This window comes from Melanerpes formicivorus, unplaced genomic scaffold (genome assembly GCF_026170545.1).
Source record: "Melanerpes formicivorus ecotype bairdi unplaced genomic scaffold, bMelFor1.0.p_v2 SCAF_23, whole genome shotgun sequence".
Classification (NCBI taxonomy): Eukaryota; Metazoa; Chordata; class Aves; order Piciformes; family Picidae; genus Melanerpes; species Melanerpes formicivorus.
Window position 1 is genome coordinate 8,389,377 of NW_027142375.1, and position 72,089 is coordinate 8,461,465.

General features: G+C 42.0%; 1 protein-coding gene across 3 annotated transcripts; it reads right to left on the reverse strand.

The window, feature by feature from the left end:
* Positions 1–16,874: 16,874 nt before the first annotated feature.
* On the reverse strand, positions 16,875–58,643 carry ABCB5 (ATP binding cassette subfamily B member 5). 3 transcript variants are annotated; one of them, XM_068152461.1, is made up of 29 exons: positions 58,444–58,636; positions 57,637–57,734; positions 56,631–56,718; positions 56,460–56,508; positions 55,240–55,393; positions 54,490–54,556; positions 54,068–54,259; positions 52,702–52,873; positions 51,540–51,664; positions 49,916–50,090; positions 48,851–48,964; positions 46,790–46,900; positions 44,224–44,349; positions 42,542–42,745; positions 41,013–41,183; positions 37,156–37,317; positions 36,430–36,669; positions 34,290–34,436; positions 33,774–33,878; positions 32,263–32,340; positions 30,609–30,692; positions 28,120–28,323; positions 27,197–27,297; positions 23,810–23,950; positions 23,005–23,161; positions 20,663–20,860; positions 19,556–19,762; positions 18,134–18,280; positions 16,875–17,630 (listed from the first exon to the last, which is right to left on the reverse strand). In XM_068152461.1, the coding sequence occupies exons 2-29, from the start codon at positions 57,683–57,685 to the stop codon at positions 17,433–17,435; spliced, it is 3,966 nt and encodes a 1,321-aa protein (XP_068008562.1). In that variant the 5' UTR covers positions 57,686–57,734; positions 58,444–58,636; the 3' UTR covers positions 16,875–17,432. The 3 variants fall into 3 exon arrangements, with proteins under 3 accessions (XP_068008562.1, XP_068008563.1, XP_068008564.1); XM_068152462.1 differs by lacking the exon at positions 20,663–20,860 and having other exon boundaries at positions 58,444–58,639; XM_068152463.1 differs by lacking the exons at positions 16,875–17,630; positions 18,134–18,280; positions 19,556–19,762 and having other exon boundaries at positions 20,768–20,860; positions 23,016–23,161; positions 58,444–58,643.
* Between the last annotated feature and the right edge of the window lie 13,446 nt (positions 58,644–72,089).

Consider the following 72,089-nt stretch of genomic DNA (forward strand, 5'->3'; position numbering starts at 1 on the left):
GACTGCTGAGAGTTAATATTAGTTATTGAACCACATACTGAGCTAGAATATTTTTGGCAGTACAGTAAGTAGGCAATTTTAGTTAGATGCAAACCTCAAAGCACTATAAATATGCCACCACAAATCAGAAATGTAGGGGTGAATAAGAAAGTGAGTAAACCCACCTGTTAGTTGTTTGCTGCCAGGCAAGGTGAAGGTGATAAGTCTGTAATGCCCACATGTTAACTGTTTCCTTGACCTCAATGCATGGGCTTGTTGACAAATGGATACGTAAAAGGAACTGACTGTGAAGCTGTCTTGAGGAGAAATAGCTATCTTCCTCAGGAAAGTGACCCCTGCGGTGTGTATTTTGTCACACTGAAAGAGGTAGGGGTATCAAAAGTCATGTAGTCTATAACCACAAACTCCCAAAACTCGTCATTCTGCAATTACTTCATGGAACTGGGAAATCTTGAGCTTGAAGATCAGTTCTCTGGGGCTGAACTTAAGGACTCAAGGACTTTACAATCAAAGAATTGCTTTTACTAGCTATCTTGCTTCTGTTTGTGCCTTAAAGAATACTGTGCTCCTGGTAGATTTAATCCCAGAAAATCAAGTTCTTGCAATGAAATCTCTTTCCCCACTCCCCTCAACCCCAACGGTCTTGCTACAAAGGATGATTTATGCAAGCAGAAATGTCTTTCAAAGAAACACACCAAAAAGATAGTATAGAGTTAGGATGGACATCAGGAGGAAGTTCTTTACAATGAGGGTAGTGCAATACTGGTACAGGTTGCACAGATTGCTGGTGGAGGCCCCATCCTTGAAGACATTCAAGGTCAAACTCGATGGGGTTCTGAGCAGCCTGATCTAGCTGGAGATGTCCCTGCTTACTGCAGAGGGGGTGGACAAGGTGACCTTTGAGGATACCTTCCAACCCAAAGCATTCTATGATTCTGTGGAGTCCGCCATGAGTGGGGATTGCAAGGAGGAATTCATAGCATGCAAAGAGCTCACAGCTGAGACTAATTTTCTCTGTATCTTAATGTTGTTATCCAAGAAGCTCTTCACCCAGCAGCCCTGTCAGCTTGTAGTGTCTGTGCCTAAGAGCAGCAGCATGGGACATGCACTCAGGGCACTGTTAATGCAACTGGACACAGCAGCTGAGTAAAGCCTCAGGAATCTATACAAAGTTCTTGTGTGTCAATAGATGTCAGTGTTGCTTATCTTATGCAGCTCGCTAACTCTGGCAAGCACCCTCTGACCTGGCTGTGCTGGGAAAGGTCCGGCACATGTGTCGTGCTTCTTTCCACAGATTCCTCTATGCTTTTTCATACCAGGGCCTGTCCATATGAGAGAGCAACTAAACTAGGGCATCTTCTGGCTAGTGCTTCATCAGTTAGTTAAAAATAGGTTTTATCTATCATACAATGGTAAAAGCAGACCTTTTACCATTGATCTGTTTGATTTTGCAGGCCTGGCAATTAACAATGCCATCTGCAGGGCAGTTGATAATCAGACTTCACAGAGATAACAGAGGTGAAACTGAAGAGCCACAGAGCTGCACATAGCAGCCTACAGCTGCTCCGATGTCTTGGTTGGCGCTGAGATAGTATCTGCTCACGTGCAGTGTTGTTGTGGGCACATGTAACTGAGAGCAGGACTTGGCATGTTTTCTTTGGCAGCCCCTGCATCTGGCTCATGCTCCAAGAGAAATACCAGAGCACTCCTTTGCTGAAGCACCAGAAAAGGCACCTCTTCCATGCCAAATGCATCAGCTGAAGACTCTGCTCTGTGGGGAGGAGAATTTACAGGAGGTTTTATTCTCTCATCAGGGGTTTACTTTCCTTTATTGGCCAGGTCATACATCCTGGCCACCTCTTTTTTACGCTCATGGTCCTGCATCTCTGGTTTTGTAGCAGGCGAGTCAGAAGATGTTACTATAATTAACGTGCCACTGCAGGATCCTGTCCTGCCTGTGCTCCCATTCTCAGCTAATGACTCAGGCCCTCTTTTATTGCCCCTTATGGCAATCAATGAGCATCAGTGCCTTTAACCTCAAATGGTAATGTTTTTATTAAGGACATTGAGCACGTTCCTCGCTTGGTGATGCCAGGTAGAACCAAACAGTTTTGATCCTGCCAGTGTAACCAGAAAATCCAAAGAGGAGTTTTGGCCTCCTGGGTTTCCTGCATCTCATTAGACTGTCCGGCGCACATCTGTAAGAGCTCACAACCAAGCCTGTCAGCACATGGCTTATTAAAAAGCCATGGCTGCCAGCTTCTTTTGGCCTCGATCCTTCTCTTCACAGCATAATACAAATACTGCTCTGTGCACAGAGTACCTTCGTGGGAGCTTGAGGGAAACAAAAGCAATCTCTTATCAGACAGTTCAGCTCTCCGTGGGTGTCAGTGCGAGCTGATGTGCAATAGCCTCTGAGTCTCTCAAGAGTGAGGAATTGGAAAATCCCCATGGATGAATCTCTGGCCTGAGGGTTTTGCCTCATAGATTACACAGAAAGGTCCAATGGGTGAGAAGGTTTTGGTTTGTCCTCATGCATTTACTTTCCTTTATCTCCCTATCATATGCAAACTGCAAATTATACACTTAAAACAGGAAAAAAAAAGTGGAGGAAATAAAATAAATGAATATTTAACTCAGGGCTATTGTTTCCAAATGCCCTTTACTCTGTCCTAATTAAAAAATGCTTCTCATAAATTAATAGAATTTAATTATTGGAGCACATGAGTTACTAAACTTATGTCAAAAGGCAGAATACCTCAAATTTAAGCTGTCTTGAACCCTTTGTCAGCCTAGTAACAAAATTTGGAGGTAGAGACTGAGTATCATCACCTTGCCCTACTAATGTCTCAGGAATCTCAGACATTTCCCTCATAGGGGAACCAAGGAATTTTTTCATTAAAAGATTGCTCAAGACCTATTTTGCCTAAAACCATCCTGATTTATGGCAACTTAAAAATATTTGACTGCCTGTTGAAGCATTAAAAAGCACTGAGAGTTTTGTGGGCATGTATTAAAGAAGGAGGAAGTGTGGCTTTTTATTTAATGCTAGCAAGCTTGGTGTTTAGTTTTTAATTGTTGAAATCATGTAATCAACCCAAGCATTGATGAAAAGAGGTGACATCTCTCCTTTCTCATCTGGGCCCCGTTTTTCCCATGGGTAAGAATGTCAGAGGGGCAGATCTTACTCAGATGGCCCAGACAGGGCACTACCAGCAGCCCTGGTCCTTGGCTGTTTCCTATGGGGGAAAGGAGGTGGAAGAGGTGTCCAACCTGGAACAGTCATCAGGGCCCCTCTGGGACAGTGCATGGCAGGTGCAGAGTGATACAGCCATCCTCATCACACTGAAACAAATGTTTGTGTGGTGAGTGCTGCCAGAGGCATGGCAAGGATGGGCAGCGACCATGACCAGAGGTCAAGGTAGCACTGGACAAAGCATGGAGGACAAGAAGTTGTGGCTTCCTGCCATTGTTCTCCCTTTCCTCTTCCACACATCTGTCTCCATCTATTTTCCATAAATCTTTGTCTCATCCTGCCTGAGCAATTTGGTGAGCATAGATGGGGTGGCCATCAGGGTGTAGGTCCTCTTCTGCTCAGACTGATGAGAAAGACTCTGTAAGAGCCACAAGCTCTTCCAGCTTCAGATGCTGTGGCCTCAGCCCAGCCTCACCAATGCAGAGGAGGCTTTTAAAGCACTTTCCTCCCTGGCCTAGGTTACTAGGCTAATCTCTTTTACCTGGTTGAGGCAAGCACAGCTAGAGACAGAGCAGTCTCACAGAGCATAACCAGAAGATGAACAATTTATTTTATTTGCTTTTTTTTAAATTGAGCTGGTTTTCCTCTCTCCAGCCTCTCTTCCCTAATAGGTTCTTTTTGTCACAGCAGTCACCTGCCAGTGTTGCATCCCATTTACTAGAAACAGGGCTGGGTGACTGGAATTGGATGAATACCTTATTCAGGGAAAAAGGCAGCAGTGGTGATCTAAAACTATTTACAGCTGAGTATGCAAAATGCTTTTACCCATGAAATATTGCTGAGAAGGTTGAAGATCTTTATCTCAACATGTCTACAACAACAACAACAACAGCAAAGATTCTTACTTAGGGAAATTGTTTCTAATCAGGAATTTTTTAAACAGAAGCAAAATGTTCCATTCCTGTTTGAACAAATGGTCAAACTATTTGGCTTAGCTGAAATAATTTGTAGTGATTGCATTTTCATTCTGGATTCCTCCAAAGCACATATAGGGCAGATAATCTTTGCAATGGGTCTGCAGTTTCAATTTGCTAGGGAAGAACTTGCCATGGCAAACTTAATGGTCTCAGGTAAGACCCTGAGCTAGTTTTGGAAACCTTGGCATTGATCCTGGTATATATAACAAAGCAACTGGTCCTGCAGACACATCTTGCTTCCCTTTGTCTCCTCAAGGCTCTCAAAATGGTTTTGGAGGGCTATGACAGCCCCCTCATACTTCAAAACCTGAACTGGGTGGACAGATTAGTTATCTTGGGTGTTGCTGGACAGAGAAAATCCCCTGTCTTGTGATCTGAGCATAACAAGGCTTCTTAGAAAAATATGACCTTTTGAAATCTCTGCTACTAATCATCCAGAGAGCAGCCCTATACCCAAAAGAAATCCTGTCTTCTGTTAGTTTCCTATATCATCATTACTCACTGCTTCTGGAGTTTGCTTACCCTTTTCATGTGTAGGACTTCTGTGTTTGAGACCCTTTATTATTGTGTTTCATGTGCTTGGAAGTACTCAGTCAGGGCTGAAGCTGAACAGTGCTTGTCATTTGATAAACAACTTGGGGAAATACCTCCCCCCTCTCTTGACAGGTTTGCCATTTAATCTGAAGCAAAATAGGACAAGTGAATGTGATGACCTGAAACAGAGAAGGCCACATGAAAGATGGATGGCTGATGTCCTTGTGGAATGTCATTTAGCTCTTAAACTTCATGAAATATTTCCAGAGGACACACATTCAACTATCATTCAATTCAACCTTTAATTGTTGCCAAGTTCTTTTGGGAGGTTAAAATAGTGCAGAGCCCTGAGGAAAGATTTGGAGGTGTCTGTGTGTATATCTAACCACATAGTTCAAGTGTCTAAGGGTCCCCTTGTTTGCTTTGTTTGCTTGTGGTGTGTTTTGTTTTGTTTTTACCAGATTGGTCTCATTTGAGGACAAGATTCTTCCTGCCTTATCAGAAAGAAGATGGCTGATTTTTGAGGTGATTGTATAAACAATTAGTATGATAACAATTACAGTAAAGCCCTTCTAACTTTGACTTGACATCAGCCTGAGGTTACATGCAGTGACTGCATTACAGTACTGGAAGTTCCCAGGCATTTCCAGTTCTGATGGTTAATCTGTCCCTCTTTACATCCTCCCCAGTAAATGAAACACAGAAATCCACTTTTTTTGTGTACCTGTTTGCAGAGAAGCGTGATCTCGAGTAACGTGATCTCATGAAGTGGGCCCTTGCTGGGCTTAGTGGAGGCTGGAGTTACCAGGGTAGCTTAGTTAAATCTCATAGAATAGAATAAATCAGGTTGGAAGAGACCTTCAAGATCATCACGTCCAACCCATCAACGAATCCAAACCACCTAAACAACTAACCCATGGCACCAAGCACCCCATCAAGTTTCCTCCTGAACACCTCCAACGATGGTGACTCCACCACCTCCCCGGGCAGCCCATTCCAATGGGCAATCACTCTCTCTGTATAGAACTTCTTCCTAACTTCCAACCTGAACCTCCCCTGGCACAGCCTGAGACTGTGTCCTCTTGTTCTGGTACTGGCTGCCTGGGAGAAGTGACCAACATCCACCTGTCTACAACCTCCCTTTAGGTAGTTGTAGAGAGCAATAAGGTCACCCCTGAGTCTCTTCTCCAGGCTAAGCAACCCCAGCTCCCTCAGTCTCTCCTCATAGGGCTTGTGTTCCAAACCCCTCACCAACTTTGTTGCCCTTCTCTGGACTCGTTCCAGCAAGTCAACCTCCTTCCTAAACTGAGGGGCCCAGAACTGGACACACTACTCGAGTACTCAAGTTGCTTTCCCTGTGGCAGTTTCCAGCTGGGACATTGACTAAAATGTGGGGTAATCTGACCCGGGATGGAGAGGGAAGGAAATTCCATCAGATTCTGAGAAAAACAAATAGATCTACTGATGTAAAAAAAATATTATACACTTTGCAGTGCATTGTTGTAAACAATAGTTTGTTATTTGCCAATCACACATAATCAGGTAGCACAACCTGTTATACACAAGATGAAAAAACACTTACCAATCCCTGCTCTCTTTTGCTTGTGCTTATGTTTTTTTATACAAATCCTGAGATTCAGTTTAAATATGACTTAGCACAATTTTATTGTAAAAACATGTGGAAGTTTAAGGGAATGTGCCAGTCCTGGTGGTGTTATGATGAAGTGTACTTAACAGGAAAAGAGTTAAAATGTATTTTTAGGTGCACTATACTCCCCATACAGATGAAAACATGCTAAAGAAGTTGAGAGGCTGAGGGGGCTGGGATTGTTTAGCCTGGAGAAGAGGAGGCTCAGGGGAGACTTTATTGCTGTCTGCAACTACCTGAAGGGTGGTTGTAGCCAGGAGGGGGTTGGTCTCTTCTCCCAGGCAACCAGCATCAGAACAAGAGGACACAGTCTCAAGCTGCACCAGGGGAAGTTTAGGCTCGAAGTGAGGAGAAAGTTCTTCACTGAGAGAGTTGTTAGCCATTGGAATGGGTTGCCCAGGAAGATGGTGGAGTCACCATCCCTGGAGGTGTTCAAGAGGGGATTGGACGTGGAACTTGGTGCCATGGTTTAGTCATGAGGTCTGTGGTGACAAGTTGGACTCAATGATCTTTGAGGTCTCTTCCAACCTTGGTGACTCTGTGATTCTGTGGCAAAAGTTGAACTTTAACCAAATGTGTTTTAAATGTCACCCACAAAAATACAGTTCTTTCCTGATGCTTGGCAATAACTATGTGATGATGACTGGGCTGGGGATAAGCTGTGCTCCTGTTGGCTTGAGATAGTTTTTGAGGACACAGTGTTAGAGTGTTGGCCCATGACAGGTGGCACTGCTAGGCTCCTTCTGTGCTGAACATTTTCTCATCACTGACTGAGGTCCAGAGCAGCAGCAGGGCAGTACTGCTGCAATGTCTTCCTGAGAACAATGTCTAACTGTGGGATGGCTGGGGAAGAGTGAAAATACAAAGCCATCACAGGAAAGCTATACTTTCTGAAAGAAAGCAAGCCTCTGGCAAAGCAGAGAGGTGAGGAGAGGTTTCATTTTGCTGCAAGAAATGTTTTCAGAGAAGCTGGTTTGGGTTGTGCAGCTCTTTGTAACACCATCTCCAACAGAAGCCAGGGGGCAGCTTCTGGGGTCTAGAGAGACCTGCTGCTGCTTTTGTAGCATGAGCTGTCTGGGCTTTTCAAGTGCAAGGAATTTAATTAGTTTCTCATGAGGTATGGCTAAAATAGCTAGACTTAAAAGCTAAAAAAGGTTTATCTACTGAAAAGTGGAATATTAGTGAGTAACTAACATCATGTGAGCAAGTGCAGTATGTGAGTCAAGAGTGATGGGTTAAGTGTCTGACTAAGCCAAAAAGAGAAATTGCATCATCACAGCTTGATGCCTGTCAGAAGAAAAAGCTGCTTTTCACTCTGCAAGATTGAACAGAAATGCTGAAAGTGAACGGAATTTCCCCATTATTAACTTGAAATTCTTGCTTGGATTCTTTCCAGGCTTCTGATCGTGGGGCAGCCTCTATTGAAATGCAGACAAATATGTGTTTTTTAAGTGTTAGACTTAAGTATGCTTACATGTATTGCAAAGTGTGTGCTTTCCTGTCTTGCATAAGTAGGGCAGATTAGACATTTTCTCTCAGAAGAAGCACATCCATAACTATTTATTTGTGAGAAATAGTGAAGAAGTGATAGTTTCATAGTTTCATAGTTTCATTCAGGGTTGGAAGGGACCACAAGGATCATCTAGTTCCAACCCCCCTGCCATGGGCAGGGACACCCCACACTACATCAGGCTGGACAGAGCCTCATCCAGCCTGCTCTTAAACACCCCCAGGGACGGGGCCTCGACCACCTCCCTGGACAACCCATTCCAGGGTTTCACCACTCTCATGGTGAAGAACCTCCTCCTCACATCCAGCCTCAATCTCCCCACCTCCAGCTTCATTCCATTCCCCCTAGTCCTATCACTACCTGAGATCCTGAGAAGTCCTTCCCAAAGATTATTTAAGGATTCTATGATTGTGGATACAGATAAATTTATCTGAATCAATAGAAGTTACAGTATCACAGAATCACAGTATCACCAAGGTTGGAAGAGACTGCAAAGATCATCGAGTCCAACCTTTCACCACAGACCTCATGGCTAGACCATGGCACCAAGTGCCACGTCCAATCCCCTCTTGAACACCTCCAGGGATGGTGACTCCACCACCTCCCTGGGCAGCACATTCCAATGGTGAACGACTCTCTCAGTGAAGAACTTTCTCCTCACCTCGAGCCTAAACTTCCCCTGGTGCAGCTTGAGACTGTGAAGTTATTACATTAATGCAATTAAGTGCAACTAAGTGCAACTAAATATGTAAAGGTGAAACAATTATAGCAAGGTACTAAAATATATGTTAAAAAAATAAGAGACAGAGAGAAAGAAAACACTTGAAAAGTCTCAAAAGAATTGGCATAAAACCGTGGAAAAAGTTGCTCCAAGTCTCCAAGTATGTGTGAAAGAAGAAATTGAAGAAAAAGAGTCATGTGAGTCTTTAGTGGGAAACCCATTTATGCCAACTAAAGCTACATTACTGAACATTTAAAAGTGAATCATATTACAGATGTCTGTTCACACTGCCCAACCATCATAAAAATGGCCCATGCAAATGTTGTTTCATATTCAGAGCTGCTGATACACAATTTACAGGAAATAAAATAACATGTACTGGGTTTATAACCAAGGTCATTAGCGGTGTGTAAAGTGACGGTTGTGTGGTTGAGTTCTCTCTGAAGCACCACGCTCCCCATGCTGCCAGGTGTCTGTTCATGTGAATAGCAGATGTGAAAATGCAAACTCCACTCACCTTCTGGAGTGTGGTTTCGTAAAGCCCAGGCATTGTGTGGAATTGTCAGAGAGACACCATCTATTATAACACCTGAAAATGTTAACTCCATGTTTATAATTCCCCATATGCCATCCAATTGGGAAATAAATAAATAAATCCTGATTCACTTACCATTTTGGATACTTCTCCAGTCTGTGAATTCCTTTTCTATCTTACACATTAAGGATAAATAAGTCCAGTTTCCTGAATGTTTGTCCTTCACTCCAACCTTCTTGCATTGCTAATATCGAGATGAAGGAACTTCACCCTCCTGCACTACAGAGGCCTTTTGTCTTGTCTGTAAAAGTACATTCATAGTATCATAGTATCAGTCAGGGTTGGAAGGGACCACAAGGATCATCTAGTTCCAACCCCCCTGCCATGGGCAGGGACACCCACCCAGGGATTCCCCGCTGCCTTTCTGGTCCAGATCTCCAACAATTATCAGCAGTACTGATAAGCTAACCTGGCAATCTCTTCAAGAAAATCAAACATTCAGAGCAGGATTCTCATCACCTAATGTTAAATATACAATCCGAACAAAACATGAGACCTCTCATTTAGATTTATGGTAAAAACCAGGCACTTCCCTGGTGTGGTTCACTGAGTGCTCAGACAGACATTTGGAAAGAGATGAGTCATGCCCTAGAGTGTTAAAGGCAATCTGATTGATTGCTTCAGTCCTTCAGTCCTAAATGTCTGCAGTTGAGTGCTAAGTGTCCCACCAGTGCCTCTTTACCCGTTGTTTCTCTCTTGCTGGAATACCGTGTGCATTCTCTGGGAATGCTGCCTGCCTGCGGTGGATCAAATGCTGAGGTTATACTTTTGCAACCAGAGATGAACTTGAACAATTATGTCCACAAAAGTAGCCCTTATTTCAAACCTCAAGGACCATAACAAAAGTAACTATTCTCGTGATGATTAACTGTGAAGTTGCTTAGGATGACTAGGAGAGGGCAGTATTTGCCATGCTCATAATGATTAGAGGAAAATGGGAATGTTTACTCCTGTGGAAACAGCAGCACAAAGAAATATGTAGTGGTCAATTCAGCAGCTCCACAAAATCTATTTCCAGATAGCTAAGCATGCTTCAGAAAATAGCTTCTGGACGTAAGTGCTGATGATCCAGGTAGGCAATAAGTGATAAGAAGACGACTGCTAGAGTCTCAGGTAGATAAGAGCTGCCTACAGTCAAGATGACAAAGCACAGCACAGCAGCAGATGGAAACAGTGCAGTGTAAATGATTTACTCACTCAATGACCAGTCTTCTGCTGAGAAATTTTTGATAATTTTAGAGAGTAATCCTTTTGCATTACTACTGCTTTTGGCACTTCCTCTCTAGTCTCTGTCTACCCTTTTGCATCGGATCACATAGTGCAGGGTCTGCTGTGCGTGCTAGGGAAGGTGCTTGAGGAGTATAACCAGCCCAGGCAACAGGAAGAGAACCATCAGGCAGAGCTATAGCCCTGGGAAATGTCAGGGTCGTGGGCAATCTGTGGTGTCTGCTTATATATAGGCCAGCTGGAGGTTGATAAAGAATAGTGTTTCTTCTTTGCATGGAAAATTATCTGTCCTGTCCAAGTCCCTAAGCACCAGAACTTCGCAAAATAAGCCCCTCAAGTATATTTTACAAGAAGAAACTACTTATATGCTATTAGGGGCTTAATTGCCAGGCTTTTCCCTCTTCCTGCCAAACTATGCTGAAGATCCTAGAAACACCTTCATGTCTCAGACATGGAGATGTTTTACAGAAGTCATGTTTGTCCTGCATACAGCAGCATGGATACAGGGAAGCAGATCATGGAATGTACTGACTTTGGTCCGCTGTCTTGACCACTTCACATACAGTTTGGATACAGCACATTTCTCCAGTACAGTTCAAGTCTATTTGCAAGCAGAAGGGTTTAGAGATAGCTTGGAAAAGCTGTCATCTTATTTCCTTCTTCAGCAAGACACAACCACATCTCCAGAGAGGCTCTATGAACGCTTCTGCTTTTGGTTGTTTCTCCTTAGAAAACAAAGCATTCCCTGGGTAGAGCATCTGTGGCAGTTGGCAGCAGGTGAGTTCCAAAGGCAGGAAGAGCTGCAGAATTGCTATGACAAAATGCTTTTCATGGAAGGAGAGACACAAGCCTGATCTAGAACAAGTATTTAACCCCTGTAATCCTAATTCCATTGGCACTAGGTTACCAGCTGCCCTTCTGATACCTATATGGTAGGATCTAGCAAATCCAAGATGTGGGGTTTTTTTGTTGTTTGTTGTTGTATTTCTTTTTTAACTGGTGTTACAAGGAAGCTTTTCACCTAGAGCAGTCAGTCCAGGAGAGCAGTTTCACTTCGAACCCTCCAGCAATGTCAGGTGAGCAGACCTTAACGATCCTGCATAATCTCTGACCATTTCCCTTAATAATTTAGGTGAGAACAACTGCTATTACATTTTAATAAGCTTTCTCCCATGTGTGACAGGTATTTTCCTACAGCTCATTATGAGAAGAGCCATTTGAGCTCTCCTTCAGCTCCATTCCCATTTGCAAACATATAAGCAAAAAGTCAGCTTTGCAATGGCTGTTGGTGGTGGCCAAGAAAGGACATGTTGGGTATCACCAGAATTTCCCAAACTCTTCCAATTTTAATTAAACTCACAAATCTAATCCAGGCACAGACTGATGTTCTAGCATTTCAGCTGAGCCTATACCCCACTTCTCAAACCCAAGAATGGTTTCTCAAAGAATAAGGGCTGTGACCTGCAGTTTCAGTGAAAGCATCCTCAGGGCCATGAGGATGATCTGAGGGCTGGAGCACCTCTCCTGTGAGGACAGACTGAGGGAGCCATGGCTGTTCAGTCTGGAGAAGAGAAGGCTCTGAGGAGACCTTATTGTGGCCTTCCAGTATCTGAAGGGGGCCTACAAGAAAGCTGAGGAGGGACTTTTTAGGGTGTTAGGTGATTATAGGACTAGGGGGAATGGAACAAAACTAGAAATGGGTAGATTCAGATTGGATGTTAGGAAGAAATTCTTCCCCATGAGGGTGGCGAGACACTGGAACAGGTTGCCCAGGGAGGTGGTGGAAGCCCCATCCCTGGAGGTTTTTATGGCCAGTCTGGATGTGGCTGTGAGCAACCTGAGGTAGTGTGAGGTGTCCCTGCCCATGGCAGGGGATTTGGAACTAGATGATCCTTGAGGTCCTTTCCAACCCTAACAATTCTATGATTCTATGATTCCTTCTTGCCATACAACCAGCATTGTCTCATAAGTTCTTTAAGTGGATGTATCCTTTACAGGTTTTAGATTAATATAAATTGACATTTTACATGCTGCAGAGAAAAGCAAACATTTGGGAGGAAAAAACATTATTCCTGAATTGCTGGCAGCCACTGGGACTGGTGTACCCCAATGCTCATGTAAATGAGAGGACAGTTAACTCTTCAAGGCTGCAAAAACCTTGTAAAAACCTAGGGCTGTAAAAACCTTGTAAAAACATAGGGTCCTCTACCCTTTAGGTCACTTGCTTCTATCACCTACTCATACCACCAGGGCTTGAGCCTGCATCAGTAGGCTGGAGTCAAGTGTTTAAGAAACACTGGATTCTTTCTCCAGAATCACTTATGAATGTCTTTTCTAAGTCTTCAGTCTTTTAATTTCCGTAGGAGTAATTATTCTGTAGGAGGCTTAGATCAGTGCTGGCATAAAGCAAGTGTCTGGGCTAAGTGCTGCTTGTCTAGTCATGAAGGAGGCCTTTGGTGTTCCTTGACAAGCATGGGCTGATGTGTTTCCTTCATCATTATCCTCGCGGCAGTCATTTTAGGGTGAGGCCCCCAGTGACAGAAGCAGTGACTCACCACATTGTGGGCATGTTTGGAGAACATTAGCCCCTACTTGGGTAGGAACAGGGAATTTTTGGTTTTTTGAACTCTGGTATCTGGGGTAGATAGCAGCACAGGACAGAGTAGTGGGGCCATCAAATCCTCTGCTCTTAAGAGGCTTCAATCTCAAGGCTACTTCTTTCAATCTCTGTATCAGTCTAGGGTTTGGTGCTGAAAAGGTGCTTTTAACATATATATTGTCTCCAAATTTAGGTCTGCTTTTAGTTGGAGCACAGCTAGTCTGCAAACTCTATGGATGTATCCAGCTGGGAGGGTGACTTGGACAGTCTGAAATAAACCATAAGAGCACAGAGTTTGTTGTTAGTGCCTACAAGCTGAGCATATTAATCTATTTATATCTCATGGAGTTGGTCCAGTCATCCAGCTTTGCCTGTCTTTTAGCAGGCATGCAGGAGCATGTACTTTTGTCATTCTTGTTTGGGATTTTGCTGTTTCCTTGCTTATCACCTTTGTTGAGTAGGACTTGTGTTTATCTGGTGTTTTTCTTGGGTCTGCAGCTGCTCTTTTAAACAGGGCTGTGATGTGAGTGGATTTTAGTGTGCTTGTCTTAAGGTAAGTCAGTAAAATATGTTTGTACGTTACATAACACCTCACCTGTGAACTTAAGCAGATCAACACTGCTTACTTCAGTTGTGTTTTCTATCTCCCCTTTTCAAGCAGAGGATGTTCTGAGGCAGAGCACTCCAGCACTGCTCTTTCCACGGTTGGTTGCCACAGCACAGAGCGATGCACACACACTCCCTCCATTGTAACATCATCACCTGCTTCTGTCTCCAGTAGAAACCCACATCTACCTTTCTGTAAGGAATGATCCTGAACATCCCTAGCTGCTATTGAGTGTGCTCAGCTACTGCAGCATTTGCTTCATGTAAACAAGAGTGAGGACCATGACAAGTGCAATAATTTTTCTGACCAAGGCCAATTTGCATCCTGGGCTGCATCAAACTCCTGGCCAAACTGTCAGCCTGTGGCTTGGGCAGCAGCACACTGTGCTGGGTTAGGAACTGGCTGGAGGGCTGTGCTTTAAAAGAAAAGATCCAGCAATCCCTGGAGATGTTCAAAAGAGGATTGGACGTGGCACTTGAAGCCATGGTTTAGTTAGTCATGTAGAGTTGGGTGATAGATTGGACTTGATGATTTCTAAGGTCTTTTCCAACCTTGTTGATTCCGTGATTCTATGATTCTATGAAAAGAAGCATGGAAGGCAGGTCAAAGCAGGTGATTTTATCACCCTGCTCTGGTGAGAGCTCCCCTGGAACACTAGGTCCTGTTTTGCAGCCCTCATCACAAAGACATTAACCTGTTGGAGAGGATCCAGGAAAGGGCCCCAAACACGATCGGAGGGCTGGAGCACCTCTTCTATGAGGACAGGCTGAGAGAACTGGGGGTTTGTTCAGCTTGGAGAAGAGAAGGCTGTTGGAGGACCTCATTGAGGCCTTTCAATATTTAAAGAGGGCCTATAAGAAAGACAGGGACAATCTTTTTACCAAGGCTTGTTGTGACAGGGCAAGAAGTGATGGTTTTAAACTGAAAGAGCTGGGTAGATTCAGACTGGATACAAAAAAAGGGTATTTTCTACAATGAGTCTGGTCAAACACTGGCCCAGGTTTGCCCAGAATGTTCCCATCCCTGGAAACATTCAAGGTGAGGTTGGACAGCGCTCTGAGCAACCTGATCTAGTAAAGATGTTCATGTTTAATGCAAGGGAATTGGACTAGATGTCTTTTAAAGAACTCTCCCAACCTATAGCATACCATGATTCCTTCCATAGTAAGTAATGTTGACCTCTGAAAGGGCAAATAAGTGGAAACATAAGTCATAGAAGTTGTTTTCTTTCTGGCTTAACCATGTTGCAGCTCTTTCAGCACCTTCCAGGTCAAATAAGACATATTTCCTCACTCCTCTTGCCCCTGAGTTAGTAAATAATTCCAGGCTGGTGGGAAAGAAGCACGTTTTAGATTCTTCTCTGTTATCTGCCATGGATATGAACACAGTATTTTCCACAGAGATGGATCATTAACTAGCCCCAGATGTTAAATGATTCATTATGCTACAGAGCCATAGCTTAGTGACTCTCTTCTCCTTTGTTTACATTTACAAATTAATTTCCCATTCTTACTTCATCTTCCTTAACTGTTACTGCAGTAGATAATTAGTTGCAGTGTTAGAAAGGAATTATTATTCATCACAATTTTGATAAAACAATAGCTACCCATCTTAGCCAAAAGTACAAAATAGCTTTCTTTCCCCAAAAGATTCCTGGGTTAATAAATTAGCAGAGTTTATTTTTAAAATAAAATCCCTTCTTTTGGTCTTGGACTGGAGTTAAAATTGAAACAGGGAAAAGGGAATTGATTGGAGCCCACATTGGACAATCGGTAATGCAATAAAGGCAGCAGCTCCTGTAGACTCTGCCTATCAGGAGAAAGTGAAGAGGTCACACAAGAGGGGTGCCTGAATGAATGATAACTCCCTCTTGTAACAGTCCCTGAGAAAAATTGTGTGAGGGAGAGCAACTGTGTTTATTTTGGCAGTGCTGAGAATAGAATTTGTTTTCTTTGCTGTGTTTTATTCCCCTTGTGGATCCTGATGCCGGAAAACAATTGAAAAGAGCAAAAGAGAGAGTCATTACTGTAAGCTTTGTCTGCTACAATTGGGCAGAGTTATCTGGAAATTATAAAGCGCTGCAGGTTGCTCCAGGCCATAAATCCTAACTCAAAGCCACGTGTAAAGCCTTGGAAAATTAAAATGCTGCAATTTGGTTTAACGAGCCCAAAAAGCTCCAGCTGCTGAGTCACTCTGACTACACAGGACATATTCTTCAAATATTCAAGGATGGATTGCAGCACTCTGAGGAGCAGGTCAGAGAAAGAACCAATTATGAAAGTACATGTGTAAACAAGTTCTGCCAACACTTCAAACAACCTTTAAGGTTATTCATAGAACAACAGAAACATTTAGGTTGGAAAAAGACCCTTAAGATCATCAGGTCCAACCACTAATCTAATACTTCCAATTCATAGAATAGTCCAGGCTGGAAGGGGCCTCCAAAGGTCACCTAGTCCAACCCCCTCTGCAGTCAGCAAGGGCATCCTCAACTAGATCAGGCTGCCCAGAACCCTGTCAAGCCTCACTTTGGGTATCTCCAGGGATGGGGCCCCAACCACCTCCCTGGGCAACCTGTCCCAGTGTTCCATTACCCTCATAGTAAAGAACTTATTTCTAACATCCAATCTAAATCTGCTCTTTTCTAGTTTGAAACCATTGCCCCTTGTCCTATTACCACAGGCCTTTGTAAACAGTCTCTCTCCATCCTTCTTGTACACCCCCTTCAGGTACTGGAAGGCTGCTATTAGGTCTCCCTGCAGCCTTCTCTTCTTCAGGCTGAACACCCCCAGCTCTCTCAGCCTGTCCCCATAGCAGAGGTTCTCTACCCTCCCTGATCATTTTTGTGGCCCTCCTCTGGACCAGCTTCATCTGGTTCATGAGCTTCCTATATTGAGGTCCACCACTAAACCACGTTCCTAAGCATCATTCAATATTCTATTCAATATCAAAGGTCTTGTATTGAAAACTGCTTTTAATTTTTTAATAAAGAAAGAATTAAAATAAAACAAAAGCTATTTTGGCTAAAAGTCTGCCCCAAAAGAAGACACCTTGTCTCCCCTACAAGAATTTTGGTGCATGTAAATAGTGTTTAAACTGTTAGGACAGCAACTGAAACACACTTCTCGCTATTACAATCACTGTTGGAAACGGAGTATTGAATCTCCAGGAAGTGTGAACCACAGCAATATTAGGGATGTGGCAGAAAGTGGAGGAAAAAAACCCCAACAACAAACTCACAAATCCAATCTGAATTTATTGCAAGTGTCTTTATTTGAAGTCTCAGTGGTCAGTAACGATTGACAGTGATCTTTAATTAAGAAGACTTCACAACTGTATCTGGCTAGTGAAGAAACCCAAGGGGGAGGCACAAGCACCAGCTCACTGCTTAAGCATGATTCCTAACCTCTGTCATACCGAGGTTGTCTATGGCATCTGTTATGGCCCAGGGTTTGAGGAGTACAAGGAGAACAGGGTGTCCCATTTAGGTCATGATGCAGATGATATGACTCTGCTATGACTCCAGATCTGGTTCCCTCCAGCTCACACAAACCCCAAAATTGCCCAACAGTTTCAGCCCCTGGGACATCCCTGTGTACCTTCCATGACTCACCCAAGGACATAAACTGCTCATCTCCAGAGTGTGCAGGGCAAAAGAAACACTAGACAGAGCAACCAGGCTGCAACACATGGTCCCTCCTCCATGCATACAGCCAACATTAATTCTGTGTAAGCTTTTCATGTATTCCCAGGGAAAAAAAAACCCACAAAAAATGATGTAATAACTAAAAAAAAAACCCACCCCCCCGAAAATGGTACTACTTAGAGACTTGTGCATTTACAAGGGCATAATATTGTCCTTCCTTTGCCATTAACTGGCTGTGGGTGCCCTGCTCAACCACCCTGCCATTCTGGATCACTGCAATGATATCTGCAGTCTGTACGGTCGTCAGGCGGTGAGCAATGACAATGCAGGTTCGACCTTGCCGGGCATTATCCAGAGCTTTCTGGACAATCTGCACACAGATGTCAGAAAAATGCTGTTAACATTTTGAAAACCTTCACTTGTCATAAGAACTACACCTGATTTACCTTTTATCATCACCTGAAGGTATTTCCTGTAGACATGCATGTCAGTGCACACATGAGATCCTTATTCAATAGGTTTCTCACTGAGGTCAGTGGGACTGAGCAGATGAGCAGGAGACATTGACCCAACTAGTTTCCTGAGCATCTAGTTTGGGTCAGATTGCAAATTCAGTATTTACCATAAAACACAGCTAGTAGAAGGATAGGTGAAGAGTGTTAGCTCCCCACAGTTTTTTTCTACTTAAAGTTTTGCTTTTTATTTCCTGCTTGTTTTGTTTAGCAGAGGTGCACAACTCCCTAGCATGGTTGAGCTTGCAGCCAGAAAAACCACTGCGATGCACCTGCACCATGTTTTAATTGGTTTTATTCTGCAGAAAGCAAGTAGCCACATACATAGGCATACATATTTCCCATACTAATCATTACTCACCTTTTCACTTTCTGTGTCAAGAGCAGAGGTAGCTTCATCCAGAAGCAGAATGGCAGGATTACGAACCAGAGCACGGGCAATTGCTATTCTTTGTTTCTGACCTCCAGAAAGCTGGGTTCCTTTCTCACCCACTCGGGTATTGTATTTCTGGATGTTAAAAATTAAACAAGGCCTGTGAACACTCTTAGAGAAGGAAGATTAGAAAAGTAAATTTTATGAGGGGCTATAAAAGTCATTAGGTATTTCCATCTCGAAAGGAAAGAACAGTGCAAGTGGTTTTAATAAAGCTAAGGTTTCATAAACACCTCCAATATAAACAGTTACATATACAGCCACACATTTATACCTGGCCTTTCCCAAAGGCTGGAATAGGTCTTGAATGGTAGCCTCAGTCATACAGCAATATGATGTCCACAGGCCATGAGCATATGATCATAAGAGATTTAATGCTTACTGACATATAAATGAAGAACTTGATCCCCTGCTACTTGAGAATAAAGAATCTCAAACATCATTAGTAGTAATGAAGGGGAAATATTTTTCAGCATCATCACATCATTTTCAAGTCATACAGCACTACAGTGAAACCAAACTATCAAAGCATTTTTCCTTGTTAGAATCAAATTCTTGGCAATCACGAAGGTCAAATGCTGGGTCATTAATTTTTGATTCATTGTCCCTTCATATTTGTTAAGAAACACTCCCAGTTAGAAATAGAACTTTGAGTTTTAGATGAGGTTTTTTTTTTTTTCCCTAAAATAATTCAGTTTCTCAGAGTAACTTGAGAACTTTCTGCTGTCAAAAAAGAAAACAAAAATCAAAAATTGTGAGGACTTATTTCTACACAGAATGTCTCATTATTCCCCTCCCCTATATTGCTGCTTTGTCTACCACTATATTAGTGGAAGCATGGGGGGGGGAGCAAAATAAGGATTTTAAGCTTGAAACACACTGATAGTTCTTTAACATAAGTTCTATATTCTTCCCCATTAAGGAAAACAGTATTTATTGCTGTCTACAACTACCTGAAGGGTGGTTGTAGACAGGAGGGGGTTGGTCTCTTCTCTCAGGCAACCAGCACCAGAACAAGAGGACACAGTCTCAAGCTGTGCCAGGGAAAGTTTAGGCTCGAGGTGAGGAGAAAGTTCTTCACTGAGAGAGTCGTTCATCATTGGAATGGGCTGCCCAGGAAGGTGGTGGAGTCACCATCCCTGGAGGTGTTCAAGAGGAGATTGGACGTGGCACTTGGTGCCATGGTCTGGTCATGAGGTCTGGGGTGACAGGTTGGACTTGACGATCTTTGAGGTCTCTTCCAACCTTGGTGATTCTGTGTGTGAATTTGATCTATGCAAGGAAAATTATCTAGATTTTTCCATATCATTCCAAATACCTAATTTCACTGTGAAGATCACTGTATCTTACCTCTGGCAGTTTCTCAATGAAGGCATGAATATTTGCTGCTTTAGCTGCTTCTTCAATTTCCATCTGACTGACCACTCTGCTGTTGTCTCCATATTGAATATTTTCAGCAATGCTGCAGTCAAACAAGACGGGCTCCTGTGACACCAGGCCCAGTCTGGACCTCAGCCATTGTAAATGCAAAGATCTGGTATCAAACCCATCTGCTAACTAGAAAAAGCAACAGAAAATGATGCCAAGTTGACTACAGAGCTCATCCACAGATACAGACTGTAAACAGGAAACACGAATTGTAATAGGAAGCCTGTTAAGTGTCAGATTCCCAGCTGAAATCAAGTAAACTTTGCATGCAAAATGGAAAAGAAGCAGCAGTGTAGATGAAACATTTCCTTCCATTAGTTTTCAGTTGTGTGTGTGTGTGTGTTTACTTCCATTCCCCAACAGAGCAAAGAGCTCAGGCTATTCCTGCAGTTCTTCCAGTCCTACTGGCCACTAGAAGCACCAGGAACCTCACCAGAAAGCCTGTCCCTAAGAATATGAACACAATAAATATTCTTAGCTGTAGGCTGTTAACTCAACTGTAAAACCTCTAAGGAGGTTTTAAGACCTTTCTACACCCATTGAAGGGGAGTGCATCAGAATCCCATTGCAACATTCTGACAATGATGCAGTAGTATCCCTGCGGGATTATATTTGCACTACCTGATTTGCAATGTCTGTGTGTTCATTCATGTCAGTGAGATGACAAGCAAGTCACATGAACTTCATGCACCTGTGTGACTAGGCTGTGAGCAGCTTTGAGGAGGCAAACAGTGTCTGACCTGGCCATTCTCTTCTTTGGTCAGACCTGCACCCCAAGGTGGTGCACTGTGCCAACACAGGTGCCAGTGCTGGTATGTGTTGCAAATGCACAAGGCAGGCAATGACAGGGATCACTGTAGCCAGGTTATCTACAGCTCCATTTGAGCCTCAACCTCAGTAGCCCATATTTCTAAAGGAGGATTTCTTGCCAGAGTTATGGCAAGGATTATTTAAAGCCTTTGAAACCTTGGAAGATAAAGAGTTCTGTAGATTTAATTATTATTAATAGCCACACAAGTCTATTTTTACCACTTGTCCTTCTGTGGGGTCATAAAATCTCTCCAGGAGCTGAATGGATGTACTTTTGCCACAGCCGCTGCTTCCTACTAATGCCAGAGTCTGTCCTTTGTTAACCTTCACATTGAGTCCTTGCAAAACTTGAACTTCTGGCCTCGTTGGGTATACAAAATGGATGTTTCTGAACTCAATGTTGCCTTCAAACTCGCTCTGGAAAGCAACAGAGAGTTCACATGCTCAAATTGGCATTTATTAGCTTCAACTACAACAACACTTGCAAGACTTTGGTTTTTTCAGTGAAAGAACTGACAGGAAAGTTTGGGAAGGTGTTTTCAAAATTGCTGTTGAAGTTATTTTGAATTACATATTTGATTTCATGTAGCATTATTTGTGGGATTATCTGCAGACAAGTTGCTAGAGCCTCCTGCAGAAAGATTTTGTCATCTGTCTTATCCATTTTTTACTTCATCTTTGAAAAGAATACCTTTAGATAAATAACATGAATATTTTTCCTTTCTGACACATGTAATTGAGGCACTTCTACTCTTGACATAATCTACAGCATTTGCTTTCCTAATCTCACACTGGAGGTAGCACAATTTGATCAAACATAGCACAAGGTTAAGATGAGCTGTTAAGATAACAGTTAAACTCTCCAGTAGGCAATTCGCAGGCATGTAGGACAAGCTGTGTCCTAAAAGGCAGTGATAGTTGTTAGACATTCTAGGCAGGTAAGTTTCAAAGCACAAGTGGAAGAAAGGGGGAATGCTCCCACCCCTGTCATGTTTGGGGTAGAGACCAGCCCCATGTACATAACAGGGGGAAAACTAGTACAGTGCTTTGACACCAGCTGATGAGGTAATGTAAGGGGCTCAAAGCTTTGCTTTGCTAAGTCACAGCTGTCACTGGTATTCAAGTCCAGTCTATACCAGAAATATTTTCAGTTCAGTTTTGTCTAACCAGGATCTTCTGCCAAACTTTATATCACCCATGCTGGAGGACTCTTGTTTAAGAACATAAATGATCAAAATGTTAAATGCTGAAATCACAGTATCACAGTATTGCCTCAAAGAGACCTCAAGGATCATCGAGTCCAATCTGTCACCACAGACCCATGACTAGACCATGGCGCCAAGTGCCACGTCCAATCTTCTCTTGAACACCTCCAGGGATGGTGACTCCACCACCTCCCCGGGCAGCCCATTCCAATGACGAACAACTCGCTTGGTGAAGAACTTTCTCCTCACCACGAGCCTAAACTTCCCCTGGCGCAGCTTGAGACTGTGTCCCCTTGTTCTGGTGCTGGTTGCCTGAGAGAAGAGACCAACCCCTTCTTGGCTACAACCACCTTTCAGGTAGTTGTAGAGAGCAATGAGGTCTCCCCTGAGCCTCCTCTTCTCCAGGCTAAACAATCCCAGCTCCCTCAGCCTCTCCTCATAGGGCTTGTGCTCAAGGCCTCTCCCCAGCCTTGTTGCCCTTCTCTGGACACGTTCAAGTGTCTCAATGTGCTTCTTAAACTGAGGGGGAGAAGTCCTGTGTATAAGATTGAAGTCATAGAACCTGGATTATGCCTTCCTGACTAAGGGCTACTATGTAAAACCTACTTGGGAAGATAATTTTAAACTCAAATAGATGTGCAAATGTAATCCTTCCAAAACATGTAAACTGGAAACATTTCAGGCAGAAATTCGACAAGTGCTGAAGTCAGTTTCCTTAAGGACAGTTTTGGTTTAGACCAGAGATATTTTTGGGATTAAAGTTTGTTCTAAATTTTATCTATTTGTTTGCCTTGCTGTTGTTGTGTTTCTTGTGGTTCCTTCTTCACAAATTTAGAGCAAACCAGATTATTCTTCAAGTTAGTTTTGAAATCACAAGAGCACAACTCGTACTTGTAAGTTTCCACCGTTGTAAGAGGATGGTTTTGGCAAAGCTGCTCTATTTCTGAAGGAACACAAAAAAAAAAGAGTAGAAAAATGCATTTGTGTTTTATTTCTCCTGTAAACCCTCACAAAGGCAACACACCCATTAGTAGAACTGACACTGTCAGTGTTTTCCTGAATCCACTTGAGGTGTGGGTCAGTAGAACGAAAAGCATTTGGTTTATGTCATTCAGAACAAAACACCACCTAAGGCTACACATTTCTGATTGAAAAATAGATATAGTGTGATCCATTAAAAAATTATTAATGAATCACTACCATTCTTTTATATAGTGTCTGTCTTTTGCAATATGCTAAAAATAAAGAAGCTATGTATAGATGTAGATAATAAAATGCTGCTTCAACCATTTTTTGGTGAAAAACAAACAAACCAACCCCCCTAAACCTCAATCCTTGCCACCCCAAAACCCTTACCAATTTTTCACCTTCTTCACTGTAGCTGTCAATTCGAGGTTTTCTGTCCAAAAGCTGAAAAATTCTTTGGGCTGACATTCTAGCTTTGCCAAAATCGGGTGCTAGGGAAGCAGACTGACCAACGTTCATAGCTGCAAATATGACAGAAGAGAAGACTCTAAAAAGAAAAGACAAAGCATCATTCGTTTCAGGTAGAACAATGCATTGTGTTCCTCATGTGTAAAACAAAGCTTTGGAATAAAGGTTTTTAGCTTCTTTATGATATTTCTGGAGTTCCTCGCACCCCCAAAATGTCATCCAGTATAAGGAAGTTCTGTTTGTGCCTATAACTACTTTATAGATGAAGAGTGGTGTCACATCACTTCCCTGCCTGCAAGGAATATTAAACAGCAAAGAGTTCCTCAGTGTAGAATAGAATAGAATAAAACAGGTTGGAAGAGACCTTCAAGATCATCGTGTCCAACCTATCATCCAACACCACCTAATCAACTAAACCATGCAACCAAGCACCCTATCAAGTCTCCTCCTGAACACCTCCAGTGATGGTGACTTTACCACCTCCTTGGGCAGGTGTTCTGAGCACAGCCACAAGCTTTGGGCATTCACTGCCCAAATATACACCTTTCCCCAAAGCAGCCCTTCTGCCCAAACTGCACTCTCAACCAGACTGAATTCCTGAATCTCTATGCCCCATTACCCTGTAAGGGGGTGAAATAATTTGCATGCATTGAAATCACCATCCTGTGTATTGATTAAAAAAACCCAAACAAACAACAAAAAAAACCATTTTATGAAGTGTACTCACATAAAAACATTTTCAAAGTTGCTCAGACAGTGGGCAATAAGCCATGCCCCAAATCTGAAGACTGCTGCGTTAATGAAGAACTCTGCAGACTGAGCTACTCCATAGGTAAATCCGTAGAGAGGGGCTTTGGTCAGAGAAACTCTGATAAAGGAAGAGACTGTCCATAAATAACTTGTAAAACACACAGCAGATGCTGGCTGGGGGGATGGACAGGTTTCTGTGTTAAAGTTCAAGAATACAGCTCACTCCCCTAAAACCACAACAGATCAGCCCAGAACATAAGAACACTCACAAACAATCCCTGCCAGACCCTCAAAGCATCCCACATCATGACACTGAAGTGCCCCTAGGACAGAAAGCAGTGAGCTTCTTCATCCTCAGTTATGCTAGCCTGAATCCCTTCCTTTGCTTTTCTGTAGCAGGGCAGGTCACTAGAGCAGGTAAATAATAAAATTTAATAACTACCACATATGATCCTTTCTATTGAGAAAAGAAACAGGGTCCAGCCCAGCCTCAGAGCTGCCTGTGGGCTTCTGCCAGGTCTTCCCATCTGAGCAGAGACTCATTTGGATCAGGGACATATTGCTAGAAGGGCAACAAGGCTGGGGAGAAGCCTTGAGCACAAGCCCTATGAGGAGAGACTGAGGGAGCTGGGATCGTTCAGCCTGGAGAAGAGGAGGCTCAGCTTATTGCTGTCTAAAACTACCTGAAAGGTGGTTGTAGCCACAAAGGGGTTGGTCACTTCTCCCAGGCAAGCAGCACCAGGACAAGAGGACACAGTGTCAAGCTGTACCAGGGGAAGTCTAGGCTTGAGGTGAGAAGAGTAAGATGGTTCTGGGTAGTTTCCATTCTTAGCATGAACTCATCTCTTTAAGGAGCTAACAGTGTCCTTACAAAATTTTAAAAGATCATAGAGTTGTTTTGTTTGGAAAAGACATCTAAGGTTGTTGAGTCCAGCCATCAACCTAAGGAGCTCAGCCCCAGTAAGGAGGCCCAGCCAGCACCCGTGGATGATATTGGAGTAGTCATCAATCATTGCCCTAACAACCGGGGGGCCACCAGGCCCCCCGGCCTTTGTTGTCACCACCACCATCACCCAGTGTGCACCAGGGGCACTCACCAGTGATGAGAGGAGGATCCCTCAGCCCAAATGGGCTCAGCTTGGGGCTTTGCCCTTTCCTGGGGGAGATTAAAAAGGGGAGTGGGTGGGGTGGGCCAAGTGGCCACACCTGGAGTGGGAGGAGAATCCAGCAGAGCCCAGGTGCTGTGGGTTTGAGAGGAAAAAGGGGGAAAATGAGGTGGGAGGGGTGGGAAAAGGGCAGACTGTGAAACCTGTGTTGAGAAATAATGGAGATTAAAATACTATCCAAATAGGAATTATTGACTTTTAGTGATTAAGCTAGATGCTTAATATGGCTACTTTCAGGATGTTCCATGCCTCTTGGATAATTTATTGACAAACCCAAGCATGATTTTGATAGGCCAGTATTAAGTTCAATAAGCAAAAAAATCTCACACACCTTCTGCTAAAGTAATTGCATAGCGTTATCCTCTCAGTAAACTCTTGATCTCAGCCCTGAGGGGTTTTTTGGGGTTGTTTTCCCAGCTATCTGTGTGTGTGGGAGGGGGCTTGCTTCTGAGAGCAGGCTGTGTGAAGCCAGGACACTGCTGGGCTGAAGAGGAGCCAATGGGTTTAGCTGGCAGAGTTGAATTCTCCTACAGCTAAGCAGGAACAGTCCATGCCACAATGAACCCTGTGGTCTCCCCTGTGTAAGCATGGAGACAATCTGAGTACAGAAGGAAAGCCATTGTTCTCCAGGCACAAGTGCAGGAGTTACAAAGAACAATAAAGAGAAGAGAGAGTTCTTCCAGCAGGAGAGCTGCACTGCTCTACCATGAGTGGTTCTTTGATCCTGGTACATGCAGCAGATCCAAATTTGAGTAGGGAAAGATCTGGATGAGGCACTTGCCATGGTTTAGTTGATTAGATAGTGTTGGGTGATAGGTTGGACTTGGTGATCTCAAAGGTCTTTTCCAACCTTGATTCTGTGAATTAATTACTGAGAATTAATATCCCCACAGGGATTCAGACTAAGCCTCTTTCTCAATCCTTCCTTTTGGAGAAGTTTCATTTTGTGCAGAAAATTGAATGCATGCTGTATCAAGAGTATGGAGGACTCTCTGACCTCATGGTTTAGGATGCTCCCTGAGGAAATAGAAATCTCCTTTCTAGTCTGAGCTGTAAATCAGAGACCTTTGACAGTCCAGGCAAGCATCTTGCCCACATCTGGTGCATTAGCAGTTCATCATACACTGAGTTTTAACATCGTGTTGGCTGAGAACAGATTATACAAGGCATAATTTTCAATTTCTTCTTTTACATTAGGTATTTTGAAGGAGGGGGAAAAACACAATTAGATTTTTGGCTGTCTTGTTTAAATAAAATGAAGCTAGAATATTCTGGGATCCCTGGTGATTCAAAAGTGTTTCAGTGGGGACAGGTCAGTGCGAAGTAGCAGGTCAGACAAGGGAAATATATGACGGTCATGTCAAGGTTTCAAAGCCATATGAGGGGAATAAAACTGGTTTATATTATAAAGGGTGTGGTATGGAAGTTAACTGTCAGTTCCAGAGTTAACTAGTATCAGTGTAATGCATTGAAATGGAGTGCTTGTATGTCCTACACTTTAGGCATACACAGGCAAACAATATTCTGTAGTATATTGTGCATAGCAGATGAGCATAAATCATAGAATCACAGAATCACCAAGGTTGGAAAAGACCTCAAAGATCACCAAGTCCAATCTATCACCCAAGACCTCATGACTGCTAGACCACGGCACCAAATGCCACGTCCAATCCCCTCTTGAACCCCTCCAGGGATGGTGACTCCACCACCTCCCTGGGCAGCCCATTCCAATGCCTAACAACTCTCGGTGAAGAACTTTCTCCTCACCTCAAGTCTAAACTTCCCCTGGTGCAGCTTAAGACTGTGTCCTCTTGTTCTGATGCTGATTGCCTGGGAGAAGAGACCAACCCCCTCCTGGCTACAACCACCCTTCAGGTAGTTGTAGACAGCAATAAGGTCTCCCCTGAGCCTCCTCTTCTCCAGGCTAAACAACCCCAGCTCCATCAGCCTCTCCTGGTGGGGGCCTCTCCTCATAGGGAATGTTTGCATAATAAAAAGGTAAATCCTGTAAATATATTTTTGCTTTGTGTTTAAGGATGTATATGAAAATAAACCACATGAACAAATTTCAAAGCTGATATCCGTTTACATAGTGTCCTTTCCAATCTTTTGGGTATTGGGCAGTTTGAAAGAAGTTAATTCCCAATAAATCTGAAGGACAACAAAGAAAGAATCATAAAAATAAATAAATATCCCACCTGTATGGACCATCCAAACTAGTAACATATCTTTCATAAAATGCTTCTTCTCTGGTCAGTGAAGCCACAGTCCTTATGTTTTCAACAGCTTCTGTTGCAATCTAAATTGAGAGATAAACCAAATGTGAGGCAGTTTCTAACAACTGTGATCTACAATGTATCTCCTAAACACTTGGTTTCTTCCTTAGCCCTTATTGTTTTGGCTCAGAAAGTGCTTGCCTAGGAGGAGAGATTGAGATTTACTACCCGGTGAAGAGATTGTTCACCCCACAGTCACAAGACAAGGTGGGGATGAAGCCAACAGTGTATTTGAGTTGAGAAACTTGGGCCAGCACACAGGAAGCATCACCAGCCCTTGCCCCAAGCTGTGGGTTGTGATCCCAGTGAAGTAAACCCTAATTACTAAAAGAAAGAACAAATTTCAGTCATTTGGGCACAGCTTGCACTTTCAAATGGACTACTGTCTCCTGAAGAGTGCTATCATGTGAATGAACACAGTACTCTGAAACTCTTGAGAGCATTAATGGCTTGCATTTTATGATGGGATAAAAAAGTAGCAATGCCAGAGCTTGGTGGCTCAGCCCTGCAAAGCTTCCGGCCACAGCACGGAGCAGTGCAGAACTACACAACTTTCCCTAGGCATAAGGTGCACCAGTGCCAATGCTGCTGCTATTACAGTTGTTTCTGCCCAGAAATCTGCTATGGAGGCTTTCCAATACATCTTTGCAGCCCCTTTTACAGATGTTTTTTATTATCTGAGTTTTGCTTTTCTTGGGGATATATAAACATTCCCTTAGTCTCCCATCCTCTCCTATCATCTCCCCTCCCCTCTTGATTTATCTTGGATAACTGAGTCAGCTATAATATAGCTGACTTAAAGTGACCTCACACCATAGCCCTGTAGTTAAAATTGGAGAACTTACTCTTCCAGCCTCTTCCAAAGCTTTCTGGTCTTTTGCAGCATGACCAGACACAGAGCTAACACTTGCAGCATTTGCAGCAATAACAAAAGGAATGCAGGCCAGGATAAGCAACGTTAGCTGCCAGCCGTAGACAAAAGCAATAATGACGGCAGTCAGAAGGGTAAAGACAGTCATAGTCATCAGTCCAAGTCGACTTCCAGTTGCCTAAGAAAACCCCAGAAACCCCAAAATATCTCTCATTAGATTTTCTCTTTGTTACTTACATCACCACTTCAAATTGCTGTGGAGTCAAGGCCAGTGTTTCAGCTGGAAAATGAAACCATGCGTGGTCATGTGTGTGAACATCATTCATCTACTTATGTAACTGTTCCTAGATGTTCCTCAGACCTGACAGTGTTCAGGCCTTCAAGCAGTCACAGAACCAATCATTCAGGTTGGAAAAGACCCTTGGGATCATGAAGTCCAATCATTAACTATACAATGTTCACCCCTAAAGCACCACATCTAAATGATCTTTAAACACACCCAGGGTTAAAGACTCAACCACCTCTCTGGGCAGCATGTTCCAATGCCTGACCACTCCTTATGTGAAAATTTTTTCCTAATGTCCAGTCTAAACCTACCCTGCTGCAGCTTGAGGCCATTCCCCCATGTTCTATCACTACCTGTGAGAAGAGACCAGCACCAACCACTCTACAACATCCTTTCAGGTAGTTGTAGAGAGTACCAGCAACTGATTGTGATGATTGTTTAATGAATTATTTATCCAGAACTTCTCATACTACCTGAAGCACAGGAGACTGTGGCCACTGTCACAGTAGGGCAGATTGGTGGTTGGGTGCCTTAGGCAAGAGGGGCTTAATTCTAACAGCAACCGTTCACTGACCCATCCCACTTATGGTGATGGAAACCACTTACTGTCAGGTTCTCACACTACTGCACCTGGGGCTGAGTTCTCAGGAAAAACATCTGGATTTGGCCACCCTGCAGAAATGCTTTATCTCAGTGGGATAACAAGTGAGAAAAACGAACTCATACTGAAGAAATCCTGTATCTTCCCAGACTGTGTAACTTTTCCATCAAGAACTTTTAAAAGGAGAGAATTATTAGCATCAAGCATCCGGGTGGGCTCTGATCTGCAGAAAGAAGGTCTGAAAACAGCCTTGTGGAAATAGTTCATCTTCCAAAATTTGGCTTGATGGAAAAAGGAAAAAAAAAAAAAAACACAACCTTGGGTGGGAAGCAAAAATTCTTCTCTCTTTTGCCAAAGACTTCTCTTGTTCAATAAAATTTAAAATAGTAATAATGAGACCAATGCCAAGGTGAATTGTTGCCATATGTTCTAGAGGCTGCACATAAAGATGGGTTTGGAAGACTTCAGCCAGCACAGCATGCTGCTTACTTACAGACACTCTGTAGTGCTCCAGCAAACACAATAGTTTTGGAGACCAATTCGTGCCCTTAGTTGGCCTTTTTAGTTCGGGGACCCTGTGCACATCTCCTTTCTACTGTCTTGACATGTGATACAGTTCAATGCCACTGAAACAAACTGGAACTTAGAAAGATCAAGATAACTAAGTTTTACCAAAGGCTATTTGCTGACTACAAGCTCGTAAGGAAGGAGGACAGCAGAGAAATTAAAAAGTCTGTGAAGGTTGAAAAATATACATCCAAAGCCTTTTAAACTCAAAGAATTGTGAAGAAAACAAAACCACCTTAAAAAAATGCAATGTTTTCCCCCACAAGTTCTGCAGTTCCTTTTCTTTCTTTCCCACCCCCCCACCCCCTATTTTTACTTTTTTCCTCAAGGAAAAGGGAAGAAACAGAGAGACATTTGGCAGGTGGTCAAGCCCTCCTGTTGAGATGAACAACAGGAGGAATCATGTAGAATTTGCCTTCCAGTGGCCACTTCTCCCATAGCAGCACCTTGAGTCATTCCCTCCTGTGACCATTGCCATCCCTGGTGCTTATTAATGCTAGAATGTTTCTCACTCTTTGTTCTGCTTGCATGTGATGCAGATTTGGTCTGTTCTCTTCATTAAGGTCAGTAAGGTTTTGTGTCATCTGCAGAAGCAAACTCTTCATGGCAATCAGGTGGCAGCTGACACAGAGTGTCAAAATCCAGGGTCCACTGATTCTGGTCCCTAACACCTAGGCAGATTTCACTTTGTATGGTGAAGTGGTCTACAGTTATAATATACTTAGCATAAAGACTTGCAAGGAGAAAGGTACATGACCATCTGCTGGATTTTGATAGCTCCCATAAATTATCATCTGGGAAGCCATTTTTACAAGGTGTCAACAGCATACCATGTAAATGCATCTGTCAGTGTGTGAGGTAGATTTACTACCTTGTGAAAATAAGGTGGCAAATCAAGTAAGGTGATGATTTCTGAAATAATCTCAGTGTCCCTTTCCAACTGCAATTAATATTTGTAAGTAAAAGAAAAATATTGTAAAAGCACACACCCACAAAAGAATTAACATACCCCTTTGACTTGGGAAGCATCTGTAGCAAGCCTAGTTAGCAAAACACCAACTGCATTTTTCTGATCATCATACCATCCAATCTCCTGCAAGACATTAGATCTTTGTTTAAAAAAAATATTTAGGGGTTTTTACCACATGCCAAGATTACTAACCAAATGAACAGACATTTCCAGCTCAGGTATCACAGAATCACAGAATGCTGGGGACTGGAAGGGACCTTGAAAGATCATCCAGTCCAACCCCCGCTGCCAGAGAAGGATCACCTATACCAGATCACACAGGAACACATCCAGATGGGTCTTGAATATCCCCAGAGAGGAAGGCTCCACAACCCCCCTGGGCAGCCTGTTTCAGCATTCTGTCACCCTCACAGTGAAAAAATTCTTCCTCACGCTCACATGGAACTTCCTGTGCCTCAATTTCCACCCATTACCCCTTGTCCTGTCATCACTGAGCAGAGCCTGGCTCCATCCTCTCGACACTCATCCTTTACGTATTTATAAACATTGATGAGGTCAGCCTTCAGTCTCCTCTCCAAGCTAAAGAGCCCCAGCTCCCTCAGCCTCTCCTCATAAGGAAGATGTTCCACTCCTTTAATCATCTTTGTGGCTCTGCCCTGAGAAATGGAAGTACAAGTCATGATGGCTAACTGCAATATTCTTATCTGTGGTCAGCACCTTCCAGGAAAACCAAAAGGGAAAAAAAGCTTATTTTTGTTTTATTTTAGTATCATAGTATCAGTCAGGGTTGGAAGGGACCACAAGGATCATCTAGTTCCAACCTCCCTGCCATGGGCAGGGAGACCCCACTGTGAATATCTAATTGTTTACAATTAAAGTGCTGTGTGATAGTCTCCTGAATGGGCCTATTTAGACACTTGTAATTGCAAACTTTTTTTGCTCAGTCCTTCCTTGGGCTTGCAGACATCAACAATTCTATTCTCTTCCTACAAGTAATTCCACTAACTATAGGCAAGCAGTTGATTACCTGCTTTTGCACACAGAGGAAGGAAACGAGGCCTCTTTACCTCCAAAGGCTATGGCAGGTTGTTCTTTCTTTTTCTTTTCTAGAATCACTATTTTCCCTCTCCTAACCCTTTCAGATGTTCCTGTGAACACACAGGTTGTTGCCCCAGGGGGTTTAACAGCAGTAACTTAATTCTTTTCATGGGTAACTCTTGATGCAATAGGGCAATTTGACATTTGGGGGTTCTGTAGTAAAAATAATGATCAGATTGTGTCTTTGCTGTAGATTGCAGTATGCTCATTTAAATCTGCATAACTAAACAGATTAGATTTAAACCTATATATTACCCACTTGCATCATGACCACCCATGCAAGCGGAAGTTCAACTTTTTTGGTCATCCATGTGCATAGACAGCTGCCAACTGTGTGCATATTAGCATGCCAGAACTAGGCACATGTGCAATGCCACTCCTTCAAAAATTAGGCTGTTTGCAGTAGCAGCAGTGAGCCCAATTGCACGTGTCAGGACATTATCAGAAAAGTTGTAGTTTTTTGTCTAAGGTGGTGGTAGATGAGATGTGTTTTTGTTTTCTTTTCTCCAGACCGCAGAATCAAAACCCAATGTGTACCATGTAAGTTTGCAAAAGCCATCTGGCTTTCATGATACCCTAGCTGCATAATTCATACCTGCTGAAGTAATGCTTTGAAGGACAAAGAGCGCAGTCTCATTGTTAGTATTTCTCCAGACTTCCCAAACATGAATCCCTGGGGGAGGAAAAAGTCACATTTTCTCATCTGATGCTTTAACTCTGTTTGTAAAGCCACGCAACAAAAGCAATGACACCAAAAAGTCTCTAACCCCCTTTGCATACATAAGCTTTGAGAAAAGTGCCATTCACATTCCTGGAACCAGAAACTATTTTCCCACAGAAAGGAATTATCATGGTAAAGATGGGAGGAGCTTTGTTATAACGCCTTATCCATATGTACTGGAAGATAAATCATACTGTCAAGTTGTTGGCCTCCCTACTACCAGAGGTATTCCCTCCTAGCAGTCATAGTATCATAGTATCAGTCAGGGTTGGAAGGGACCACAAGGATCATCTAGTTCCAACCCCCCTGCCATGGGCAGGGACACCCCACACTAGATCAGCCTGGCCAGAGCCTCATCCAGCCTGGTCTTAAACACCCCCAGGGACAGGGCCTCGACCACCTCCCTGGACAACCCATTCCAGGGCTTCACCACTCTCATGGTGAAGAACTTCCTCCTCACATCCAGCTTGAATCTCCCCACCTCCAGCTTCATTCCTTTCCCCCTAGTCCTATCACTACCTGACATCCTGAGAAGTCCCTCTCCAGCCTTCTTGTAGGCCCCCTTCAGATACTGGAAGGCCACAATGAGGTCACCTCGGAGCCTTCTCTTCTCCAGACTGAACAGCCCCAACTCCTTCAGTCTGTCCTCATAGGAGAGATGCTCCAGCCCTCTGATCATCCTCGTGGCCCTTCTCTGGACATGCTCCAGCACCTCCATATCTCTCTTGTAATAGGGGCTCCAGAACTGGAGGCAGTACTCCAGGTGGGGTCTCACCAGAGCTGAGTAGAGGGGGAGAATCACCTCCCTTGACCTGCTGGCCACAGTTCTCTTGATGCCGCCCAGGATCTGATTGTCTTTCTGGGCTGCAAGTGCACATTGAGAGCTCATGTTGAGCTTCTCGTCCACCAGCACCCTAGTCATGCCAATGGATTTTCTGATATGCACATCCATGTGCAGTAGCCGATTCCTGCAGTCTGTGAAGCAGTCATGACAGCAAACGATGGAGTTTGGAAAAATAGTGGCATGGAAAACACCATCTGCTATGGAAAAGGTCTATTTTATACTTTCTTTGGCAAAAGCCTATAGACTGTCAATGAGAAACGTCAGTCATAACTTTGAATTTTAAGACCAGACTCTCAGCTTTGATTTCAATCCTGCAGAATTCACATTGCCTTCACTGGCTGACTTAAGCCAACAGCCATTATGGCCATATGTCATTAAAGACATCCATAAACCCCATCTATCTCAGAAAGAACCCTGGCATTTCTGTGTACTTTTGTAAGTTCTGAATAGCATTTTGCTTCTTAGATTGCTTTGATACGAGTTATACCTGGAGCCTGCTGGGGAGTAAGAACTTCCAATGTTTCAACGTAGTGACACTTACTTGGATTATGTATGCTGCTAAGATAATCACTCCAAGTAAAAGAAACATTAAAGAAAGCACCAGAGTGTTCTTACTCCTCTTTTCTGGATCTCTTTCTTGAAAAGCCTATGCAAGGGAAAGAAAAACAAACACAAAATTGAGTACACAGACAATAAGTGCCAGTTACATAAACCCAACTTCATCTTGAGACGCTTGTCTACTTCAACTTTGCCTGGCAAGTATCCTGGATCATGAAATCAGTCTGCAGTCAATGTCCTCTCTGAGGAACAGAAGATAGTTTAGCTCTCTATGTAACCTGCACCTCACTAATGCGTTCCTCCTCTCCTCTGCTAGTCAGATGCAGTTCTGCCGGGCTCTGTTTCTAGAGGGTCACTTCAACATTTACCCGTTTTTCATTGGGCCTAGTTTTACCCAGAGTCTTACATAGGGAGACCTGACTGAGCAGGAGGGAGGCTCAGGACTGCAAACTGCATTTCCAAAGAAAAATTTAAAAAACCCAAACACCTGACAGCTTACCCCAATAATTTTTCCAAATATAACAGCAAATGCAGGATGGACGGCACCTGAGATGGCAGCAGCAATCACTCCCAGCAGTACATACAGCCACTCAGGCTTGTTAAGAGCCAAGATTCTTGAGTAAGGCACAGCAGGGAGATTTTCTTCCTGCAGGAAAGCAAAAGCTGCAAGTTTTCCTTGGAAAGTTTCAGAACATGAAATTCCCCAGCCAGTGGGTGTTCATTAGGTTTTGCATATTGAACTCTCTTGGTAAACCACTGAAAGCTGTCTCTGTGCACTTGGGGGTGAGCAAACGTGCTGGGTAGCTGCAGCTTTGCTGTTTCGTATCCTAGAACTTCAACTGCACTGTAAAAGTAAGAAGGCAAAAAAATGTAACAAAAGGCTAAGTCATGAAGGGAGAAGGGCCAGGACAGTTCATTTGAAGTCACAAAGAACTGGTCACCATGAATGGCAACTAACACTTGAATCTTTATAAAGAACTAAAAGTCTCTCTGTTTAGAGCACAGAAAAGATCCTTCCGGTTCAGCTAAATGCTAGTGGGCTGGCAATAATACAACTGGGTAGAGAGGTCATCTTTCTCTTCTGCAAATTATAGCCTGTGCATCATTACCAAAAGCATGAAAAAGGCATATGTAGCAGTCAGTCAGCCTGAATTGCCAGAATTGCAGCCAGAATTGCCTCTGGTAATACAAAAAATGCCCTGTTCTGCTTTACTAATTATTCAAGTGCTTAGGCCTCCAAAGCAGGAGGGGCTCTGGAAAGGCAAAAGAAAAAAATGAAAGTGTTAGAAATGAGGCAAAATATTAAGCAGGACTACAAGTGAAGTGCTCTTGCTTCCTGGTTATTTTATCTCATGTTTCAGATGATGAATGAAGGTGAATAATCCTCAACTATAAAAGTGGGCTGAGTTCTCTGAAATAATTGCAATTACTGGATGCTTGATTTCTCAGTTCTTTGGGAATACAGTGAGTACTAAAGTCTTGAGCATGAACACTTGCTGCTTCCTCTGATGTCTTAAGCAGTATTAATATACAGGCAAAAAAGTATGTTTTGAAATTGCATGACATTTTTATGACAATGGATCCAGCTGATTTGTACTACCTGAAATATGTATGAGCTGGAGGTTATATTTTAGTGGGAAGGAACAGCAATACAAATCATACCAAGGCTAATCATGTGCTGTATTACAGGTGGGATCCTAACTTTTGTATATTAGAATGGATCCATGGTTTTAATTCAGGAGATGCATTTTATTTCTTCATTTCATCTTGAAGTCAGGTAAAGAAATAGAGGAAAAGAGAGAGAAAAATAAAGAGTGGAAAAAAAAAGAAGCAGGCACTCCCCTCCCCCCCCCCCCCAAACTGTAGCTCAAGCAGTACAAAATAGGGAAAAAACAGTCAAGTTTCTGCTGAGCTCCCTACCCAAAGTCTGATCCAGGGTCCACTAGAAATCAACTCATCTTGACTGCCATGAGCAAGTTTTGCTCAGCACTGACAAAACATTCTGTCTCTAAAAACTTCAGTTTCTAAATGACTTTGTTCATATAGACAAAAGATAGACTGTGGTCTATCTGAATAAGAAACTCCAGAACTGGATGTTTTAAAGCATATAAAAAGACTCAGAGAGAATAATGGCTTAGTAGAACACACTTCAAAATGGTGGTTTTGATATACATTTTTTTTTCATTTGTTTCATCTCAGTGTAATGTGAGATTCAAAAGTGCCTTAAAGCTTTCCATGCACACCTCAGGGATTGCATTATCCACTGCAATTTGCAACGCTGGATAACAAGAAGTAAAGAATCCTGCAACAAAATAATCTCCAGTTGTTTTAACTAGAGTTCTAGCACCAGTACCACTGAAATAATACACTAAATTTTATGGAGTGTGATCAATCAACAGAACTTTTTTTTCTTTTATTGATTTCCTTCCAGTTCACACTAAATCTGTGCTGTTAAAATGAAGGGTTTTGGCAATACGACTGTTGCCATACTTCTAGGACAAATACTCAACCTGGCAAGTACTGAGTGTAAGAGTACCAGAGTAAAGCTTTCAAGTATCTACAAGTAAAGACAGTTATATGCTTTGTGTTTGTGCTCACACAATATCACTAAAGTTCTAAACAAAAATTGTGATACCAACCTCCAGCTCTTTCCCCCCCCTTTTTCCAGAGAATATTTTCTTGGAAGAGTGTTTCTTGCTCTGATGTCTGCTGGATCTTCTTCGTATGCTGCCCCTCCCTGAGACCACTGATTCTTCAAAATGATCTTCAAGAGCCAGCTCCTCCACAAGAACATTTCTGTCATCATCTTCACACTCCTCAGCCCCTCTGTCTTCACTTTCTTCTGCTGCCCCATCTTCTTGAACATTATTGCTACAACCCTAGTGAGAATTCAGGATATACAATCACAAGGTGTTTCAAGCATGGAGAAGGGAGAGTAGAATTTTCTTCTGGTAAGTATTGCTGTTTTGATCATATGACCACTGTTTCCTATAGGCCACATATGTTTCAGTCTGCAGTGGCAGAGCAGTGGACTATTTGGTCCTGATTTTCTTTTCTTCCTCCCTCCCCCCTGCCCCAAGCAGTCTCTGGAATCCACCTGGAATCAAGTAATTCTGTGGTTATACCATAATTACGAAGTCTGTGCCTTCATGTCACTTGTGTTTTTGACATATTGGATTGTGTAAATGTGAAAGATTTTTATGGGTAAACCCCCCAAGAATTTCAGGCCTGTGTCCATGCTGAGACTAGAGTGACTGAGCAGCTGCCAGCTGGACAACGTGCAAGAACCACAGAGAGAAAATGTCTCCACACATCAGCATTTCACAAGCTTGTGTAACAGAGAAAGAAAATGCATTTCTCCTTACCTGCTGCATTACAAGAGAATAGTAGACTCCCTTCTGCAACATGAGTTCACTGTGTGTTCCCTGTTCAACCACAACACCATTCTCAAATCCAGCAATAGTGTCAGCAGTCCTGATGGTAGAGAGTCTGTGGGCAATCACAATGGTGGTACGTCCAGTCCGAGCCTTAGAGAAAACACAACAAAAGTGATTTAAGGTTAAAACGTGCAAGAAAGCAGCACAGAAATAAAACAAAGTTGTTTTAGGCATTCATAATGAAAACTTTAGAAAGAATACTTTTTTCTCCTGATTTCATGGCTCTTGTTTAACGGTTTAAGCCTAATTGTGCAGAGAAAGTCACATTAAGCTTATTAGACAGGCAATGCAAATATTAAAGGCTATAATTAAGGCTGACTTTTTACCAAACTTGAACTGTTTGAGCTAAAGGAGCCCATAAAGTGTTTCCATGTGTATGCATGCATAGGAGGGAAATGCAGTGAGAGTAGTTAGACCTTTCTCAAAATAAAGCTAGGAGAGCTAGAATAGAAGCAAAGGATGTTTCCTTTATATACTGCTCATGCACATTTTTGGAAGTATAACGTTAGCATGACTTCTGACCAGGCTTAGCAGGGGAGAGTATAGAATGAAGCACATCTGGGGTCAGAAAGGGGTTTTAAACACTCCCTAAAGCTCTCTCTCCCAGTCTTTTGAACTAAGGTACATCTCAAATTAGATGCCTGCTGGGATTTGGCAGGGAAAGCTGCCAAAGCCTCAGTCTGCAGGCTACATGCTCTATCCCTCTCCAGCTCTCACTAGCAGAACAGTGACATGCACAGTCCTCATGCAGCAAATGAGCACATGCTAACTTGTGGCTGGTGGAGAGAACAGCTTCCCTTCTTGCTTATGCCTGGGAGCAGATGGTGGCTTAGGGACAGAAGGGGAAATCCAAGTGGACTTCATGCAACAAACGTTCTGCAGTCAAGGAGCCTGCTGGAAGTTACTTTCTACAGAATTTGTATATCATATGGGCACAGGAAAAGGGGTGTGAAGAGGACAGCTTCAGTAGATGAATATTTCCTTGGAGATTTAGATTCTTCCTCTACAATTGCCATCAAAGCCTATCAGAGGAGGTCTGTTGGGTTGATTTCATGCCTCTGCCCTAATGTGCAGAGGTGTGGATCCCTCCCAGCCTCCCAGCCCACTGCAGCTGGGAACTGCAGTCAGAATAAGTAAAATGCTCTATAGATGAGAAATGTCAGTCATAACTTTGAATTTTAAGACCAGACTCTCAGCTTTGATTTCAATCCTGCAGAATTCACATTGCCTTCGCTGGCTGACTTAAGCCAACAGCCATTATGGCCATATGTCATTAAAGTAAACACAACCATAAACCCCATCTATCTCAGAAAGAACCCTGGCATTTCTGTGTACTTTTGTAAGTTCTGAATAGCATTTTGCTTCTTAGATTGCATTGATATGAGTTATACCTGGAGCCTGCTGGGCTGTGCAGAGGTGTGGATCCCTCCCAGCCTCCCAGCACACTGCAGCTGGGAACTGCAGTCAGAATAAGCAAAATGCTCTATAGATGTTTAGATTTCTAAAACCCAGCAGACTATGAGCACATGCATCTGATCACTCAGAAATGGTGTGCATTTGGGAGGTGAATATCTGCTCCTCAGCTGTAAAAATAACAAACAACATCAGCAGTACTTTTTCCACTCAGGAATGTTCGGAAGAACTGTGCAAGTCCCATCTGGGGACTACGTTAATGGACATCAAAAGGTTGCGAAAAGATAAGCAAGCTATGATTCCAGGCTCATTTTGAGATGTTCTGGGAACATGCTGAAGGATGAGGAAGATTCTATAAAGCAGTCCCCTTAAGTGAGTGATCTCCATTGCATGTTATGCAACAAATGAAGCAATAATCTTCCAGACAGTGTGAGTATTTGATCACAGAATCATGCAGAAGAAAGTCAAATTACAATTGACAGGGTGATCTTTTAGTGCTTAACTTAGCAGCAATAATATGATGTATAAACAAATGAGATTAGAGAAATATTTTTGCATCCACATGTTACCTCAATATTAACAATATCAGTATGATCATGTGATAATAACAAACATCTACATTTACCTCAGATTTAAACTGACTGGCAATGAAGTCAATAAATTCCATATTTCCCTTGAGCCATACTTGTAACTGTTTCTCTTTACATAACTAACGAAATGAAAGGCAGAATTTTTCAGCTGTCTTTTTAAAAGATACATTAAAATAAGTACCAAACAAATAGACATTTCAGCCCAATCATGAAGTTTTTTCGTTTGTTGGTTGCTTTTTAAATCAAATCCTCTAGACTCCACTACAACTTGGTGGAAACTGCTGATGAATGAGGGATGTGAGCAGATGGGACAGAGGCATAGGTATAAGCTCCAACAGATCTGCTCCACAGCAGCGCACATCCTAGAGCTCTGGGGTTAATAAAAAGCATGAGGGAGGTGGGGGCAGAGATTTGGTATTGGCAACTGGCTCTGATTTTGTTCTGTGATTTGCATTTGGTCTCTGAAGAAAGAAAATGGCTAAATCCCAAGAGCTTCTCAAAATTACAAAGCAACTGTTCAATGAAGAAAGAATTACTGGGAATATTACAACATACATTTCTATTTTCTGGAAAAGGTCATTCAGTCCTTATCACAGTATCACAGTATCACAGTATCACTTAGGTTGGAAAGGACCTCGAGGATCATCGAGTCCAACCTATCAACGCAGACCCCATGCCTAGACCATGGCACCAAGTGCCATGTCCAATCCCATCTTGAACACCTCCAGGCAACCCTCCACCTCCCTGGGCAACCCGTTCCAATGACAAATGACTCGCTCAGTGAAGAACTTCCTCCTCACCTCGAGTCTAAACCTCCCCTGGCACAGCTTGAGACTGTGTCCCCTTGTTCTGGTGCTGGTTGCCTGGGAGAAGAGGCCACCCCCTTCCTGGCTACAACCACCTTTCAGGTAGTTGTAGAGGGCAATAAGGTCACCCCTGAGCCTCCTCTTTTCCAGGCTAAACAATCCCAGCTCCCTCAGCCTCTCCTCATAGGGCTTGTGCTCAAGGCCTCTCCCCAGCCTTGTTGCCCTTCTCTGGACACATTCAAGTGTTTCGATGTCCTTCTTAAACTGAGGGGCCCAGAACTGGACACAGTACTCAAGGTGTGGCCTAACCAAAGCAGAGTACAGGGGCACTATGACCTCCCTGCTCCTGCTGGCCACACTATTCCTAATGCAGGCCAGGAAATAAAATTATATTAGCCTGCTGATGGCATTGGAGGTGAGTCGGACACACCCCAGGAAGCCAGCTCCCTGTTTCTTGTGGATTTTTTTATGGTTCCAGACACTGATGGTTATGGAATCTGTCTTCCCAACGTAGAGATCGTAATGCTGGTTCCATTTGGGGTCCAATGTGTTCTTCACAGTGTCAGTGGAATGGCACTGACCTGACCCATCAATAACTATTTTTGCAAAGGGGTCAGGAAGTCTGAAGAAATCTTTCTTTGCAAGGTTCTTGGCACATAATACGGCGATGAGAGGAGGATCCTCCAGCCCAGATGGGCTCAGCTTCTTTATACCTTGCCTTGATAAGATGCCATCCATATTTCACCAACAAATGAACAATTGTGAGACCTAATTTAGAGTTCCACATGTGTGTAACTGTCTTGGTAATCAATAACAACGCTAAACCCCCCGACAAATAGACATAGGTTCATAAATAAAACAATGATCCTTTAAACTCCCTCTTAAAAGCACTGAAATTGAAACATCCATCCACATTTTGTTTCCCAGTGATGCATCTTTTCATGGTAGCTCATAGCTTCAAAAACATGACTCCTACCTTATCAAGAGCTGCTTGCACTATGGATTCACTCTGAGTATCTAGTGCAGATGTGGCTTCATCCAGAAGAAGAATCTTGGGATTTCTTGCTAGGGCACGGGCAATTGCTATTCGCTGCTTCTGGCCCCCACTCAGCTGAGCTCCTCGTTCCCCTACCATGGTGTTAAATTTCTGAGAAAGGAGAAAGCAATCCAGAAGTTGTGGCACATCCCAAATTAAATCCTCACTTCTCTGTGAGATGGTAAGTACTCAGCTTCTAGACAAGAGGTAGCTTCATTCAGCTGACTTGAGCATGGGCAGAGCAAACACACAACTGCATCTATCCATCCAGACCTTAGCCATGCCCTTCTACCCCCATTACATGGTTTACATGCCTAACTTTGAACTTATGGTTCTTAAAAGTCTTGATCTTTACTGCTCCAAACCCTTCCCTTTCCCAGGAAAAGCCTATAAAAGGCATCTCTGTATTTACTGGGGACTGCCTACCTTTCCAACAGGGTTAGGATCATAGGCATCCACCAGGACCTATAACATTGCCACCTCTGAAACACAAGCAGCATCCCCTCCCTGCCCTGGGGCCATGGCTTGGTTTCTACTGTCTATGTCACTCAGTCCAAAGAAGCAAGTTTCAAAACCTGGTGTAGTCTTTAATTACACAGCTATTTAGGAGTAAATACAACTAAACAACTCTTCCTAAGGAGAGGGAAACTTGGAGCAGACATCCTGGAAATGGCACATGCTTGAGAGATGGAGGCTGAGCTCTCTGAAGTAACAGAATAAAATCCAACGTGGGCACTTTTTTTGCTGCATTTTTTTAAACTGCAGGACCAAAAGAAGGAGCATGTAATTCATTCCTGAGGATGTGTTTTGGATGACTGATCTCACTTCCCACCTCCACCCTAAAAGGAGCGAAGTGTTTACTGCTAGAGGAGGGCTCAAAGCTGTGAATCTCAGTGAGACAGGGAGTTTATACTCCCAGCTGCTAAAAATGGCCTTGGTTCAGGGAATACTTATTTACTTCCACCTTCTATTTCCTACTGAATGTGCAGGCAGCTCCTGACAAAGGGTTTCATAGAATCATAGAATCAATAATGTTGGAAAAGATCTCAAAGATCATCAAGTCCAACCTGTCTCTCAAGACCTCGTGACTAATAAATCATGGCACCAAGTGCCACGTCCAATCCCCTCTTGAACACCTCCAGGGATTGCTGGATCTTTTCTTTTAAAGTCCAGTTCTTCCCATGCCTCATGAGATGGGTAGGGTTGGTAAGCCAACTGTGAAGCTTCTTTTCTCCTGTGTTAAGGAACTGACAGTTTTTTTGCCAACTTAGGCACTAATCCTTTGAGGGCAACCAAAGACATAATATCTAGTCCAGAAAGTCCCTGAACCAAACACTGCTGGTGGTTTGACTATTTTGGGAAGCTATACTACTACAACTCGAATTCCCATGCTCTCCCCCTCTTCAAAACAGGACACCAGCTTAAATGGACTTTTCATTCTTACACTCCAAAGAAGTTTGTGAACTCACATCAGGCAGTCTAGAGATAAAGTCAAAAGCATTGGCTTCCTTGGCTGCTTGCTCAATTTCAGCATCAGAAATATCTTCTCGGCCGTAGCGAATGTTCTCAGCTATTGTTGCTGCAAACAGAACAGGCTCCTGACTCACAATGCCAATATTTTCTCGGAGCCACTTTACATTAAATGTTCTAATATCCTGACCATCTAAGGTAATCTGAGAGAAAAAAGCATATGTCAGACAAGTTGAGGAAATGCATTCTGTTCATAATACATCCACTAGTTACTGTTACTCAACTTAAATATCAGCGACAAGGACCGAAAACATAAAACCTGTCTTCAGGAGAAAACTATGTCAGGGAAGAAGGTAAGCTAGTTTTTCCATCCCCCCACCCCCCACCTCCACCTCACAGCTAGAAAATGGTGAGGAGAAGCATAAACAGAGAAGACATCAAGTGCTTTTGTTATGGTTTTGCCCCCCCTGCCCCAGTAATCATCATGTCTAAGCTAGCTTAAGAGTTTTCCAGTTTCCCTGCATAATTTTTGCCCTGTTCTCATGCCCCTGTGCCAGTTTTCTTTCCCCACAGTTGCAGTTACACAATTGCCTCTGTGGCTGTGCTTTACACCAGAATAAAGAAAGAATCATAGAATAGCTTAGGGTGGAAGGGACCTCAGAGATCATCTGCTCCAACCTCCCCACTGTGGGCAGGGAAGCCTCTCAACTAGACTCAGCTGCTCAAGGCCTCATCCAACCTGGCCTCGAACACCCCAAGGGAGGAGGCATCCACAATCTCTCTGGGCAACATATCCCAGAGTTCCACCATCTTCTTGAGATCTGCTCTGAAGGAAGGGAAAGTTATTTTTAACCTAGAAAATTTGTAATGTGGTCCTATGAACACTGACATTAGGAGCAGCAAACTGAGGCATGGGAGCAGGAATGAACAGCCACAGAAACATGAAGTTCAAGAAACAAGTGTTGATAGAGTTAGCTGCCTTGATACATTATGTATTTGCACATTTTGTACATTATTATTTGCAATGCTTCCTGAGCTGCAACTAGAAGTAACCACTACTAAGTAGTATTCTTCAAATACTAAATGTGAAAAGAAAATATTCCTTAAAAATATATTCTTTGTTTTTCTCCTTCCCCCTCCCCCCCCCCCCTTTGAAAGTTCCTTATGAGAAGCATTTACCATTAACTGACCACAACTAGTGTTTAGTGGTAGAGGAGACATAGCAATGTATAATGAAGGAAGCTTTTGCTGTGGGTTAGCAGATAGAGAAAAATGAGCCAAGAAAACAACTCTTTGAAACAGGAAAACTCTCTCCAAGTTTTAGATTACATTCAATAAAAAAGAAAATCAAAATACAGCAGAGTATTATTTACTTGAAGAAGTTACAGACTCTTATAATTATTTTCATGAACAATTGGCTTTTAAATTTGTATCTTGCATCTACTGAAAGATATTTTGGTATTTATTACTTCTGGCATAGTAATGCAAGAAGGAGAAGAATAATGAAGTCAAGCCAGCAGAATAAGATAGTTACTTGAAGTTTAAACTGTGAAAATGCTGAACTAGACACACTTATGCTCAAATAAATAAAACAAAAACAAATTCAAGGCTCAGTCAGTATGGGAAACTCATGTTTATCCTAACAGCTCTCAGTTTTTACACTTCACTTGCAGGCACTCACTTCCCCCTGGACAGGATCGTAGAATCTTTGCAGCAGCTGAACAGTAGTGCTTTTTCCACAGCCACTGGCACCAACTAAAGCAATGGTCTTCCCAGTTTGGACTTTCAAGTTTAAACCTCTGAGGATCTGAGAAAAAAAAGAAAAAGTATGTACCTTAGTTTGACAAGTCTTTCAAGATAACTGTAACAATAATCAAAGCAGTAGTAATAGGCACAGTCTGAAGGTGTAGCAAGATGAATAAGTTAATTGGACCTGGGAATATTCTGGGGCACTGGTATGAAAGAACCTACCTACATCTATGCTTGTGACGCCTATTAGCCTTCAAAACAGGATGGCTACATGCAACCTGCCTTTGGGGAATGCCCTCTGGATCCTTCTGGTTACCAAACCAAGCCTGGGAATTATTTGGGAAGATTGATAACTGGAACAGGCCAAGTTCATGCCAAGAAACATTTTAAGAGTTCCCTTGCATAGACCATTGCATTCCAGTGCCTGGGAAAATTCCCCAGCACACTGAAATCAACTAATATAGACACAGGGACAGTACTTCAAACTTGGTAGCTCATTTTCTCCAATTTGTGTGATCCGGTAGCAGGCTTGGGGTCTTAGGCTCTCCTGATATCCTCTCTTTTCCAATGCTTAGACAATGGCATAACGCTTAGCTATGAATCTCACAGAAAAATACTTCTAAGGTTCTAAACAACATTGCTGAGAAATAAAAGAGTGCTTTCTTCTATTTTTAGAATATAAATGGCTGTTCTGATAAGGTAACTACTGGAAAGCCCTTAATAAATCCCTGTCTTAATTGTTAACAGCTTCAGCAGCCTGGGGAGTAGTTACAGATTAATACCGTGTTGCGACCTTCATGTTTAGGAACATTTTACCTCAAAAGATGTCCATGTCATATACAAGTAATGCTGTGTACTTGCCAAAGTATTTGGCTGCTATGGGAACTCCTCTTGTTTATACCAGCCTGATTTACAATTTTGCCTACACATGTTTTTGCAATGAGTTACTAAAATAGTTGCAATATTGTTCCCCTCTCCCTGCGTTGCATCCAGCAGTTCATATCTCCAAGAAGCTGATATCCTGGAGCCTGCATTATCAAGCAAGATACCATACTTTCTCCAGATTTAAACAGTCACAACCACCTAATAGTTTATTTTTATCAGACAAGGTGTTGTCAAGATAAAAACTGACAATAAATAGGCTCCTTAGATCTCTGTTTTGTTTAGCCTAGACAGGGGAAATTACACTATGTTGCATCAATTGCTTGAGAGATTGTGGAGAACTTCTACACATTTCTGCTTATTTCCTTTTGGCTTTACTAAGTATTATTCTTAATAGGGGGAACTAATGACTCAGTATATTTGGGAAGGATGACAAAACATTTCATATTTTGCTACCATTTGGCAAGCAGACTTATGGCATAGCTCATCAGCCTGAGCAGTGTTTTTAAGAAGAAAGATGAAAAGTCTCCTCTCTCGCTTCTGATTTCTGAGCTGAGAGTAAAAGGAGATGCAGAGCATTGACTTCAGCTAGGCAGGAAGCCTAGCTCCAGGTCTGTCTTTCAGCATCCTCAGTGTCCTGGAAACAGATTTGATGAACAACCTCAGATAACTGAGGTGGAAAAGCCATGTGAAGAAATGGCCACAGTAAGATGAACTTTCCCATTCTCGCCAATTAACTGGCATGTCCAACTGCTAGTTGTCGACATCTGAAATCTAATTCTACCTTTTTGTTAAATAACAACAGCAGAAAATCCCTTTTTCTTTCACTTTTTTCAAGGTCTTCAGAAGATCATAAGCTTTTCACTACAGTCAAGAGGCCAAACCAACTCTATCCCTGGAGGTGTTTAAGTCCAGGCTGGATGGGTCTCTGAGCAACCTGATCTAGTGTGAGGTGTCCCTGCTCATGGTGGGGGGATTGGAACTAGATGATCCTTGAGGTCCCTTCCAACTCTAACAATTCTACAATTCTATTACCACAAATGTAATCATTATGTCTTCATGTACACAGCACTGCACAATAAGGGTGCTAAGGAAAGTTTAACTGACAAAGAGTAGGGGACATCAGTTTATTGAAACAGCAATTTTGGCATCTGCCCAAATGACTTTTAGGGTGATAAGTCTCAATCCATTTGATAGCATATTGTTGTAAAGCCTATCCCACAGGTCATTTTTCATATGGGGTACCACAGTAGCTCAGAACAACCAAGGGACTGTAGAGAACATCTTCCTGGTTCAACTATTCAATGCCTGAAATTTTTAATGACAGATCTTGGAAAAGTCATATGTGGTTTATGAGAGCTCTTATACAGAGAAATTCAGATTAGGAGCAACATATTCTTCTTAGCTTTCTCCAGCAGAGGAGAATGGTGTGCAGGTATCCAGTGGCAGCAAATCTACAGCTTTGTCTTTGTGCACTATTGGGCAAAAAGCCAACATCCCACCTCCCAGGATAAGAATGCCTTTTGCATTCAAGAACAGGATTAGACAAATAATAAGGACAAATAATACGGCTACAGAATTCCCATACAGCAGACTAATATAAAACGAGCACTTACTTTAACATCAGGTCTGGATGGGTAACTGAAATGGATGTTTCTGAATTCAATTTCTCCTATAAGTCTGTCTGGTTTGTAGCCTTCCTTAGAACTGCTATCTATGAGTCGTTTCTGGAAAGAGTTTAATGATACAATCTCTGGTTATGACACTTCTGGAACTGCTATTTCAGATAGATACCTTGTTCTCTCCTTCACTTTCTCTGCTGCTGCTTTACACTGCAGCACACCATGGCAGAGCTGCTGTGTTTTACTCACATGATGCCAAATGCAGGGGTACTGTGAATTCTACTTTGACAAATATAATGTATTTCCAAACACAACAAAATCCATAGCAGATAATCTGTAATTGTAGAACTTATCTCTACCACTTCGCAGCCAAAATACGACCCTCAGCAATCCACATGGGAGGATTTTATACTGACATGAATTATCTAGTGCTACTTGTTTAAAATATTCTATATCCACAGATATCTAACTGCTGCATGACACAGGAAGACCAAGGTAATAACAATGTGGAACCCCTTTTTTCATAGTAACACCAGCACTGCTGTTTTATGTCACTATAGCTTTCAGTTGCACTGTCAATCTCTTCCTTACCAACTCACCCTTCTCTCCCAAAATACCCCAACCAACACCCCCCTCATCCCCCTCCCCCCCAAAAAAAAGGAAAAATCAGCTCACTAGAATAGAATAGAATAGAATAGAATAGAATAGAATAGAATAGAATAGAATAGAATAGAATAGAATAGACCAGGTTGGAAGAGACCTTCAAGATCATCGCATCCAACCTAGCATCCAACACCACCTAATCAACTAACCCATGGCACCAAGCACCCTGTCAAGTCTCCTCCTGAACACCTCCAGTGACGGCGACTCCACCACCTCCCAGGGCAGCCCATTCCAATGGGCAATCACTCTCTCTGTGTAAAACTTCCTCCTGACCTCCAGCCTGAACTTCCCCTGGTGCAGCCTGAGACTGTGTCCTCTTGTTCTGGTGCTGGCTGCCTGGGAGAAGAGACCAACCTCTGCCTGTTTACAACCCCCCTTGGGGTAGTTGTAGAGAGCAATAAGGTCACCCCTGAGTCTCCTCTTCTCCAGGCTAAGCAGCCCCAGCTCCCTCAGTCTCTCCTCATAGGGCTTGTGTTCCAAGTCCCTCACCAACTTCGTTGCCCTTGAAATGAAAGCCTCTGCAGATGCATTTTTAAAATAATACTGCCTCACCATTTGCCCTATGGAGTTGCAAGTCTAATACCAATGAAAGCCTTCCTAAATCTCAGATGCTCATGCCAGGTCTCCCAACATATGTTGTGACACATAAAGAGGCAGTTTTCCTGATGTAAATGGAAACATTCTGGGTTTCAGTTGCAGGCATGTATGGGGTTTATGGTTTAGGGACTGTTGAGTGTTTTTGTTATATCTCTTGAGAAGAAAAGAAAAAAAAAACACCTGAGTGTGGCTGAAAGACCTTGTGGTGGTTTTGAGAGAAGGGCCTAGCCTTCTCTCCCCCACAAAGAGGAAGAAAAACCACAGCTAGCCAGCCGGAGAAGCAAGGAAAAATGCTATATTTTACAAGCAATTTGGGGAATGCAGGATATATACACAATTTACAGTATTTACAACATATATGCAGAAATATACAGCAAAGTAAAAAAAAAAACAATTATACAGGAACGAAATTCCCTCCTCTGGAGGAGGGTTCCCCCCCCCCGTACCCCCTTCTCTCCCCTTTTTTACCCAAAGAGGGTTAGAAAGAGAGAAAAAAGAGCAGTTATTAATTAAAGCAAAGTGTTAGTGGGCCTTATCTGTTCAGGGTTGCTCTGGCAGGGAGCCCAGAAGCAGACAAGCTGGAAAGGGAGAAGGAAAGGAGCGAACTGAGGAAAATCCCAGCTGCACCTAAACTTAAAACTGCATTCTGCCAATCCACCAATGAAATTAGTTTAGAATATCTGATTGTTTTCATTAATATTCCAAAACATTCAACCATAGCGTCCAAGCACTGTCTCTTTTCTTAAAGGCACAGCCTCAAACGGTCACAGACCTCTTTTCTGTTTAGAGACTTACCTTATTGATGACCTGATACACTTCATAGGCAGCTCCACGTGCATTAGCCACACTCTCCAGGTTGGGAGCTGCCTGGCCCAGGGAGAAGGCTCCAACAAGCACAGAGAAGAACACCTGTCGGAGATGGAGAGAAGCACCATGGCAAACAGGTTACAAAGCCACCACTGTCTGGCTGTTAGGTGCCCAAGTCTTTCTAGAGCATCCTTCCCAGGAAAGCTAAATACAGAAGTGAAAGGTGCATTTCACAGTGGCTGCTCTTCACTCCCCATTTCCCCACAAGTGAATGATAACTACTGACAGGTGCTTCTGTGGTACAAATGACTTTTCTTTTTTGTCTTCTTGCATTTTCTATCATTCACAAGCAGAATAAATCTTTTTTCTGTTGCTTTCCAGATGCTCCAAAACTTCAGATGCTTGCAAAATTTAGTCCACTTTTTCTTTTCTTTTATTTTTTCAAATTGAAATCTCACCTGTGGGACCAATGCACAATGAACTTTATATGCTGTGAAGAACCATGCAGAGAACAGCTTATCAGAAGTCACTCAAGTGTGAAATCTGAGCATGTGGTCAAACTTTTGATGGCAAGATGACAGCTATATATCTCAAAACATTATCAGCTGAGACATATTGGCAATGTATGGTAAGCACTTGCAAGTGAACAGCAGAATGCACAGAAGATATTGTGCCTAAATAAGATGTTGAGGACTTCATTCTAGTATCTAGGTAGAGTTTTTTGAGCAGGTGCTAAGCATCAGCTGTAGATTGCTCATCCGGCCCTACAACAGGGTCCAAGACAAATGACAGCAGAGCAGGTGCTCTCACATCTACACTGATTAAAGTGGGAAGTCAACGTGCCCTATCCAAACTCATTGTACCAAGAGTTAGATAAAACGAATGCTTTCTTTTAAGTTTTTTTATACCAAGTGATTTTTTTATATCAAGTGACTTTTAAACAGCTAATTTAGCAAACACTTGGTAGAAAATAGAGGTAATTATGTACACCACTGACAAGTATTTCCACAAAGTTAGAGAGCATTTATTTCAAAGCTGTGCTGCTGTACTTACAATTAACACACGGCCGATGTCGTAATTCTCATCCTCAGCAGTGAGCTTGGTTCCATACCAGAATGCAAGTGCATAGGATCCAAAGATAAAAAATTGTGAAACACCTAGAGATGTATTAGTAGTAATGGATTTTTTTATTCCAACACTTTTAGCCATCTCCAAGTTAGCATCATATCTGAAAGTGGATAAGGAAACCACTAATTTGATAGGTACCGCATGCACATTCTGACTGATATTTCCCAGGGTCCCACTTTTTAATTAAAAGGATTTCTATTATAAAGTGTTTGAAAGTCTCTCAAAGAGAATACAGATTTTTCTGACAGAGGACTAGTAGGCATATAATTCCCTTGACTAAATCTGTTCTGATGTATGCTGACAACTTTGTCATACAGACATGGAAGACACATTTAGAAAACAACTGAGTAGTGTGACTACATTATCACGATGGAAGACACAATGCCACTCAAGCCACTTGCTTGTATCAGTCCTGAAGGGAAAGCTTGAAACAGTTTTAACATTACATGTCAAAGACAAGAGATGTTCCTAGGAAAGTTCCATCACTGTGTGGGTGTTTTTTTATACATTAAATGGAGGTGAAGTTATGGAAGAAGCTGGTCAACCACGTCAGAAAGGAAAGGCTTTACTGGCATGGGGTTACCTGGATACCAGGTTTTGTTTGTCTCTATACCTTAAGGAAAATAAAAAAGTATCTCCTAGCAATGGATTTTCAGACACTGGTAATTGCAGAAACCAAGAAGATGGGGAGGGGGGGAACAAGTGATCTAGGCCATCTTGAATGTTTTTTTCTTTACTGTGTAAGCAGAAAGTGTCTGAATATTGTTGCAATTACAAGATTGTCAGAGCTCAGCCCTTGGAAGCAGACAAATGCAGGAGCAAGCTGTAGGATTCTGAGCTAAGGCTGCCACCACCTTAGAAATTTTGCACAAGACCAGGGGAAACAGGAGACATGAACAAACGAGAAGAGATGCACGGACCGTATGGATCGGTTCTTCTGGTTTGCCTTTCCCAACTTCATGGCATTGGTGATAATACAGAATCACTAACATACAGAATGTTATTGTCTATGCTTGTTCAGTTACCTAGTACATGTGTGAGTGAATTTGTGGCCAGACATATTCACCTCACCTTTTACATGTGATTAGGACCAACACTAGATTGTCAGCTACGAGTGTTATTTACAAATCACTGAGGTAATAAAAGCCAGTGATGCAATCTCACTTAAGGCTGTTATCCAGTGAAGCATAGATATAAGCTCATTAATCAAAGATCAAAACATCAGTACACATGTTCTGAAAGTCAAGCAATTAATCACATGCTTTGCTGCATTTAACTACAAGGTAAAGATAACCTTCCCACCACTTTCACTTTAAATTCAGCTCCAGATCTCCATCAGAGGAGAAGTTTAACTCTATGCTGCAGTGATAACACCAAGTAGTCTGAATTCACTAAGTCTATTTACATATCTTCATTTTCAGGTGAGTTGTCCACTTATAGAAGAATAAAATGACACTGAGAGGAAACTCAAAGCCCCACAAACCACATATCCAACCCTCAGCCAAACTCTTTTTCTGTATATTAAATAATTATTATGTCAAAATCTTACTTTGCTAATGCCTTCTGCTGTCCGTTGAAAGCCACGACAGTCCTGATTGCTGTCAAAATTTCTTCTGCCACAGCTCCTGCTTTGGCATAAGCAGACAGCTCTTTAGCTGTAAGGGATGCCAGAAGCTGGAAAGTTGAAAACCAGATGTTACTGCAGCCTATTGAAAGGGTGGGCACACTATACTGATGAATAAGAATAATCAAGATTCAAGGCTCAAAATGAGGTTTTAGGAGAGAGGGAGTCAGCACCTCTTTGAGCCCTGAATTTCCCCATAAACCAGCTCATTCTCTCATTCTGTCCTCACTACAGGGAAAGAATACACAAGCATCAGATGGACTTCATGACTAAAGCCAAAGACAGCCTATGAACTACACTATGGTGTGTCTGTATGGGGAAGGGATCAGGGAGGTGTGCCAGAGGTTTTCAGAAACTAGAGTATCAGTAGGCATTGAAATAAGCAAGGTGGTCACTTTCCAGCTTCTAATGTTTTTCTTCATAGCTCATTGGAAATGCTTCAAGTAGAAGAAAACCCCAAATCCTCTAGTATTATAAGTAATCACTCAGGAATACAAGCCATAGCCATTAATGTGACTACAATGGATAAGAGGGGGAAAACGTTTTCCTGTCTGAAAAAGCAACCTCTCTAGATACTTTGCTAATTTCTATCACCCAGTTAGCAGTATATCTATATGTATGTGTGTGTGTATATACATGTACACACACACACACATACACACACGTCTACTCTGTACACAGCACAAAACTTGGTAGAAAGTTTGCAAGAGGTGTGCTATTGCATAAATGCAGATGGAAAGAGCCTGAAAAACATTTGTGTTGAGGCAAGACTGAGGGTCACGACTGTGTGGCTGGGCTTCCCAGAACTCTGCATGGGAAAACACTGTGCAAGGAAGATGCTCTGATGCAGATTACCCTCTCTCACAGGGTATGAGAACACAGTACATAGGCAGGAGTATGACTTGCAACTGTGTGCTTGGGAACCCAGAGAAAAGCTACAGGAGGAGCATAAATCATGAAGTAAACATGGGGCTAACCTGCCAACTTGGAAACCACTCTAGTTTATGCCATTCTCTCCCTTTCTGCTGTCCATAAGCATAGTAATGTTTTTCTGGTTTGCTTTGTTTGTTAATCCCCACACACTTACAGCTGACCAAACTGCTGCTGATGCAGCAAGCAGAGGGCTGACGGACAAAACCACCAGTGTCAGCTTCCACCCGTGGATGAATCCTATAACAACTCCTGCCACAAATGTGGCAAAGAACTGCACAAATATACAGATCTTGTCTCCGATGCCTTGGTGGATGGTGTTGATGTCACTTTAAACAATAAAAAAAGATTTGTTAGCTTTGAAAGTCTTTCGTTCTGACTCCCTCCCACCCTGTTCCACGCTGTGTGGCCTAATGTCAGAAGCTTTGCCATTTTCAAACTGGCACAGTGAAATTTCTAACCACAGCTACTGAACGGTGCCATTAGTCTTTTGTGTGGTCAAAATACAGCAGAAACCTCCTATTTTTTGGGACTCATTTTCTGTATTTTCCATCATTTGCTGTTTCTATGCCCTGTCACTAGGTCACAAATGACCTAGTTTCCTTACTGAGCAAAGCAAGTGGGCAGCCAAACAGTCCCCTCCTCTCCCATGACCATCTCCAAATGATTCTTTCCGCTCAGCTCTATGATGCATTTTTTTGTTCTTCATTTTGGCTACAGACTCAGATCAGAGGTTCTGTCAGAACAGTGATTATTTGGAACAACCTCTGCCTTCCATAAATACTTTCTTCCCCATTTTCTCTTCCCAGCAAATGCAGGTATTGGAGCTAAGAGTGGTTTCTTACACCATGTAGGACACAGCTCTGTCTAAAGCTATCTTAAAAACACAACCAACCAACCAACATTTCTCTGTTCATGAATCTAGCACCGTTGCATCTTGCAACATACAATCTTCATCTCTAAGCCTATCTAACTCCATGAAAAAAAAAACAACTTCAAAGACTATGACTGGATGGACTCCAGACTGAAATCTGGCTGGATGTAAATGTAAATTCATTTCCATACAATAAAGTGTCAGAGCTTTCAGTGTAAACTAGTTGGAGACCGCAGAGCTGTTTATCAAGCCTCTGCCACATACTTCACTGACATAAGGTGGCCAACATCAGGCATTTCACTGCAAAAAAGCCCTTGCAGTGCATACCTCATGGAAACTTCACAAATTAAGCTGAAAATTATAATGAATTTGATTTTATCCCTCAGAGCTGTAATATTTCCACAGTTTAAGACCAAATTGGTTTGTTTACTGGTTTTCTTTGTTGTTTTTGTTTGGCTTTTTCCTCCTTTTTTGGGGGGTGGGGAGGAGGGCAGGGACAGTGCTGGGAGGGCACATGCATGTGTTAGTTTATGATGGTGGGGTTTTGTTTGTTTGCTTTAAAAAGCTCTCTATAGGCTATCCCATTGAGAATAAATAGTGGAGTTTCAATGTCACACTTCAGGGGGTAAAAATGGAAGAGAGTCCTCACTCCGTCAATCTGGTGTTCAGTGTTCCTATCTGGGTAGTATCAAACCAAGACATCTCCTGATGCAGCACTGCAAAAAAGAACTTCTGCCGGATCCTTGCTGCCTGCCTTGTAGCAGCGATCAGAAACGTCCACACTTGGATGGTGCTCAGGATCAACACAGCAAAGCCAATTGCCACATAGTAGTAAGCAAACCTGTGATAAGGGAACAAAAGGCCATGTGACACCACTGTAACTTGTGAGAGACGTTAGACACGCAAAGCAACAATTAGCTTTCGTTTATCCCACCAAAGTAAATATTAATGCCCGCGATCAATTATTCAGAAGGCTTTTTGTGAACACAAACCCTGCTCAATGGGATAACACAGCGAAAAGTATTTAAATCCCCAATTCCCCTTTTACAGAATAACTACAAAGACTCTTACTTTGTCATTTCACCTTCTATATCTACGGTTGAATTTGATGAACAGCTAACACTAGTTACTGAGGTATCTGTGGGGAAGAAAAAAAAGAAGCAGCAGCAATATTTGTGAACGTCTTATACGGTAAGCTAGGGTCATGATTTTGGGAACTGTATTTTGCAGGTAGGGTTTGAGGTAACACAAAATCATTTCACAGTATCACAGTATCACAGTATCACTTAGGTTGGAAAGGACCTCGAGGATCATCGAGTCCAACCTATCAACACAGACCCCATGCCTAGACCATGGCACCAAGTGCCACGTCCAATCTCTTGAACGCCTCCAGGGTCGATGACTCAACCACCTCCTTGGGCAACCCGTTCCAATGATGAATGACTCGCTCGGTGAAGAACTTCCTCCTCACCTTGAGTCTAAACCTCCCCTGGAGCAGCTTGAGACTGTGTCCCCTTGTTTGGCAAATGCACATTTATTTTTAAGGAACTTGTAGTAATTAGTGCCTGACAAGTGTTGACACGGACTATCTCGCTGAAGGTGAAGTGCATTCATAAAAAGATCACCCAATGCACTGCTTTTGTCCTGGTCTAGCTATTAAATATCGATTAAAACAACTGGGTCATTTACAGCAGGACAAATTTTGCTCATTATATACTTGTTTAGATGTGCACCAGTGCATAGTCTGGGGGAAATAACATCTTGGCCCCTGTAGGAAAACATAACTGCTATGCAGAGAAGTCCCATTGTAAGTTTTTTTACCTTCCGACACATTAGATTTCACGCCACTCAGCACAAAGCTGTTTGTCATCTCTCCAAAGACAATGATCATAAGTGGCAGTCCAGTACCATTTGCAGCAGCTGCCAGCAAACCAATTACCATCAAAAGGATGTCCACCCAATCAGCATAGGAAAACTGTGCATTAACAAAAAAATCCAGAATTAAAATTGTGCCTGGCAGTTCAGATATTTGTTAAAGTACAGCAGACTTACAGAACAGGCTTTGTTTCTACCCACATATTCTAGGTAGCAATAACAGTCCAACTGAAGGTAAACTCAGAACATGATACTGTATTAGGTCCCATACATCTTTAAAAGAGTACTCAGAAAAGCTGCTAAGGGAATATTGGCAGGACAAATTATTCTTCCCCAGCTCAGCAGTAGAAAACCCTGTGTATGTACTACATGTTTTCTAAGTGATGATCTTCTCTGTACAATTTTGTGTTCCAGTTACATATTTACCAAGGTCATGGGATCACAGGATTTTAGAGGTTGGATGGGACCTCCGGAGATCTTTGAGCTCAACCCCCCCTGCCAGAGCAAGACCATATAACCATATAATCTAACACAGGTCATACAGGAACACATCCAGCTGGGTCTTGAAAGCCTCCAGAGAAGGAGACTCCACAACCTCTCTGGGAAGCCTGTTCCAATGCTCTGTGACCCTTACAGTAAAGAAGCTCTTCCTCATGTTGAGATGGAACTTCCTTTGCTGTAGTTTAAATCCATTGCCCCTTGCACTGCCTCAGGGCACAAGTGAGAAGAGGATGTCCCTTCCTGCTTGACTCTCGGCCCTCAGATATTTATAAACATTTATTAAATCCCCTCTCAGTCTTCTCTTCACCAGACTGATAAGACCCAGGCCTCTCAGACTTTCCTCGTAAGATTTGAAATGTAAACAAGAGTAAATCATTGACCAGCATTTGGATTGTACCACCAGTTGAAAACGTTTGTACTGGATCAGCCTCAGCAGGATTGATCTTCATCCTCCAGCAACACTAAGGCTGAACTGCTGTCAGTGCTCAAAATACACAGAGGGGAGAACCTGACCTAACCAGCCAAATTTTAAAGAGCTCTATCAGTAAGTCTCAGGTCTCAGGCTTCTTCTCAAGTTTTTGATTGCCTATTAACTGCATTTCATAAACATCTCACAATGATAAAGAAAAGAAAATAAAGCAGACCCTCAAAAACTGGGCACTAACCAGTTCAAAAATGCCAACCACCCGTTTCTTGTGCTCTTCTTTTTCCTTCCTGGAGAAAAAAAAAACCCAAAAGATTAATCAACATCTTTTTTTTTTTTTTCTACCAAAGAGATATTAAACTCTTCACCCATCCACCCACCCAGTACATCATTAACTACAAAGAAAACCTACATTTTTTTATTGGGCTTTAACTGGTTGCTCTGTTCAAGCTTTTCATCGTGTTGGAAAGAAGGGTTGTCATAAGTGTTGCATGCAGATCCTGTGAAATAAAAGGAAGATTTGCTTTAAACATAACCACCCATCCTTTTTACTAATTTCTTGCAACTTTCTCTGCTGATTCTCTTTCATTTAAGGCTTAAAGACTGGTTATTTCCTCCTGTTCTTGGAACAGAACAGAATGCAAACAAGGAAAAACCCCACTGAAATAAGTGCAGTTGCTTAGAGTGGACATTATAATTGCTGTAGGTAACATGGAACAGTTGTAAAGTCATATCTTTGCCAGCAATAACTATCTCTATTATTCTTTTTTATTGCAGTAGTTGACACACCTCACTTCCTTTGTGCCAGGAGCTTCAGAATTCTACACAAGAGAGCAATCCTACCCCAGAAAGTTTATGATTCTAAATGCATAAAATGGGATGTAATAAATGTATAAAGAAGCTGGTGAGCAACCACAGAAGGGAAGCAGATATGAATCTCATGGGAAGAAAAGTGTTTCGCACACAGCCACCCTCAATTTACATTCACCTTAACTTTAGCCACTGACTCACTATGAGTAGAATGTTCCACACACTGTTTTAAATGTAATTATTAAGACAAGTATAACATGCTTCCACCTTACTGAGCTTATCTTGGAGCATTTTCATGCTGAGGCTAGGACACACCTAGATGGTTTTGCCCATGTAAATGATTTTTGTTGAACTTAGTAGAATGATTGAGGTGTCCCTGCCCACAGCAGGGGGTTGGAAGTAGTGATCCTTGAGGAGCCTTCCAACCCTAACAATTCTATGATTCATGCATAAATGTTTTCTAGGTGGTGGTTTTAGTTCACTGGAAAATCATTTTATCTCCTCTGAAACTACTAGGGCAATCAGGAAAGTCTTATAATGCACTTCAGATTTGGAACTGTGGAATACTTTCCTCAAATATACACAGAGCTTTCATGCCTGTGGCTTACCAGCATCAGAGGGCTCTTTTTCTACGGAATTTATGTAATGGTCCTTCATGGTTCTTCTTTGTTGTGTGTTTATGAGATAAAGTCACATTAATCAAAACCTGCATTTAGAAAGAAGACAACAAAATATTTAGAAATATTTGAAGAGTCCATGTGTTGACATTAAAATGTTTGTGTGTTTTCCCATGACATTACAGTTTAGCCTCAACAATGTCTTATTAAAAAAACCACCACCACCACCAAACTCCCCCCAAATTGATCAAGAACTACTTTTGATGCAAAGAACAGTACAAACTATTACAAATGAAACCTTGCTCACTAGTCTGTTTTTGTAGTCTTTTATGCCAAATCCCTAAATCATTCATATCCAAATTACTGTGGATTATCTACTACAGAACAGAGGATTTCCCTCATTATCTTACATTTGACTAAAATTTCTTGAACACATCCTGACACTATCACGATTATAACCGTAAAGACAAAACATATGTCGACTTCATGCCATACACCAACTAAGCCAGATTTAGACGGGGTAGGTAACTGATGCTCCACATTTCCCGAGGCTTTTCTTGCTGAGATTGACAGGTTTGAACAAGAAAAAAAGGCAAAACACAGCACATGACTCTGAAACAGGCTAAAATAATAATGAGCCTGGCTAAAATAATATAATCAGCCTGATGGAAAATAATTTTCTACTTTTTTCGTTACTATTTTCTTTTTTTTCCTCTCTCTCTCTTTTTTTTTTTTTTTTTTCTGACGGATTTCTGAGTGGTTTCCCCCCGCTCCCCGCCTCGTGTTATTTCAGCTTACCTTCACCCCCCGCGCTGTGCCTATACGCGTGGGTGCCCCCCACGGCCGCCCGGGCGGGCGCGGCTCGGTATTCCTGTCCCCGTCCCCAGCCCAACACGATCTCGTCGGTCCGGCCCGCTCTGATCCTGGCGGGGGCGGGGTGGGTCGCACACCCGCGCCCCGGCCGTGGCTTTATAGCGGCGGGCACCGTCTCCCTCCCCTCGGCTCGGGTTTCAGGTGAAGGTCGGTGCGGTCGCCTGCCAGGAGCAACCAGGGAAGAGGGGCCCGCTGAGAGATTTCAGAGAACCGCAGGACGGTGAGGGGTGGAATGGACCTCAGAAGATCATCTAGGGCTAGAACAGGTTCACCCAGCATAATCATTCGAACAGGGCCGGGCAGGTTTTGCATTCAACCTCCACAACCTCTCAGGACAGCCTGTGCCAGTGCTATGCCACCCTCAAAGTAAAGAATTCTTTCTTTATGTTTGTGTGGAACCTCCCACATTCCAGTTTGCATCCACTGCCCCTTGTCCTGTCAGCTGGACACCACCGAGAAGACTCTGGTTTCATCATGCTGGCTTTTGCCCTTTGGATGCAGGTGTTAATTTTGGTCCCTGCTGCCCTCAAGCAGCCTTCAGGTCTCTAGACCTGCACACCAGATACAGTGAGCCACTCAGCCTCATTATACCAGAGTGCTACCTTAGGTCTCATCATTACTTAAATCAAAGGAATTTTACTTTGGAAAACTATGCTGATAAACAGAGGAGACTCAGGGGTGACCTTATCACTCTCTACAACTACCTGAAGGGAGGTTGTAGACAGGCTGATGATGGTCTCTTCTCCCAGGCAGCCAGTACCAGAACAAGAGGACACAGTCTCAGGCTGCGCCAGGGGAGGTTCAGGTTGGATATTAGGAAGAAGTTCTATACAGAAAGAGTGATTGCCCATTGGAATGGGCTGCCTGGGGAGGTGGTGGAGTCACCGTCATTGGAGGTGTTCAGGAGAAGAGTTGATGGGGTACTTGGTGCCATGGGTTAGCTGTTTGGGTGGGTTGGATTGGTTGATGGGTTGGACGTGATGATCTTGAAGGTCTCTTCCAACCTGGTTTGGTTTATTCTAAATAAAGGTTTATTCTAAATAAAGGTGAAGAAGAGTCCAGCAAAATATTCAGGCTAGGGAAAGTTACCTGCAAAGTCATATCTCAGCCAAGAGTAAAGATACGCTAGTGAACTTGAACTAGGACACGTTACTAAAAGAAGTGTTTTCATTCCCCATTTCTAAATAAGGTGAAGGTCAAAGCTAGTAAAAATCATGATTCTTTTTAGGGAAGCTAAGCATCACATTTTGCTCCTTGAGTTCCCACCTCTTCCCCACAATCTGTGTGGATTTTTGTTTTGGCAAAAGTGATGCCCTTTCTTGGTTTGGGTTATCTTAAAGGAGTGTGGACGGTTGCCCTTCCCTCCCCCCACACCCTTTGAAGAAATCAGGTACACAAATTAGATTTTCTGCACAACCTTAAAAGTAACAGTTTTTCTGCTTCCCTACCCTCACATATTAAAAATTCATTCTATTTGCTTCCACTAATGTCTTTAGTGTTTTAGTGTTTATGAAAAAATAAACTCCTACTTGTTTTCCCATCCATGCAAATGCCATTATCCCAAAGCTAGGTCTCAGATTATCAGTTACTCAGATAAAGTTATTCTCAATTAACAACTTCAGGACTCAGACAAATCTCAGATGCCCTTTTTTGCCTTCCAGGATTCAGGTTACATTGCATGATTGTTATGATGCCCTGAAAGAACCTCAGAAAAGGCATTATTAGGCATCATCGTCTCCTGCCCACTGGAACACCGTATGTTCACTTACATTCAAACTACTACATGTCAGACTTACTACTTTTATAGTACTTTCTTACCTCATCAGCATTACCCAGAGGTTTTTTTTTTCCTACAGAATCAGCATCAAGCCTGAATAACACTCACACACAGCTCTGTTCTCTGTTCCAGAAAATTAATGAAAAGCTTTGGCTTCTGCTGTCATGAAGAATCTGAATTTACAGATTTTTAGAAGAGAGAGAGCAGCAAGCTGAAGTACCTCACTGTCCTAGCCCTGAGATTCACAGCTGTATGCAGTATTTCTTCCACTGAAGGTTTTTATCTTATTCATCTTAATGGGAGCAAGAACACTTCACCACATCTCAGTTTTTTATTAAAACAGCTGGTTAACAGTTATTTTCAGAAGAAACTATCATCACATTTGAGGTTTTAAACATGGGGACTTCTCACCTAGAAAGCAAGTGCCTGGATTTGATGCCAAGTGTGGGGCTGACAGAGCACACAAGATAAAGCAGAGAAATGGAGGTAGCATGAACCTAAAAATCTCACTTGGACCTTGGTATCATTGGCACCTAGGCAGTGTCGAGTATGCCTGGAACAGAGGCACTTTTACTTTTCAAGGTTTCATTACCAGTTATTCACAGTCAGTAGCAGTAAAGTCAATTACAGTTCAGATCCCATTGCTTTAGGGGATGCCTGTTAAGAAAAAGCTTAGGAGTTTTACTGCTTAGAAAAGTCAGCCCAAAAAGGATGTGAGAGATGAGCAGGACAAACAAATGAGAGGGTGAGAAAGAGAAGCATGGGGGTTGTCATGAATGCTGCTTCATTATGTTTCCTCCTCCTTCCCCATTTCTTCTTGTGGGAGTGATATACTTGATGCAGATTAATGAGCACCTCCATACGGAGGGGAAAGAAAAGCCAAACCATTAACAAACAGATTCTAAAAGACAGTAAACAAAAAGACAAGAAATAGTCTCTTGGAAAATAATTTCTGATCTGTTGTATTGAGAACTGTGGAACAAGAGGACACAGTCTCCAGCTGCGCCAGGGGAGGTTCAGACTGGATGTTAGGAAGAAGTTCTATACAGACAGAGTGATTGCCCATTGGAATGGGCTGCCCAGGGAGGTGATGGAGTCGCCATCATTGGAGGTGTTCAGGAGGAGACTTGATAGGGTGCTTGGTTGCATGGTTTAGTTGATTAGATGGTGTTGTACAATAGGTTGGACACGATGATCTTGAAGGTCTCTTCCAACCAGGTCTGGTCTGGTCTGGTCTATTCTATTCTATTCTATTCTATTCTATTCGTAATTGCAAATAACTATTCCATGCTTAAATAAAAATAAATTAGTACAATCTGACATTTTTTTTGCAGAAAAAAAAACAAAAGGTTCTGGACTAAAGCACACGTGTCAAACAGAGAAGACTCTCATCAATAAAAGAAGGCAGCAAAAGAACACAGCAAATAGTAGTTTAATAATAATGTCCTTGCAATTTTTGTGAGGGACATATGTTTTGATAAGAGAGCATAATATGCTTAGGAGAATAAATACTATTTAATTTCCTTTTTAATCCAAAAATATGTATAACTTTGGAAAATACTCATGGTATCTGAAAAGCAGTCTGTTCCAAACAGACAATATACACCCATGCCTCCATGTGTTTGGTTCATCTGTCCAAAAGCACTCAGTGACAGGAACAAGTAAAATTAAACACAGTCAAATATCATTAATTAACACCAGCCATAACTGGAAAAGATATCTGCTTTAAAGAACTATTAACCAGAAACACAACATTATTAGAACCAAGCAAACAAAAAAAAACCCACCAAAACACAAACTGGAAATGAGAACTCATTTCCTCATCAAAGCATTAACACTAAACAAGAATTCAACATATGTCATCACAAAAATAGCACACACCCCACTTTACTGGAACGCCAGTCCAATACAAAGAATGTGAATTGCACTTCACAAGTGTCATAGCTGCTTACTCACAACTTTTGGACTTTTGCAAGAGAGCAGAAAAGCAACAGCAAGACACCCAGCCTGCACCCACATGCTATATGTGGAGAGTCAGGGCTAGTATTTGACCCATTACTTAATTGCAGTTAATCACCTACACTTTCCACACAACTGGGTTTTATAACTGGCAGCCATAAAACACCTTTTTCTTTACTTACTGCTCTTTGCTGCTAGGTGCATTGTGACTTTTGCATTTGTGCTGCAGCTGTGATTCAGACAGGAAAGATTTGCCAGAGTCACTAAAATATATATATATATATATATATATATATATATATATATATATTTACACCATCCTATTTTCTTATGTACTTTTGAGAAGTCAGTCCAGACTGGAACACTGACACAGCAAGCCTTGTAGACTTCATGAGCTAATCACCATTAATTGTTGTCACATCTTCAGCAGTACAGGGACATGTATCATGCTCAAGCTCAACAGTAATGTCATTAGTAACTACTGATGGTACCTGTAGTCGTGGCACAGTACTTGCAACCTTACCCTGAGACAGAGTCATGTTTTGGTGGGAATAAAAGGAGTGGCTCATCTTTTGAAGTTCTTCACTAAATTCACTGAATAACATGTTGTGACTGCTGGCCATTTGGGTTATGAATAAGGGACTTACAACTACATCCTACACAGTTAACTTTTGTCAATATGCAATTGAATAGAAAGACTCTGCTTAAGCTTAATTAACATCTAGGAAGAGGCTGAGGGGTAGGGTTTTCTCCACCACTGCCTAATTGATGCAAGTTGGGCTATAGGACATGGTCTAGTGGTCACAATGGTGCTGGACAGAAGGCTGGACTTGATGATCTTAATGATGCTATATGACCTAACAGTACCAATGTACCCATGCACATCTGTTTTATGAGAGATTTAACTGGTAAGTGTTAAGAATTTGTAGATTTCTCAAGTAATTACTGTAATTCTTCCTGCCTTTAGAGAAACAATCAAGTCAATATGGTTCATCGCTTTCTATAAAAGAAAATACCTTTTATTTGTTTAATCTAAGTAATAGAGTGATGGAAGTAGTAAGATTATGGGAAGCACAGAAGGCAGTAATTCAGCTGAACATTTTGTGTATCTTAAAAGGAAGGGCTTTATACATTATCCAAATGGTGACTTAAGTTGGAAAGACCTACAGAGACAATTCACAGGACTGAATGTGAAGTCATGCACTTACATAAAAAATACAGAGATGAAAGAAATGGAAAGGGAGAAAGAACTGCTTTATGTAAGCAAGGCACTTATTCCAGGGCCTTGTATCAGGAGAAGGAAAAACTAAGGGGTTTTGGTCCATCAGACCAGGAGTATTAAGAAGAGGATGTTTCATTAGTCTAGCTAAAGGAAAGGACTAAAGAGACCATTACATGCCTGGACATCTGTTGGGCAACACAAGTAAGAAGGGGGAAAAGAAATGTCTCTTAAATTGTTGGAAAATGCCAGGAACCAAGTTGTTCTTCAAGAGGTAAGAGAAGTAACTGGGGGTGGGCTTTTCTACATTTAATCCTGAGAAGTGGAATGTGACCAAGAAAGAAAATCTGCATGAAAGTGAAATTGTGGAGTTCATGATTCTTTAGGAAAAAGAGAAGATTGACAATAAAGAGAATAAGTTTGAGTACAGGATTATTGTGAGTCATGGAAAGGCATTTTAAGGGCAAAGGGCATAAAAAAGTTGACAAGACAAACTTGTTATGGACTTGAAACACAAGCGAGAGGTCATTCTTTCATGTAGAAGCATAAGATCCTTGTGTAGGAATAAAATATCAAGAAGCAGAGGTTGAGAATGATTTTGTAGGCAGCTTTTCTGCAGAATGACATCTTGGAGACATGCTGGATGGAAAACTGAACAGAAGCCAACAATGTCAAACTGCTGTGGAAGAAAAAAAAAAAGCAAGATTCACAAAAGCAGAGAAGAGTCATATGTGAAACACATGGAGCAGACTTTCCTCTGAGTAGTGCTGCTAAGTCCTCTGTTGGAGTGCTGGGTCTGATTTTAGTTATTTCAAGAAAGATGTGGGTGATAGGAATTATGGAAGAAAGCAGAATTGAAGGGGTTTAAAAGACATGACCTCTGAGGAAAGACAGATGGAATTTGGTGTAGTGGAAATTAATTTTAGAAGAATAATGAGAAGCCATTGCAAGACCAATATAATCCAGTGTCCTCTCTGGCTGCTGTGGCACTGAATTACAGTAAGAAAGCTAAAAAAAATAGATATTAGGGAAACAGCATTAACTCTATGGATAGTTAAGCACTGGGCCAGGTTATTGATGTAGCTACTGTCATCAAGATTTAAATTTTTCTCCAGGTAAAGTCAAGAAATTGCTTACAAGTGAAAAATTTGGTACAGGTGATTTTGCCTTGAGGATTGAGGAAAGATGAAACTGCCCTCTGAGATCATCGTTGGTTCTGTCTTCTCTGTTGTGCTGACAAGCATAACAAAAGGCAAAATGGAACGAAGGTGGTACATCTTGCATTTTGATTAAAGACATGAGTTTAGGTATAAACTGAGTCTGTAGAAGAGCTGATGGCAATTTTGGTGAAGGTTTCTGCTGTAGAGAGGTGGCAAATTGGACAAATGACAGAATGACTTTGCTAACGAGTTTATATCCTGGGATGGACCATTGGCATGGCATATATAGATGCCAGTTTTTGTCCTGTTGCTATAAACTCCAGATCAGGACTTTCTGTACTGTTTTCATGCAATGCTGAACTTTTAGCTCTGGCTGTGTTTGCAAAATTAATCTAGTTATGTAAGCTTACATTTCTGTATGCATCACTGCACAGTCATGCTTAGGCTTTCACCAAACTTTCTTTCTCTTGTGCTACTTTTTGAATAAGAACTCTAATGAACTTCTGGTTGGACCTAAATTAACATGGGCATTAAAAAGGTCTGATGAAGGATATTTCCTTTTAAGAAGGAGTTGGTTCTTCCAAGCTATGCACAGGAATGCACTTGAATAGCTCTTAAAGATTCAGGAAACGATTAGGCTTTACTAGTTAGCATCAGCCTGCCAAAAAAAGATTAGACTATCAGAGACTTGCTTGCAAAATATATTGATCTTCCTTTATGTGCCTGTGATTGTGAAAGGATGGGTAGGAACACTAAAAATAACTGTAGCTACTGCCATGTATTTTTCAGTTCTTCTTTGTTCTTTCCCAAAGGATATCAAGTGCTCCTTGCTCTACTATCAAAATCTATTTGAAGCTACTTAATAGTCTCATAATTGTTAATGAATTATATAGTATAGGAATACATTCAGGTAGCACATCCATTAATCAACTGGACCATAAACCAATTAATGTTCAGAGAAGCAGTATTTAATCTCATGGATTTTTAGCTGCATTACAGAAATAAAAAAATGAAAAGAAAGCAAAATAGACATTGTAAAAGTAAAATAGGCATTCCAGGAAGTAACTGTTTGGGATCAGTTCCACTAAAAGTAGTCCCAAAGTAAAAGAAGAAAGTCAGATTTAAAATGGCTGTTAGTCAAATACTACTTTGATTTGTTAATGGAGACAAATTTACTTAGGTCAATGAAAAAGAAAAAAAAAAGAACTATTTTTTCCCTCCTATTCTTCCTTACAACAGTCTCTGTCATTCACTAGGACCCAGCTGTACTGTTCTGATGAACTGATACTTATGGAAATAATCAGAAGATCCCTGGCTGGCTGCACTACTCATTACTTAATATCCTTGAAGTCAATATGCCCTGTGTCTTTCCCTTTTTGATGTCATTCAAACAAACAAACAAAAAAAAAAGCTTTTAATGAATTACAAGGAAATTCATACCATATGTCCAAGACAGAGGAGGAGCTTTCAGAAAGCACCACTGTGAATGCATTGGAGTTGTTTGGTTTTGTTTTTTTTTTACTGTGTTGATATTGGAAATAAGAAGATACAATTAGAATATTTCTAAGTCACTTTTACACCTCCAAGTTATGTGTATTGTAGTGCAACATTCTGCAACATTACCTGTAAGCCTGGTAAAAATCAGTCTAGGCTCAGAGTCCAGTTATTTCTCTTGAGATCTTGGAGATTTATTTATTTTTTTAATCAAGAAAGCTGTTATTGTCTTTTTTTTCCAGCTCTGGACCTCAGAGTGAACTTATGATAGCTTTAACCAGAATCCAGCAGGGAACAATTCCTCTTTTGCCAAAAAGCACATAAAATTTCAGCCGTGAAAGAGGACAGAGCCAAGATTTACTGAAGTGTTAAAAACAATCAAGAGGGAAGGTGAGAAGCCTTTCTCTGCTCAGAACACTGTGTGACAGACTACATCTGAATTTCTGCTCTGCTGGAAATGGGTCTCAGGTGTGGCTTTAAGTCTCCCAGGAGAAAAGGGTGCTGGTGGGATGTCCAACAGCTGGCAGGCTACTTTGTTGCTTTTGGTCCAGTTAGTGCCAAGTTCTGAACACAGCATGAAGCAGATTTACAGGTGAGACTAGAAACCAGGTGATTAGCAAATTGAACTTGCCAGTGAGGGAGGATTAAAATTCTCTTTGGAAAATTGTGAGTCTGCACTCAGCTCTTCTACAGCCTACACTGGGAATGGGATTCAGCTGGCAGACTCAGTTAGCTCTGTTTAGGTGACTACACATTTATGCCTCCATATAAACTGTTTGGCCAAATTCCCATTATAGTTAAGAGGAGTTTAGCCAATAATGTAGATATTTAATTTAAGGAGGGATGGCTAGTTTTCTACACTCTGGATATCTCACTCAATGGACTAGATCTTCATTGATGGGAGCTGGACACTACCTTTATGTGCAGACATCTAAAATGTTGTGTCAGCGTGTGGGAACTGTATCCCACCTTGAATGTAGGGGGTACACCATGGCATTTTTGCAATTGTCAACCCACTTTTCCCACATGAAAGCCTGTAAAGAAGATGATTCAGGGTGGTCACAATTTTCAGTAAGCACACTACTTCTTTAAATAAGTGAAATGTTGTTTAGGTGGGTTGGATTGGTTGATGGGTTGGATGCGATGATCTTGAAGGTATCTTCCAACCTGGTTGTTTATTATTATTATTATTATTATTATTATTATTATTATTATTATTATTATTATTATTACTGTTATTGTTATTGTTATTATTATTATTTCCAGAATCCACTCAGCACCAGAATCCTCCTGAAATGCTTCAAGGGAGGATTCATAGTAGTCTTATTTGGTATTCATGTGGAGACCAAAACATTAGGTTGAGTTTAGGCTGTGCTTCTGCTGTCTGAGATGTAGCACATAAGGCTCACTCCTTCCAGAAAAACAGCATCTGACTTGGTTAAAAAGCTATGCTTGTGCTTGTTTCCTATTGATTATTTTTTACTTTACATGATAAGTGATCTTTTGAAAATATGAATTTAAAGCAACCAACAACACTGAAGAGGAATGGTGATTTGGTAAATGTTATGGACTTGCATCTAATGATTTGAGTATTTGCATGCAGAAAAGTTGTGTGACTTCTTGTGTCAATGGTCACAGATATGAAAAGAGACTAAATAAAATGCAGGCACCACATATTTTAATTTCTCCTGCTTTGATGGTCTATTTTATATAAAGCCAAGAATGCTGCTGAATTGCATAACATATGATGTTACTGATGTTCTCATTAAAATGTCTCCACTGAAGAAGCAAGATTGCAGTATCACAGGCAAGGCTTTTCCTACTATTTAAGTTACATTTAACACAAGGAAATAGAGTGACAACACTTATCTACAACAGTGCAGCATAATATTGACACTGTAGCTGTCAAGAAAGAGTTACAAGTTGAGTAGAAAGTCAAGGAGAGAGGTGTATCTTGTTTTTCTTTACTTTATTTCCAGCTAGCACAGTGAATGTGTAAAGCATATGGCACAACTTTAAAATTCCATAAGGATGAAGAGTAAGAGTGAGAAACCATAAATCTTTTCTAATATGTTGCTGTCATGACAACCTCAATATTTCCATGGCATTGAATAGAGTTCAGGTTACTTCCTGATGATTGTCATCTTGTGAAGAAGGACCCTTTCCCCATGGATTTCAGTAGGAAGAGCACCTTGCACTAAGTGCAGCGTTCAGAGAAGTTTCCAAAATATGTTCAAGACTATTATTCTTATTTCTTAAGATTATATTCTTAAGAATATATTCTTTCTTAAGATTATATTCTTGTTCTATGAGCAAATTAATTTTTATATTGCTACAAAAAATCAGTGGCTTTCAATATATGGCTTTATTAAATAATATTCTCCAAAGGGTTAGCTTATTTTATATCCTTCAAAATATTACAATCCAGAAGCTTACTGAAATATATTGCAAAATGAAGGTTCAAAGTAGCTTCCTTAAGACAGCACTTGAAACTTTTAGTACAGAGGAGACTTTAGCATAGAAATTAAGGAGTGTCATTGTACTATCAGCAGCTGCTTTTATGTGCCTATCCTGAATTAAACTAGATAGAACTACTTTCACCAGAAGCTAGAGCCTTCCTAGGAAAAAGAAATCAAACGCTTGAAATGACTGATTCAGTCTTGATTCAAGGAAGTGAATGTGGGGAAATAAAGTGAAAGTGGGCTGGAGAGCCTCCCCCCCATGGGGGCAGGCTGAGAGAGCTGAGGCTCTTCAGCCTGGAGAAGAGAAGGCTCCAGGGAGGCTTTAAAGCAGTCTTCCAGTGCCTGAAGGGAGCAACAAGAAAACTGGGGAGGGACTTTTTACAACGGCTTCTAGTGTCAGGGTGAGGAGTAATGGCTTTGAGTTGGATGAGAGGAGCTTTAGACTGGAGATCAGGAAGAAATTATTTAGAATGAATGTGGTGAGACCCTGGGACAAGTTGCCAAGGAAGGTTGTGGATGTCCTCTCCCTGGAGGTGTTCAAGAACAGGTTGGATGGGGCCTTGAGCAAACTGGTCTAGTGGAAGGCCATGGCAAGGTGACTGGAATTAGATGATCTTTAAGGTTGCTTCTAACCTAAATGATTCTATGAATCTGAAAAGAGAGGAAAGAGATTTCGCTATCTGCAGCAAACACTGTTAGCTCCCCACAATAAACCAGAAAGGGTACATCAGTGGAAATACAGTAGGGAAAAGCTGAGCAGGTTGCAGGGACATGTGTACAAACACACTCAGCCTGGCTTTGCAGCAGCCAGCATTTGCAGCCTGGACTCTAGCTGAAACGTGACAAAAATGTGAAGGGCAATCTAATTAAAAAACTTGAAAGAGTGTGCTGAGGTCATTCCTGTTTACCTCCCACAATCAAAACCATGCTCGCTGTTGCATGCTATATAGTAATAAACAACCCTATAAAAAGGCAATTTGGCAACTTCTGCTCTAGTTCCTGGGGCTATTCTTTCTCCCCACTGTCCTCAACCTCAAATAACTCCTCCTTTCTGCCACCACTAACTTGATCAGCCTTCCTGGGCAGCTACTGTCAAGGCTCAGCTGTGCTTGCCCTGTCTGATGCCTCTCAAGGGTCACTGAGGACAGGTGTCCTTGCTGCTGCTGCTCTGTGTGCCACTGGTGAGGGAAGGCAGTAGGAAGCCCAATCTTGGCCTTGTAAGAGCTTGCAGAGCAAACTGAAAAACCCTTGTGCATCAAAGGAAAATCCAGATGTTTCCCTCCCCTCTCTGATCATGCTTTAACCATTACCTCCTCACAGTGGGAATAATTTTATTCTCAGAGCTGTTATGACTTAGCATCCCTAAATTAGTAATGAGTTTTGATAATGACTCAGCTGAGTCTGAAGATGTTTTGCAAGCATTACTTTATCAACTGGGTTTCAAATTCCTAGTGAAGAACCAAAGCCTTTTATCTCCCTTATTTTGTATCAAGAATCTGGGCAACAGTATCTGAGGAGATGACCAATTAAGTCAATCATAGTAAAGTGAACCTAACCCAGACATGCTGAGCTCTAACATTGAGCTCCAGCTACAAAATCAGGCTTTACAATCTGGAAACTTGTGGTAACAATATAATTTGAAATAGACAAGGGAAATGTTGGGAAATGGTGTCCCTCTCACTGCAAGGTCTCACTGAGGATTATGGGCTGGTGTGGGATACGCAGTTGCAACATATTTGGTGACAGGTTTGATAAGTGCTTAGTCTGAACTGTGCTACTAAAGCTCATCTCTATTTAATGTGACAGTTGTCAGAATCAAATTACAACTGTTGATAATAAATTACTAGCAAATTGACTGAAAGTTTACACAGTGGCAGAGAGATAACTGGATATGACCGTGAAGACAGAGAGAGAGAGCGAGATAAAACACCTCCCTCCACCAAAGGGGCCGCAAATAGTCAAGGGGAGTGCTCCAGGTTTGATGGAGGAGTCAGAAATGCTGAAATAAACCCATAGTTTCTGTTTCTGCTTATCGCTTAGAACTGGCATGTATTGTGCAAGAGGAGTAGTACCTTCACATCCCAGACAACCAGCACCAGAACAAGGGGACACAGTCTCAAGCTGTGCCAGGGGAGGTTTAGACTCAAGGTGAGGAGAAAGTTCTTCACACAGAGGGTCATTTGTCATTGGAATGTGCTGCCCAGGGAGGTGGTGGAGTCCCCATCCCTGGAGGTGTTCAAGAGGAGATTGGACGTGGTGCTTGGTGCCATGGTCTAGTCATGAGGTCTGTGGTGACAGGTTAGACTCGATGATCCTTGAGGTCTCTTACAACCTTAGTTATACTGTGATCTTCATTTGGTTACTGTTATTTTCTCCCCTGATTTTGTATGCAGGGAGCAGGAACTTCCCTAGAGCTGGAGAGAAAACTTTAACTCAGATTTCTTCACTGCCTTATCTGTTTTACAACTCCCTTACAAAATGCACTATCACTGCTTATCAGAGGGTGGTTTATGTTTAATGTTTTCAAGAGATAAAAAGGTTATGAACCAAGAACCTGCTCCTGACATTCACACAAGGTGACAGAAACAGGGAGTGGAGTGAATTTCCATTTACCTTTGCGTATACAAAAGGTACCTTTTGCTACACTCATTGTATCATAACAAACAGTCATAGCAAGAAAATGTGATAAGTAGGACACTTCCCTTTCTAATATTAGCAAATTAATCCAAGCAAATATCACTGGGCTGCACAAGCTGCAGAGCAGCTTAACTCTGCAGAAGATAGAAGAGTTGCTCTGGTGTGCAAGATCAATATTTAGAAGCCAGTCACTAATGGGCACAACTCATCCCATCTTATGTTTTGCCAGGTTGATGCACATCAATAATCTTTACATTGGATTTTACATCAGTGATCTTCACATTGAATTTTGCTGTACTGTAAGTCAGCCCAGCTCTGGCCATCCTGATCTAGTGTGGGGTGTCTGTGCCCATGGCAGGGGGTTTGGAACTAGATGATCCTTGTGGTCCCTTCCAACCCTGACTGATACTATGATACTATGATACTATGATACTATGATACTATGATTTATTAAATCCCCTCTCAGTCTTCTCTTTTCCAGACTAAAAAGCCCCAGGTCTTTCTGATAAAATGACCTACCACAAAAGTTAAGTCTTTGCCATGTAATTCAATAAGGAAAAGAATTATTATTTACTTTTTCATGATTAAATCTTCTGCATATTCTGTTGAGTCTGAAATATACAGTAATGATGAATTTTCTGTTGTTTCCTTCAGCACCTGGGAAAACATGCCCAGGAAAACTGGAATTGTTTCATGGTTCCCTGAAAGGAATTCACAAAGCTGTGTCTTCCCCTCCTTAGAAAAAGCATCAGTTCCCAGTGCTGACCCAGTTCCCAGTTCTGACCCAGTTCCCAGTTCTGACCTTCATTAACCAGATTCCAGCCAAATGTGGCATTTTAGCTGGAGTTTTCCAGAATACATTA

Coding starts and splice junctions, on each gene's coding strand:
- ABCB5 (XM_068152461.1), bottom strand. CDS start 57,685: ATGAAGGACCATTACATAAATTCCGTAGAAAAAGAGCCCTCTGATGCT. Junction 42,746..44,223: donor ACGATCCTGTCCAGGGGGAA/GTGAGTGCCTGC, acceptor TTTTTCTCTCAG/ATTACCTTAGATGGTCAGGA. Junction 37,318..41,012: donor TGCAAGCAGCTCTTGATAAG/GTAGGAGTCATG, acceptor GTTTTCTCTAAG/GCTCGGACTGGACGTACCAC.